Below are 72,089 nucleotides of genomic sequence, written 5' to 3'. Positions count from 1 at the left end.
AAGACTCTCAGACTAACAAACCTTCCTCTTACAGAAAGCGCTATTGCATTTTCAGTTACCCCAAGAGAACAGGACTTTGATTCTATGTGTCAGGCAAGAGACAGCCTGCCAACACAACAGGATTTTGTACAGCTCTAGCATGCATTTTGAACCAAACATTTCTAAAGAGTTAATATCCCTTATATTAGTGAATCAGATTGTGTGATTCTTAAATTAGCATAATTTTTCATTCGTTTTTCACCTACTTAAAAGCTTTTTTTTTCTGTGATGGGATATTAAATTAAAATGTTTTTCTTCTCGGGAGCAAAGAAGAATCCGTGAGCATAGCCCAGATAAAAGGCAAGGTCTGTTTGGATTTGTCTGCAAAAAAAAAATCATAATGGAAGATAACTTAATCTGGAGATAAATTAGAGATAAATGAGTGTAAACTGCCTGTGGCCAAAACCTAGATATTGCTCAGCGCTATAATTCTTCAGAGGTAGTGTGGTCCAGTGGCTAAGGCATGGCTCAGGGGACATGGATTTTGTTCTTACCTCTGCCACTGACCTACTCTGTAACCTTGACCAACTCACCTCCCTTCATTGTGCTTCTGGGTACGTTCTGACTACCCGCCCTATCGACGGGTAGCGATCGATTTATCGGTGATCGATATATCACGTCTCATCTAGATGTGATATATCGATCCCCGAACACGCTCCCCATCGACTCCGTAACTCCACTGGAGCAAGCGGCGGTAGCGGAGACGATGGGGGAGCCATGGACGTCGATCCTGCGCTGTGAGGACTTAGAGGTAAATTGATCTAAGATACTCTGACTTCAGCTACGCTATTCATGTAGCTGAAGTTGCGTATCTTAGATCGACACCCCCTTAGTGTAGACCAACACTCTGTTTCTCTTACCATCTGTTGTCTGTCTGATTGTGAGCACTTTGGGGTAGGAACTCTCTTAGGCCTGGTCTACACTAAGGAGGGGGGTCGAACTAGGGTACGCAAGTGCTGAACTCGAAGTACTCTAGTTCGACTGACTTACCCGTCCAGACGCAGCGGGGTCGAACTCCGCGGCTCCAAGGTCGACTCCGTCACCGCCGTTTGCAGTGGTGTAGTTCCGGAGTCGACCGGAGCGCGTGGGGAGTTTGAACTGTCGCGTCTTGATTAGACACGATAGTTCGAACTCCGAGAAGTCGAACTCACTGCGTCGACCCGGACGGTGAGTATAGACCTACCCTTACTATGTGTTTATACTGTGCCTAGCACAATGGGGCCCTGATCTCTGATGGGGCCTCAAGGCCCCACCACAGTGGTTCTCAACCTATTTATCATTGTGGGCTGCATCCAATACTACCTGTTTGGCCCTGAGGATGTCACATGGGCTACAGCTGTGTGCTGATTGGGCCCCAGGTTGAGAACCACTGTCCCACCACAATGTTAGTAGTGATTTCATATCACTCAAGAAGCAGCATCCCAGACGATATATGGTCTGCTCCTGCAAAACCTTCTGCATGTCCTTAGCTCCATTACTCATGGTAGTAAAACTAAGCACCTGTATAAGTATTTGCAGGGTTGAGGCCTAAAAGAGCATATACCACTACTGGGGGCAGATGTAGCCTCCTGATTCAGTGGGGGCACTATACTATATTGCCCACGGGCCACTGCTCACTCACAGCAGCACCCTCCATCCTGGCACCCTAACCGTAATCCCAGCGTGGTGCAGACAGGGATGGAGAGTGAGCCCATTTTCTGCTCACCCTACAAAGGTGGCTCTAGTCTAAGGAGCTGGGCCTGCCTCCCCACTCCGGGGTGTTGCAACTTGACACACAGGGTAGCAGCACCACTAAGGCCTGACCCAGCCCCTTGTGGAAGGGCAGCTGGGCCAAAGGTGAATGTGTTATACAGACAAAACTACACAGGATCTTTTCAGGGGGCAAGACAAAGATGCCACATTTATTATGATAACAATTTGATTTATGACCAATAACTATTTTAATCCTTATACACGCACATTATACCTAATACCTACACACACACATTCACATCCATCAGATGTTCTGCAGCTGCTGCATAGTTACCAGGCCCGAATATAGCTTGAGTTCGTGGCTTGATTTTGCAGCTTGGGTTCGTAGCTTGTGGCGGCTAACTGACCAGGAAAGCCGGGCACAAGGACGAGCTGGGTCTCTGTTGGGTATGCACCAATGCCCTTCCATGTTGGCAGCAGAATGTTACCCTCCAAAGTCTTCCATCTTACCCATCCTTTTTGTAGGCTTCAGTTTGAATCCAGAGTCTACAGGTCTTGCTGTGTCATGCTGCCTCTGGGTTTGGTGATTGATCACTCGTCCATTGCAGGCGTGACTTTCAGCCTCGGACCTGGCTTTGATCTTCCTTCTATTGCACCTTTTCTTTTTAGAGTGGACTCTTCTTACTTTGTTAGGGCTCTTGTCTGCATCGTCAGACAAGACCTCTATTTTATCAGGACAGGCTGGGGGTGGAGGTTGATTCCATCATCCATACATACTGTCACACATCTAAACTAAACTACAGCAGGATTTGCAAAAATGAAGGTTGGAGGAAGCTTTTACAAAATGGCGTGAGCGTTTTAAAATGGGGTTTGAATTACAATATGGCAAACAGTGAACAGAAGTTACAATGTAGGCAAATGTAATACATGATGAACAGAAGTTACAATACTGAAACAGTGCAAGTCTCAGTGATTTCAGCAGGAATTGGACTGATAGCGAACAGCTATGGCTCTTAACAAGCATTTTTATTGTCAATTAGCCAGTTATTGGGGTAACTGGTTTTATGAATGAAAAATTAAAAACAATTTCATTCATCAGTTCTACAAATGGTGCTGCAACCTTGTGTACTAGGTTGCAATGCAACTTCCTCAGATCTGGTCCAGAAAAAAAACAACCAACTAATGAGGCTTAACTTTAATTTAAAAATATAAACAAACAACTGAACACTGCACATGTTTGATTACTGCCACTTTTAGTTGTAAAATTACTTCCATGCATACTCCTTGAAATTGACTGTTTTGCCAATTACACTGTCATGAATGTTGTAAAAAATGTTCTAATTTCTAAAAATAAATTGTGATCTGCACAGGGCCCTACTCATGTGCTTTATGCACTGTGCTGAACAGGAGCCTAAATTTTTAGCACATGAGAAAACTCTTTAATTGGGGATTATAGAGACTTCCAAACAGGTGGAGAACGGCAGGAGAGAAAACCATCTAAGTTTTGGGGTGGTGGGTTACTTTCATAGAATCATACAATCATAGAATATCAGGAAGGGCCCTCAGGAGATCATCTAGTCCACCCCCCCTGCTCAAAGCAGGACCAATCCCCAACTAAATCATCCCAGCCGGGGCTTTGTCAAGCCTGACCTTAAAAACCTCTAAGGATGGAGATTCCACCACCTCCCTAGGGAACCCATTCCAGTGCTTCACCACCCTTCTAGTGAAAAAGTTTTTTCCTAATATCCAACCTAAACCTCTCACACTGCAACTTGAGACCATTACTCCTTGTTCTGACATCTGGTACCACTGAGAACAGTCTGGATCCATCCTCTTTGGAACCCCCTTTCAGGTAGTTGAAAGCAGCTATCAAATCCCCCCTCATTCTTCTCTTCTGCAGACTAAACAATCCCAGTTCCCTCAGCCTCTCCTCATAAGTCATGTGCTCCAGCCCCCTAATCATTTTTATTGCCCTCCACTGGACTCCTTCCAATTTTTCCACATCCTTCTTGTAGTGTGGGGCCCAAAACTGGACACAGTACTGCAGATGAGGCCTCACCAATGTCGAATAGAGGGGAATGACCATGTCCCTCAATCTACTGGCAATGCCTCTACTTATATAGCCCAAAATGCCGTTTGCCTTCTTGGCAATGAGGGCACACTGTTGACTTCTCGTCCACTGTAACTCCTAGGTCCTTTTCTGCAGAACTGCTGCCTAGCCATTTGGTCCCTAGTCTGTAACAGTGAATGGGATTCTTCCGTCCTAAGTGCAGGACCTTGTTGAACCTCATCAGGTTTCTTTTGGCCCAATCCTCTAATTTGTCTAGGTCCCTCTGTATCCTATCCCTACCCTCCAGCATATCTACCACTCCTCCCAGTTTAGTGTCATCTGCAAACTTGCTGAGAGTGCAGTCCACGCCATCCTCCAGATCATTAATGAAGATATTGAACAAAACCGGCCCCAGCACCGACCCTTGGGGCACTCCGCTTGAAACCGGCTGCCAACTAGACATGGAGCCGTTGATCACTACCCGTTGAGCCCGATGATCTAGCCAGCGTATAGTCCATTCATCCACCTTATAGGCCATTCATCCAGCCCATACTTCTTTAACTTGCTGGCAAGAATACTGTGGGAGACCATGTCAAAAGCTTTGCTAAAGTCAAGGAATACCACGTCCACTGCTTTCCCCTCAGCCACAGACCCAGTTATCTCCTCATAGAAGGCAATTAGGTTAGTCAGGCATGACTTGCCCTTGAAGAATCTATGCTGACTGTTCCTGATCACTTTCCTCTCCCCTAAGTGCTTCAGAATTGATTCCTTGAGGACCTGCTCCATGATTTTTCCAGGGACTGAGGTGAGGCTGACTGGCCTGTAGTTCCCCGGATCCTCCTCCTTCCCTTTTTTAAAGATGGGCACTACATTAGCCTTTTTCCAGTCATCTGGGACCTCTTCCATTTGCCATGAGTTTTCAAAGATAATGGCCAATGGCTCTGCAATCACATCCACCAACTCCTTTAGCACCCTCGGATGCAGTGCATCCAGCTCCATGGATTTGTGCTCGTGCAGGTTTTTTAAATAGTCTCAAAACACTTCTTTCTCCACAGAGGGCTGGTCACCTCCTCCTCAGTGCAGCAGTGCAGTAGTCTGGGCGCTGACCTTGTCTGTGAAGACAGAGGCAAAAAAATCATTGAGTACATTAGCTTTTTCCACATCCTCTGTCACTAGGTTGCCCCCCTCATTCAGTAAGGGGCCCACACTTTCCTTGACTTTCTTCTTGTTGCTAACATACCTGAAGAAACCTTCTTGTTACTCTTAACATCTCTTGCTAGCTGCAACTCCAAGTGTGATTTGGCCTTCCCAGGGCCGGTGCAAGGAAGTTTTGCACCCCAGGTGAAACTTCCACCTTGTGCCCCCCTCCTCCAGCCCTGCGTCAGTTCCCCGCCCCCCCCCTCCACCCTGAGGTGCAACCACCCGCGCGGCAGCTCCCTCCCTGCCCTGAGGCTCCCCCCCCCGGGAGCCGTGCAGCACCTCCCCACCCCAGCTCACCTCTGCTCCGTGTCCTTCCCCAGGCCCAGCAGCCCTGCTGTAATTCTCCTCCCAGGCTTGCGGCGCCAAACAGCTGATTGGTGCTGCAAGCCTGGGAGGCAGGAGAAGTGGAGCAGCGACCGTGCGCTCAGGGAGGAACCGCTGTAAAAAAAAATTGGGGGCACCGCTTTTTGGTGCCCCCAAATCTTGGCGCCCAGGGCAACCGCCTAGTTCGCCTTAATGGTAGCACCGGCCCTGGGCCTTCCTGATTTCACTCCTGCATGCCTAAGCAATATTTTTATACTCCTCTCTGTTCATTTGTCCATCTTCCACTTCTTGTAAGCTTCTTTTTTGTGTTTAAGACGAGCAAGGATTTCACTGTTAAGCCAAGCTGATCTCCTGCCATATTTACTATTCTTTCTACATATTGGGATGTTTTTTCCCTGCAACCTCAATAAGGATTCTTTAAAATACAGCCAGCTCTCCTGAACTCCTTTCCCCCTCATGTTATTCTCCCAGGGGATCCTGCCCATCACTTCCCTGAGGGAGTCAAAGTCTGCTTTTCTGAAGTCCGGGGTCTGTATTCTGCTGCTCTCCTTTCTTCCTTGTGTCAGGATCCTGAACTCGACCATCTCATGGTCACTGCCTCCCAGGTTCCCATCCACTTTTGCTTCCCCTACTAATTCTTCCCGGTTTGTGAGCAGCAGGTCTAGAAGAGCTCTGCCCCTAGTTGGTTCCTCCAGCACTTGGACCAGGAAATTGTCCCTGTACACTTTCCAAAAACTTCCTGGATTGTCCATGCACCGTATATTGCTCTCCCAGCAGATATCCACCTATTTTCACTTATTAGGCTTTGAATTAAGCAGAAGTGTGATGCAGTGAGATGCATGAGAGAATAAAAAAGATCAGGAAATGCTGATTTTTTCAATCTTTGAATAATAAATGCGTGTGTGATAAAACTCTGAAAGAAAATCCAATTTTTTTTAAAGCTGACCTGGGTGTTCTACTATCTAGGGGGAATTACAGTTTGGGGAATGGAACTATCTGAATGCAGCATATGAACCAAATTATATTTCTCATTTGCTTCTGGTTGAGAAGTAATTGGAGATTATATCTATTCAGGGTGAGATTTTTGGCACTTAACTGCTTTAGACGCCTTTGAAAATCCCAACCTTGGTGGCCAGGACAATCAAAACTACTACTGTTGACAAAAAAGTTACTGAACTGTTAATGTTAAAATTTATACAATAAAAAGAAAAATCTGCTCTCTGTATTTCTGAAAAGTCTTGATGCTGAGGAAGGGTAAGGGCAGGGGCGGCCCCAGGCCCCAGCATGCCAAGCGCATGCTTGGGGCGGCATGCCACAGACGGGGGCGCTCTGCTGGTCCCCAGGAGGGCGGCAGGCAGCTCTGGCAGACCTCCCGCAGGCATCCCTGCGGAGGGTCTGCTGGTCCTGCGGGTTTGGTGGAGCATCCGCAGGCACGCCTGCGGGAGGTCCACCGGAGCCGTGGGACCGGCGACTGGCAGAGCGCCCCCCGCGGCGTGCTGCTGTGCTTGGGGCGGCAAAATGGCTAGAGCTGCCCCTGGGTAAGGGTCAGCATTGGCTGGATTGGAATTTGGGTGGTGAGGGGTGGAATCCATTAAGATTTTGGGTGTCTAGTTACTAAATCTGACTGGACACTTTCTAGTCAAAACTGGACACGAGATCAAATTATTGAAAAATTGTAGTTTAAAATAAGAATCCTCCACTGTTCTTTAATAGGCACCGACATCTATCCAAATCAGCACTCTTAGAGCCAAATATTAATCATGTTTCTTGGTCGTGAAATTATAGTAAATGAGGTCTCTGCTCTGCTCCACCGGTTGAAAACAGCACTATACAAAGGCATGTTATGAGACTTGGCGTTTGCATTTCAGTAATAAAACCTGTAAATTTTGCTTCTTATTTTTTCCAGTTTGGTGCCAGTTTTTCACCCTTCTGAACATGTTCCTCTGTGGAGGAAGTGCTGGTGGGCCTTAACTTTGCATTCCCACATCTCCTGCTGCAATTCAGCATTGCCAGTGACAACTCTCTGCGCATGCCGCTGTGCTGCCCAGCACAGGAAAAGGTTATGTTAGGATAAACTTTATAGCGAAGACTAGAAAACTCTTGTTAAAAAAAAGTGAATGTCTTCCCTTGCATTTCTGGGATTAAATATACATGCAGGTTTTTATTTCAAAAGAGGAAAAGATGTGAGGTCCGATTGTTGTTGATGCTAAGGCCCCTTTACCACCACTCTGGACAGGATCCTTTAAGAGAGTGTAAATGTATGCAAAGAGGAATTAAATGTAGACACATTTCAGGGCCCCTGTACATTGTCAATAAGAACCAAGCCTATGGCATTTATTCAATTTTATTCAATCTATTTATCGCTGACCTGGGAACCAAGAGTAGGAGTGGGCTGATAAAGTTTGCGGATGACACCAAGTTGGGAGGTATTGCAAATTTGGAAAAGGATCGGGATATCCTCCAGGGAGATTTGGATGACCTTGTAAACTGGAGTATTAGTAACAGGATGAAATTCAATAGTGAGAAGTGTAAGGTTATGCATTTAGGGATGACTAACAAGAACTTTAGTTATAAGCTGGGGACGCACCAGTTGGAAGTAACGGAGGAGGAGAAGGACCTAGGAGTCCTGGTTGATCGTAGGATGACTATGAGTAGGCAATGGATGTGGCCGTTAAAAAAGCTAATGCGGTCTTGGGATGCATTAGGCGAGGTATTTCTAGTAGGGATAAGGAGGTGCTAGTCCCGTTATATAAGGCATTGGTAAGATCTCATTTGGAGTATTGTGTGCAGTTTTGGTCTCCCATGTTTAAGAAGGATGAATTCAAACTGGAACGGGTACAAAGAAGGGCTACTAGAATGATCCGAGGAATGGAAAGCCTGTCGTATGAAAGGAGACTTGAGGAGCTCGGTTTGTTTTTCTTAACCAAAAGAAGGATAAGAGGAGATATGATTGCAGTCTTTAAATATATCAGAGGGATAAATACCAGGGAAGGAGAGGAATTATTTCAGCTCAGTGCTAATGTGGACACGAGGACAAACGGATATAAATTGTCAGTCAGGAAATTTAGGCTTGAAATTAGACGAAGGTTTCTAACCATCAGAGGAGTGCAATTCTGGAACAGCCTTCCGAAGGAAACAGTGGGGGCGAAGGACCTCCATGACTTTAAGATTAAGCTAGATAAGTTTATGGAGGAGATGGTATGATAGGATAACGGGCTTAGTCAATAGGTCAATTAAGTGCCACACTGGTAATTAGTACAAAGGGTCAATGATAGGATATTGTTAGCCTTTTTCCAGAGGGTATGACTGGAGAGTCTGCCCGCATGCTTGGGGTTCAGCTGACCGCCATATTCCAGGGTAGATTGGCAGTGGCCCTGGAGGTTTTTCGCCTTCCTCCGAAGCATGGGGCAGGGGTCGCTTGCTTAAGGAGTGGGTGGATCGGCTTATGTGGCCTGCATCTTGCAGGAGGTCAGACTAGATGATCATAATGGTCCCTTCTGACCTTGAATTCTATGATTCTATGATTACCTTAGGTGCTTTACAAAAACCCACCATTGATACCAAAGTGGCAAATTATCGATGAATGAATGATTGCTCGCTGTCCTTGCAAGGCCCCCAGCCCTGCAACTCAATGCACGCAGTGCCATTGATTCCATATCTGGAGGAATTTTTTTTTCTGGGGGCCCTCTTCAGTGCAAAATCCTCTCCCTGGAAGCAGGATGGCTTCTGAGTCATATCAGCAAGTGAGCTGTGTGTAGGATTGGAAAGCTTGCATTCAGAACGAATGCCGAATATCGACAAAGCAAATCTGGAGCTGCAAATGTGGCTTGCTTTTAGAAATGCAGTGAATCAAGAGCACTGTTTGCTCTGTGACCCTGCAGCAGAGAACACTCCCCGGGTTTATGGGGAAAAGACTGAAAAAAGAAAAGCTGACTCACTGGCTGACTTTCTAGAGGACAAACAGGGTGGGGACGGTGGGGCAGGGGGATTGTTTCATAGGCTGTGTGTATTCTGAGCTTACTGGCTCCTTTGTGCCATTGCATCTGCTCTCTCTCTCTCTCTCTCTCTTTTAAGCTGTTTCCTTGCTTCCTACGGATTCCAGATACTGGTGTAGTGCAGAAATAGGCCATAGAGGCCACCGTTACCCCCTTTCTGAGAGGGCCCTGAGGCGTTCAGCCACAGGAATATCAGTAGTTCATAACTGGACTGGATGCATGCTCTTATAGCCACCCATTCGGCTGGTGAGAACAAGCCATGGGGGCTGAGCTCCCCTGTTTACTCTAACACAGTTCCATCAATTTAACCAGCTGAGGACCTGGTCTTGAGTTTGTGAGATGAGCTGGCTTGACCTCTCCATGTTTCTCCCAAAATAGCATGCTGGACTTTCTTAAACAGCCTGGTTCTCACTTTGAGTTGAAAAGTTGACACAGGAATTTGGGATGAGGTGTAAAAAGCACCTTGCCTGGAGATTGTATTATAAGAGGAGCTACTGCCAAGGCCAAAGTAATGGCCGCCAAACAAGAAGCCTTTGGTGCGCCTTCCCTCGTGGCCATCTACTGCTTCCAAAATGGCCCCAGGGTTATGGGTAAGAGTGTGGCTTTTGTGACATCAATGAAATCAGAGGAAAAGATTCTTATAGCCAAGTAACCTCTATCTGCTAGACACATGCCTCTTGCTCAAAGCCTGAGGCTGGGTGCCCAAAGGTACTGCCATTGCCCAGTAGCAGGTGGGATGTGCCCTCAAGAGGGAATCATTCCACAGTATGGAAGAAGGGGCTGAGAAGCAATAAGTCAGCCTCCAAGGGGCTTCTGCAGCAAAAGCTGGGAGAGGAAACCATGCCTCACTTGGACTAAGTGAGAGGGCTGAACTGAAGTATCCCTCAGGATTCTCCAGTCTCTCCTTTCTCAGTCAGCAGAATCCTGACTGGACCAAACTTTGTCAGCTAGGACTTCATCACAGCATGTTACAACATGTTTTTACAGTGCTTGGAAAAGGGGGTAGGGGGAGAGGCTGATTCAATTTCAAATGATTGTTTACAGTAAATAAAAGGTACCCTGGGAAGTAGTTTGCTTAAGTTTTGTAACTTAAAAAAAAAACAAAAAAACCCACCTCACCTAATTTTTGTTAAGTCATTGTCTAAGAATAGAAACCTCCAAAATTCTGGGAAATGTCCAAGCAATGGTCATACGTGCTTTGTTGGAGAGCAGGATACAGTAGAACCTCAGAGTTACGAACCACATTTGGAACTGGAAGTGCACAATCAGGCAGCAGCAGAGATGAAGCGGGGGGGGGGGGGGAAGCAAATCCAGTACAGTACTGTGTTAAATGTAAACTACTAAAAAAAGGGGGGAAGTTTAAAAAAACAGATTTGGCAAGGTAAGGAAACTGTGTCTGTGCTTGTTTCATTTCAGTTAAGATGGTTAAAAGCAGCATTTTTCTTCTGCACAGTCAAGTTTCAAAGCTGTATTAAGTCATTGTTCAGTTGTAAACTTTTTTGAAAGAACACCCATAATTGTTTTGTTCAGAGTTACAAACAAGCTCCATTCCTGAGGTGTTCGTAAGTCTGAGGTTCTACAGTAATTGTTTTTCGCTTTGTTTTGTTTACTGTCCAGCAAATCTCATTCTCTACCCAGCCCCACATCATCCCACTTCCTGCTGATTCAGTCTCCCTTGACACTCTCACATTACTCACTGGAGAGTCTTCATTGGTACATGTAGGTACCAATGACATAGGGAAGGGTAGGAGAGATGTCCTGGAAGCCAAATTTAGGCTGCTAGGGAAGAGACTGAAATCCAGGACCTCTATGGTGGCATTCTCAGAAATGCTCCCAGTTCCACACGCAGGGCCAGGTAGGCAGGCAGAGCTTCAGAGTCTCAACGCGTGGATGAGACGATGGTGTAGAGAGGAGGGGTTCACGTTCATTAGGAACTGGGGAAACTTCTGGGATGGGGGGAGCCTATACAGGAGAGATGGGCTCCACCTAAACCAAAGTGGAACCAGACTGCTGGCACTAAACATTAAAAAGGTTGTAGAGCAGTTTTTAAACTAGGAGATGGGGGAAAGCCGACTGCTGCAGAGGAGCGTGTGGATGGGACACAGACTTCTCTTAGGGGAGAGTCTGATGATAGAGAATCTCCAGTTTATAGTCAGGAGCAGAGGAATGAGAAGTATAATGTAAGGGCCGGATCAGATGATAAACAGTCACATAAAAAAGAATCTGGCACATCAGAAAAAGGCAGGCTAAAAAACAGGGACAAGTTTTTAAAGTGCTTGTACACAAATGCCAGAAGTCTAAATAATAAGATGGGTGAACTAGAGTGCCTTGTGATAAAGGAGGATATAGATATAATAGGCATCACAGAAACCTGGTGGACTGAGAGCAATCAATGGGACACAATCATTCCGGGGTACAAAATATATCGGAAGGACAGGACAGGCCATGCAGGGGGAGGAGTGGCACTATGTTAAAGAAAGTGTAGATTCAAATGAAGTAAAAATCTTAAGTATCAGAGGGGTAGCCGTGTTAGTCGCGAATCCACAGGTTCCATAGAGTCTCTATGGATAGAAATTTCATGCTCTAGTAAAAATATAACAGTAGGGATCTATTATCGACCACCTGACCAGGACAGTAATAGTGATGATGAAATGCTAAGGGAAATTAGAGAGGCTATCAAAATTAAGACCCCAATAATAGTGGGGGATTTCAATTATCCCCATATTGACTGGGAACATTTCACTTCAGGACGAAATGCAGAGATAAAATTTCTCGATACTTTAAATGACTGCTTCATGGAGCAGCTGGTACGGGAACCCACAAGGGGAGAGGCGACTCTAGATTTAATCCTGAGTGGAGCGCAGGAGCTGGTCCAAGAGGTAACTATAGCAGGACCGCTTGGAAATAGTGACCATAATACAATAGCATTCAACATCCCTGTGGTGGGAAGAACATCTCAACTGCCCAACACTGTGGCCTTTAATTTCAAAAGGGGGAACTATACAAAAATGAGGGGGTTAGTTAGACAAAAGTTACAAGGTACAGTGACTAAAGTGAAATCCCTGCAAGTTGCGTGGGCCCTTTTTAAAGACACCATAATAGAGGCCCAACTTCAATGTATACCCCAAATTAAGAAAAACAGTAAAATAACTAAAAAAGAGCCACCATGGCTTAACAACCATGTAAATAAAGCAGTGAGAGATAAAAAGACTTCCTTTAAAAAGTGGAAGTCAAATCCTAGTGAGGCAAATAGAAAGGAGCACAAACACTGCCAACTTAAGTGCAAGAGTGTAATAAGAAAAGCCAAAGAGGAGTTTGAAGAACAGCTAGCCAAAAACTCCAAGGGTAATAACAAAATGTTTTTTAAGTGCATCAGAAGCAGGAAGCCTGCTAAACAACCAGTGGGGCCCCTTGATGATGAAAATACAAAAGGAGCGCTTAAAGATGATAAAGTCATTGCGGAGAAACTAAATGGATTCTTTGCTTCAGTCTTCACGGCTGAGGATGTTAGGGAGATTCCCAAACCTGAGCTGGCTTTTGTAGGTGACAAATCTGAGGAACTGTCAATTAATTGATAAACTCAACATTAACAAGTCACCGGGACCAGATGGCATTCACCCAAGAGTTCTGAAAGAACTCAAATGTGAAGTTGCGGAACTATTAACTAAGGTTTGTAACCTGTCCTTTAAATCGGCTTCGGTACCCAATGACTGGAAGTTAGCTAATGTAACGCCAATATTTAGAAAGGGCTCTAGGGGTGATCCTGGCAATTACAGACCGGTGAGTCTAACGTCGGTACCGGGCAAATTAGTCGAAACAATAGTAAAGAATAAAATTGTCAGACACATAGGAAAACATAAACTCTTGAGCAATAGTCAACATGGTTTCTGTAAAGGGAAATCGTGTCTTACTAATCTATTAGAGTTCTTTGAAGGGGTCAACAAACATGTGGACAAGGGGGATCCGGTGGACATAGTGTACTTAGATTTCCAGAAAGCCTTTGACAAGGTCCCTCACCAAAGGCTCTTACGTAAATTAAGTTGTCATGGGATAAAAGGAAAGGTCCTTTCATGGATTGAGAACTGGTTAAAGGACAAGGAACAAAGGGTAGGAATTAATGGTAAATTCTCAGAATGGAGAGGGGTAACTAGTGGTGTTCCCCAAGGGTCAGTCCTGGGACCAATCCTATTCAATTTATTCATAAATGATCTGGAGAAAGGGGTAAACAGTGAGGTGGCAAAGTTTGCAGATGATACTAAACTACTCAAGATAGTTAAGACCAAAGCAGATTGTGAAGAACTTCAAAAAGATCTCACAAAACTAAGTGATTGGGCAACAAAATGGCAAATGAAATTTAATGTGGATAAATGTAAAGTAATGCACATTGGAAAAAATAACCCCAACTATACATACAACATGATGGGGGCTAATTTAGCTACAACGAGTCAGGAAAAAGATCTTGGAGTTATCGTGGATAGTTCTCTAAAGATGTCCACGCAGTGTGCAGAGGCGGTCAAAAAAGCAAACAGGATGTTAGGAATCATTAAAAAGGGGCTAGAGAATAAGACTGAGAATCTATTATTGCCCTTATATAAATCCATGGTACGCCCACATCTCGAATACTGTGTACAGATGTGGTCTCCTCACCTCAAAAAAGATATTCTAGCACTAGAAAAGGTTCAGAAAAGAGCAACTAAAATGATTAGGGGTTTAGAGAGGGTCTCATATGAGGAAAGATTAAAGAGGCTAGGACTCTTCAGTTTGGAAAAGAGAAGACTAAGGGGGGGACATGATAGAGGTATATAAAATCATGAGTGATGTTGAGAAAGTGGATAAGGAAAAGTTATTTACTTATTCCCATAATACAAGAACTAGGGGTCACCAAATGAAATTAATAGGCAGCAGGTTTAAAACAAATAAAAGGAAGTTCTTCTTCACGCAGCGCACAGTCAACTTGTGGAACTCCTTACCTGAGGAGGTTGTGAAGGCTAGGACTATAACAATGTTTAAAAGGGGACTGGATAAATTCATGGTGGCTAAGTCCATAAATGGCTATTAGCCAGGATGGGTAAGAATGGTGTCCCTAGCCTCTGTTCGTCAGAGGATGGAGATGGATGGCAGGAGAGAGATCACTTGATCATTGCCTGTTAGGTTCACTCCCTCTGGGGCACCTGGCATTGGCCACTGTCGGTAGAACTGGGCTAGATGGACCTTTGGTTTGACCCGGTACGGCCTTTCTTATGTTCTTATGTTCTTATGTTCAGATATATTTCCTCCGAGTCCTGCCCAGTTTGGGGCTCTTGCCGTGTTTAGAAAGCTTCTAATTCGGTGGCACTTCGAACAGGCAGTTCCTTTTCATACACAAGCTCTCACACACTTGTGAAATCCTGCACAGCTCAGTCATCACTCTCCTCTTGTTAAATGTCATGTCAAGGCTCCTAGAGGTCTTATATAGGTATCTTTTTTATGTAAATATAATAATAAGAACATGAGAACAGCCACACTGGGTCAGACCAATGGTCCGTTTAGCTCAGTATCCTGTCTTCCAACAGTGACCAATGCAGACGCTTCAAAGGGAATGAACAGGCAATCGTTAAGGGGTCCACTAATAGCTGTCCGACACTAGGGACACTCAGAGCATGGGGTTGCATCCCTGACCTTCTTGCCTAATAGCCATTGATGGACCTATCCCCCATCAACTTATCTAGTTCTTTTTTGAACCCTGTTATAGTTTTAGCCTTCACAATATTCCCTGGCAACGAGTTCCACAGGTTGCCTGTGTTGTGTGAAGTAGAACTTCGTTTTGTTTTGTTTTAAAGCTGTTGCCTATTAATTTCATTGGATGACCCTTAATTCTTGTGGTATGTGAAGTAGTAAATAAACACTTCCTTATTCACTTTCTCCACACCATTCATGATTTATAGACCGCTATCATATCCCCCCATAGTCATCTCTTGTCGAAGTGCAAATAGCCACGACTTTTTAATCTCTCCTCATATGGAAGTTGTTCCATCTCCCTAATCATTTGTGTTGCATTTCTCTGTACCTTTTCCAATTCTAATACATTTTTTTGAGATAGGGTGACCAGAACTGCACACAGTATTCAAGGTGTGGGTGTACCATGGATTTATATAGTGGCATTTTGATATTTTCTGTCTTATTATCTATCCTTTTCCTAATGGTTGCTAGATTTTTTTGACTTTCATTAACCATAGAGTAGATATTTTCAGAGTACTATCTATAATAAAGCCAAGATCTCTTTCTTGAGTGGTAACAGCTAATTTAGATCTCATCATTTTGTATGTGTAGCTGCTATTATGTTTTCCAATATGGATTACTTTGCATTTATCAAAATTGAATTTCATCTGCATTTTGTTGCCCTGTCCCTAATTTTGTGATATCCCTTTTGTAACTCTTCACAGTCTGCCTGGGACTTAACTATCTTGTATAGTTTTGTATCATCTGCAAATTTTGCGACCTCACTGTTTACCCCTTTTTCCAGATCATTTATGAATATGTTGAATAGTAATGGTCCCAGTACAGACCTTTGGGGGACCCCACTATTTACCTCTCTCCATTCTTAAAACTTGTCCTTTGTTTCCCATCTTTTAACCAGTTACTGATCCATGAGAAGACCTTCCCTCTTATCCCATGATTGCTTACTATGCTTAAGAGCTTTTGGTGAGGGACGTCATCAAAGGCTTTCTGAAAGTCCAAGTACACTATATCCACCAGACCACCCTTGTTCATGTTTGTTGTCCCCCTCAAAGAATTCTAGTAGATTGGTGAGGCATGATTTCCTTTACAAAATCCATGTTGACTCTTCTCCCAACAAATAATGTTCATCTGTGTCTGAGAATTCTATTCTTTATGATAGTTTCAAACAATTTGCCTGGTACTGAAGTTAGGCTTACTGGCCTGTAATTGCTGGGATCACCTCTGGGGCCTTCTAAAAAAAATTGGTGTTACATAAGCTATCCTCCAACCATCTGGTACGAAGCTGATTTAAATGATAGGTTACCTACCATAGTTCTGAAATATCACATTTGAGTTCCTTCAGAACTCTTAGGTGAATACCATCTGGTCCTGGTGACATTACTGTTTAGTTTACCAATTTGTTCCAAAATCTCCTCTACTGACACCTCAATCTGGGATAATTCCTCAGATCTGTCACCTGAAAAGACTGGCTCAGATGTGGGAATCTCCCTCACATCCTCTGCAGTGAAGACCGATGCAAAAAAAAAATCCATTTAGGTATGACAGGCATTCAATACATTATGACAGACATTGCCAGGTGGTGCTGCTACAATGTCTTCCAAATTTGTGATATGCCAGCAAATGTTGAGCCTAGGGAAGGCATGCTGTGTTGTGAGTTTTGATGTGTTCTGGTAGAGGCAGTGGTCCTTGAAAGGGAGTTGTGCAAGCAACAGGAGGGTTTGCTCTCTGCCTTGGGCTCTGATTGGAGTCAGTTCTTGAGGCAGAGTTGCTCCCTTCTGGGACCCACCATTAGTGTTGCACTGAGGTTCCTGAGAGAAGGGATTGCCCTTCTCTCCAGGTCTAGTGAACAAGTGTAAGTAAAACAAGTTAAACTTAGAGCATACTTAGACCCCACTTCACTGATTTCTCCCACACTGGGAGGTTACTTGCAAAGGCCCTGGACACAAGCATCACTGACATCAGAACAGAGCTCTGGCATTGAAAGAAGGGGCAATAACAATAAATAACTGTTTATTATGGTAGCATGTAGGAACCCCATCTGAGCCCCATTGTGGTAGGTGCTGTACAAAGAAGTAACAAAGACGACAGCCTCTGCCCCAGAGAGATCACTATATAGGTTTTAGACAGAATGCAACAGGAGTTAAAAATAGAGAAACAAAGGTGGCATGTTAGCAGAAGGATGTAATGCAAAAACGTATTTCGCATAAAAGCAGAAATCAGAATTCACCACTTGCCTAAGAAATACCAGACAGAAGTCAAGGCAGAAGTAGGCTTTAAGGACGGATTTAAAACATTAAGTGGCTATTTCAATGGGGAGCTTTTCCCATGTATAAGGGGCAGCATGGAAGAAATCATGGAGAAGTAGGCAAATACAGTGAAACAATATGAAATATTAAGTATTTTCCATGATTAGTCTAACCGATCAATCCAACAGTAATAAATCAACCACATACAATTGACTGAAACATGTCTGTTTCTCACAATTAGCCATTTTCCCATCATTCTATGGATAATGTTGATAAAGTAACAGGTTTCTTAGCAACATCCTAATTTTGTGTATAGGCTCACAATACTAGAGTACTGCAGACAAGAGTGATTTCTTTGGCATGTACAATATACATATGATGTATTAGAGTAAGAAAGGAGTGGGCTTTGTTGCAGATATTCTCTCATAAGATCTTCACTGTCTAATTTAACAGTAAATTGACCTAGTATGAAATATATTCTATAGCGGTAATGGTATTGAGCAAGAGGAAAAGAGTGGGGCAGATCCTCACCTGGTGTAACTAGATAGTGTCCACTGAAGTCAGTGGAGCTACACCATTTACGTCAGCTAAGAAGTTGGCCCAATGTTATAATTTTGCATTCATTTTTTTCTGAGGACTTTTTGTGCTTAGAATCACAGTATTTGGCTTTTCTCTCTAGCTAGATTTTCTATTGCCCCTGTTGTCATTTCATCTGAGCACCTCCCAGGAATTAATTTACCCTCACCACACTCCAGTGGGGCAAGATTTGACCCTGTTTGTCCTGAGGCACAGAGAAATTCAAAGATTTGCCCAAGGTCATAAGGAGTGTCTGTAGCAGAGCAGAAAGCTGAACCTAGATCTCATAAGGCCCAGACCAGGGTCTTAACCAGCTTTCTCATCCTCTTTTCATTGTCAGGATCAACCTTGCCTTATATTTTCCTTTTCTATGTAAGGGAATTAAATACCACTTAGAACTGATTCACCAAAACCCAGATTGGATGGGGGAGGTTCTGGTGCTACTGTAATGTCTTATCGTAATTCATAAATTGGTTATCACTGTTCTGCACTCACAGCCACAACAAATAAGAGTTAACAAGAGTTAACATCAGGTCCATGTTGACCTTTTGGGAGTGTTTTTAATGTAACGAAGTGTTCTGGATGTAGCTGAGCTGACTTTGCTTTCATATCTATTATTGTTTCACCTGCCTTGACAAGGGCAGTGGGAAGCACTTTGATAAACAGACTGAAAGGTCATCTGGGCTCTACATGGTGCTGGATCTTCTAGTAGAGTGATGTGTTGAAATCTCCCAAAATCACCCTTTTCGGTGAATCATAGCTGATATCCCAATTTTTCCTGCCGCTATATCACAATTTTGTACAGCAACGGTATATATGGAGATCATAGTTTGAAGTCAATGGGAGTTTTACCATTGGCTTCAACGGGAGCAGAGTTAGGCCAGTGCTGAATGTTTCTGAACACTGCCTTCCCCACTCCTATTCATTCTCTTGTTTGTCCAGTTGTGGGAATAAAGAAGTACTACAAAAGACTCTGCCATGCCAGTTGTGGCAATATAGAACTAACAGACACTTTACTCCAAGAGACAGACCTAGAATGATTAGCTGAAGATTTATAATGTTGCTAACTTTTATACATTTATTTTAAATTACGATCTTAGCATTTAATATTTAATGTCATAAATTGTCTGGAATTGGAATACATTACTTATTTCATTCCCAAGGATTCCTGAATATCATCCTTCAAGAGTCTGTGTGAAGTCTCACATTTTCACCTGACTTTTTTGGTTTAAGGTCTGAAACAGAAGTTCTCTTTTTGGTGGGTTTCTTTTTCTCTATACTGTGTATGTATTAACATTTCTTTATCATACAAACACAATAGCATTCTAGTCCCAGCTCTGCCCTGGATATGTTGTTTGGCCCTGGGCAAGTTACTAAGAGTGAAATCTTCGAAAGCAGTGAAGTGCCTTCAGCACTTTTGACAATGTTAACCTTAAAAAAAAAACTCTTTGTGCCTCAGTTTCCCCATCTGTAAAATGTCAACCCATAATGTTTACCTATATTTTTAAAGTGCTATATTTGGGGGAGGGGTGAAAAGCACTATGTGAATGCAAATTATTATACATCAGATATTTTCACATGGGGGAAGACTCTGAAGTTTAGCTTGCTTTAAAAAAAGGCTGAAATTTTCAAAGCCACTAAATGGGATTTTGGCACCTAACTCCCTTGGGCTCTTTAAATCCCATTTTTTGTGTAAACCAGTCTGTCACGATGTTAAATGTTAAATTCTTTCTTCTCCCGTTCTTGTATTGATTGTCCTCTCGGTCCCCATACCTAGTCTATTAGTGTGCTCAGTGTCCCCACTGTATTTGTGTATGTGCGTTTTTACAGACTATTTTAATCCTTTGGTTTAGGGAGTTGAGATTTCTTGACACCTGTTCCTAAGACAGAAAACATTTGTGCTTGTCATCAGGAGTGACAGACCTTCTGCTGTCAGAGCTTTCCATCAGAGTTAGGAATCTTAGGGAGAAGTGAGTAAATAAGAGGCATTTTATAGTATTTCAGCCTTTACATAGTAGCATACACCTCTTTATAAATTGACCCTTGTACACCATTTATAGAACGTGTAATGTATCTCCTTGAAGTTGGCTTGAGTCTCAGTAATAATGGGGAAAGGAGGAGTAGTGTGGGCTAGTGGATACTGGACTGGACTGATCCCTGGCATACCTGTGCTCTGTTCATGCCACTGACCTGCTGTGTGACCCTAGGCAAGTCACTTCACCTCTGCGTGCCTCTGTTTCCTCTCTCAGCCTCTGCTTTGGTAAATGCTTTGTGGAGGGGGGGCTGCCTCTCCCTGTGTCTGTACCGTGCCTAATGCAATGATGTCATCATCTCAGCTGTGCCTCTCAGTGCGATTGGGATATTAATAATCAGTACAGCACGTGGCTGATGCTAACTGAAGGATCATGCTCTGTTTCTCCCCTTGCCGAGAGGTTCCTTTGCACTGGTGCTGCTGAGGGGACTCCACGGGCTGCTCCCACCTGTCCGTTAGCGCTTGTGCCGTGTCCCGTGCTCCTGCTGTCGGAAGGGCAGACTGGGGACATATTGGCATGTAGCGTGTCCCTTTGCTCCTCTGCTGTTCACATCGCTCTGCTGAGGGGAAAAGGAGGGAAGAATTTCAATCCATTCTGCCAAGCAGAAAGCTGGCACAGCCCTACCGCATGGGAAATGCTTTGGGGGCCTCACCTTTTCCCATGGGTCCTTCTGGCCCCTCACCAAGGACCCAGGTCTCTGGGAGGTTTGTGCGGGCATGTTTGGGAGGGCGCAGTGAGCTGGGTTAATGCCAGCTGTCCCTCATCTGCATTTGGCTTATAAACAGGGCCGGTGCTACCATTAAGGCGAACTAGGCGGTTGCCTAGGGCACCAAGATTTGTGGGCACCAAAAAGCGGTGCCCCCAATTTTTTTTTTACAGCGGTTCCTCCCTGAGCGCACGGTCGCTGCTCCACTTCTCCTGCCTCCCAGGCTTGCAGCACCAATCAGCTGTTTGGCGCCGCAAGCCTGGGAGGAGAATTAGAGCAGGGCTGCTGTGCCTGGGGAGGATGCAGAGCAGAGGTGAGCTGGGGTGGGGAGGTGCTGCACGGCTCCGGGGGCTCAGGGCAGGGCGGAGCTGCCGCGGGGTGGTTGCACCTCAGGGTGGAGGGCGGGAGCTGCCGCAGGGCTGGGGGAGGGGTGGCACAAGGTGGAAGTTTCGCCTAGGGCACAAAACTTCCTTGCACCGGCCCTGCTTATAAACCACAGAGGGCTTCCGTTTCAATGGCTGCTCTCCAGGCAAGCTGGTCAGCAGCCAACAGAAAACGTCGCTTTGTCCTGAAGACTGAGGGGGAGGTGGGGAGAGGGGAGTACAGACTACCCGGGAGTGTGCTGTCAGCCATCTGTTTTATTTGGAGCTGGTGGCACCTTACCCACAGCTAGTCCCATTCAGGTCAATGAGCGCGCCCATGGAGTAAGAGCCTAGTCACCATTAGGAAGGAAGGGCCTCACAATCTGTTCCTCAGAGCTTTGAGCACCTGCCACAGTGATTAGCTTGGCAATAGAAAAGCCTAGTCGGTTTCAAGGAGTCTCTGACTCTTTCCCCCTTTGCTGTCTCAGTGCCACTGGCCTGCGAACCAATTTTACGGGCTGGAAGCTGCAGATCTGGAGCAACTCCATTTATAGAGCAGGGGACCTCCATTTCCCAGCTTCCCTGCTCCGAACTGTCCAAAGGATTAGTGACCTTCTCACAGTCAAACCTCTGAGTACCGGTTCAAAGGTGGGGTACAAACCTCGCATTCTTCTGGGCTTCTGCTCAGAGAGGCTGTGAAGCTGCGGTTCGCTCTGCTCAGAGGCCGTGTTCAGACAACGGATCGAGTCTTCACCCATTTCATAGACGTCTTGAAATTGCAGCCAATGAGAGAGAGAAGCCTGAGGTCAGGGAGGAATGAAATAATGGTGCAGCATCTGACACAGTGGGAAAGAGGCAACAACTGATGTGGACAAATTGTGATCCAGGTCAGCATCTAATGAGATAGAAACGATAATAAAGGGACTGTCTGAGTCTAAAGCAGATGGCTGATAAAGCAATCTGTCTGTTTTTCTCGCAGATCACCATTGCTCCTACTTGGCCTTCTATTGCAAATCAGTTCCAGGATCCTGCAATCAGCAAAGCAAATATTTGCTGATATGGTCACATCTGCCATAGCATCACTGCACTGAGAAAACATTAGTTCAGAATGTGGTTGCAGGAGCCAGACAGAAGAGGACATATAAACCACAGCTTTCTCTCCTTGTCGGGTCTTATATTAGTTTTGCCAGAGGCAGTAATTTCTCATTTACCACCTTACCCATTGGAAGGAAAAACATCCAAAATCTCACCAAGAGAAATGTATGAGAGAGCAAAAAGAAAACAAAGTGCCCACACTTCTCTTTTGTACACAGTCACACACGTAACAGTAGTAATCATTGGGACTGCTCTGAACCCAGGGACCTTTGACTAGATGACTTGAACAAGCAGTGACTTGTTGGAAGTCACCACGGTGGCTTTTATGACGTGCATATACAGCCCAAGTCTCTCATCCCTAATGTCATCTGAGATGTTTTCCTATTCACTTCCACCGTTTGGTTCCCCTGAAGCATTTGTGGATCTGGTACGAGGGTGCCTGGTTCTCCTCTTATTGACCCTAGCACCACCATACTGGAACTCCATTGATTTCAGTGGAGTGACTTCTGATTGGCAGGGGCCAGAATTGGATCCCTGCAGCGTATAACTGTCAAAGTGCAGCACTGGCTGAAAGGCTAGGGTGACCAGATAGCAAATGTGAAAAATCAGGACAAGGGGTGGGGGGGGTAATCGGTGCCTATATAAGAAAAAGCCCCAAATATCAGGACTGTCCCTATAAAATCAGGACATCTGGTCACCCTATGAAAGGCTAATGAGTACATTAGAAATCTAACTCACTCTGCAGGAGGAGGTGGTGCAATTCCCTCCCCAGGCGGCTCCCTTAACCCCGTTAACCATGTAGTAACACGCAGCTTTTCTCTGACTTGCTCTGTGACAGCTGTCTCTGGCTTCTGCAAATGCAGCCTCTCGGGAACGCTTGCAGGGAGCAGCTGAAGTGCCCAGGTGATGTCTCCAAGGGCCTTAGGGGGAGCACACTGAGCAGTGCCTCTGGCTGCCCCTCCCAGTGGGTGTGGCCTTTGTACCCCTGCCAGCATTTGCTGGTATGTGCTTGCACTAACATGTCCCCTCTGGGATAGCAGCAAGGAGCACTCCACACTATGGCTGCTAATTATGGACAAAATTGTGGCTTGTTCTGTGTGCCCGCTCAGGGGAGAGAGGGGGTGCTGGGTGCCCTCTTATCCGGCTACCCGTATCATGAGTCACAATCCAGGAGAGAGTGCTCTCTGCAGGGCTGCTACTCCCCATACCGCACAGGTGGTGAGGAGTGGGGGCAGCCTTGACTCCTCACCCACACAATGCATTAGCTATGGGGCCAGGGTGCCGGACATCAGCGGCTGTACCAGCACTCTGTATGGCCAACTAAATAGCTGTGGAGTAAACCTGAGGGACTAAGATGGGCCTAATGGGCAGATTAGAAGGGCCTAATGGAAGCACTAATTTAGCCTGTGAGCGCAGGGAGTAGAAGGAAGGAAGTGGCGGGGGGTCGGGGGGGAAGGGGTTGAGAGAGTGAACCAGGCTTTGTGAGCCAGAGCCAAGAGAGATCTCCTCCCCATCCCATCCTGGGTACAAAGGGCTGAGGAATACTATGCTGTTGTTGTCAGCAAGGTGCTGAGCAAAGCTGTGATGGTGAGGGGGGAATGCTGTCACCCCTGGGGTTTACAAGCAGTGCGTCTCCAAGCTGTCTGTGCATGCATAGGATATGCCCGGTCACAGGCAGCAATCTGCACCTGGGAAAAGCTTTGGTTCAGTCCCTGACCTGCGGCTGGGCTAGCATAGCTATGTACTAGCCTTTACTCAGGACTATTGGAAAATCTATAATCTAGCCCCCGGAGTTGATGGCACCTTTCCCATTACGGCACCTATCATTTGGCTCTCAAAGTATTTTTTTTCCTTTGCCAGCTATTTCCAGGCTCTCATGCAAAGCTGGATTTGCCTCAGGAGCAATTGACATTTCTCATGGCATTCTCTCCAAACCTATCGCAGACAGACACGCTGGCGAAGTCCTCCCACTCAGACACAAGCCATGAAATCTCAGGATCTTCATTTTACATCACATTGCTGTGACTACCGAGGCATTCCAAAGCCCTTAGAAAGCATCTGTCTCTGATGTCCCCATCGCGGAATGATGAGACCAATTTAGCTTTAGAGCCTGGGCTCCCCTCCTGTCTGTGCCCCATCCCTACCCACGTGGGCACATGAGTGAGCAGCCCCCACTCTCCCCACCTTGGCTGGAGTTAGGAGCTGAGCTCCCCACATGGGACAGGGAAAGGCTGGGAGGGCCATCCCCCACAGGGTTGGCCTCAGTGAGGTCGACGATTAGCCTAGCAGTCTGGTGGAAGGAAGGCTCAGAATCCCGTATGGAGGAACACCAGGCATGAGCAGGGAATAGTCTAACTACCTGTTGTGCTTTATAGCACTGAGCGCAGGTCTAGCTGACCAGTCTGGTTGATGGTGCATCAAGAAGTCGGGCTCGCACTGCAAGGGCCCAGCTGCAGCTTCAGGATGTGCACCGGACCTCCAAAGCTCATGGGCCAATGGACTGTGGCCCACATTCTCCAAGGCATTTAGGCACCTCTATCAAGCACCTCTATCAATGGGAGTTGGGTGCCTAAATACTTTTGAAGATCTGGGCCTGTGTCACTAAGGCTCCAACCCAGGGACTGAGGGTCTCAGCCTTTTCTAATCTGTGGCTCAGGACTCTAGTTTGCGGTGGCAGTGTAGTTGGGAATATACCTGCTTAATGAATTGTTATAGCCTAGATCATGTGCTTGCTTTCTCATTATGACCCCCAAGGGCATAATTTTGCACCTTGATCTACCAGGCTCCTGTCTGCTCTTAATTAGGCTGAAAGTATGAATACCTTAGGGAGGGAAAAGGAGCATGAAAAACCAGGGCGGCTCTAGACATTTCGCCGCCCCAAGCAGGGCGGCATGCCGCGGGGGGCGCTCTGCTGGTCGCCGGGAGGGCGGCAGGCAGCTCCGGCTCCGGTAAAGCCGTGGGACCAGCGGACCCCCCACAGACACGCCTGCAGGAGGTCCACCGGAGCCGCCTGCTGCCCTCCCGGCGACCGGCAGAGCGCCCCCCACCCCCACCCCGCAGCATGCCGCCCCAAGCACATGCTTGGCGTGCTGGGGCCTGGAACCGCCCCTGACGAAAAATATCCCCCTACCTCACAGTGTGTTCTCAAGCCATCACCCATGAGTGACTGCCAGGTGAATACTTAGATAATAATCGTTGTTTTTTTAAGTGTGCTTGTTCCAAGCCATGCTCATTGGTATTTTCTTGGAGACAAAATAGTCTCAGATCTCAGTCATTCAGTCTAGGACTAACAGTCTTTCAAGATGTCTACTTATGCCTATCCACTGCACTTCTGGCTCTGTGCACTTTAAATAAAATAGCAAGAAGAAGTACAGAGAGTCCTTCCGAATGTCAGACCTTATGTTTGTTCCCATGCCAGCAATAGTCACATGGGAGTAACAGTCCTGCAGTCTCAGCAGGAATTTGCCCGATAGTAACCTTTCTTCCCTGAAGCAGTCAGATTGTTTTAATGCAGTTCTCAAAGTTAACATCATGGGGAGCTGTCAGGACAGATGATTCCCGAGTGAAAATCAAGTCAGTATTTCAACACAACTTAATTTATTTTTGTAAGGGAAGTTGATATTATTCCTTTTTCAGAAATCAATAGTGCTTTACACTAACCAGCCACAGCTTTCTCCTTAAGGCAGCAGAAGCCTTAATTTTCTTTAGGGAGTGGATTTGAATGGGGTTCCTTGGTGTACACTTTCATATACCTCTCTCTGCTATTTACCATGCCCTGGGGCGTGTGGAAGAATTTAAATCTCACTGCTTTTGGAGGGGCATGTTCTCTGCCGGAGGAGTTCTGTGCCCTCACGGATTATTGGGGGGCGTGCCTCCGCTGTCTCCCCTTGTGCACGCCCCTGACCATGCCCTCTGTTCTGTGAAAGCGCCCATGGAAACAGATTTATGCTCCACGCTGCAGCCTTGGAAAGTTAAAGGGCTAGTTTGTGATTTACCAACCCCCCTGAGTCAGGGGTGGCACAGAGAGGGCCAAGGAATGAGTTGGGGCGCTGAGAGTTCATTTCGCCGTTCTCCCACCTTGTTCCAGTGGGATGTCATCTGCTCCTGGTCTATATCAGTTGCAGATTGCATCCCCTTTTACAGCTGCTCAGCTCCACTGGCTAATGGACTGAAAAGATGGAGTCAAGCAGTACTTAATTTGTTCCAGGGCTTGCCAGGGCTGAGTCTCCACACCTCTAGGCTTGGCAGCTCACAGCCCTGGCACCTCTGGGCTTCCTGCGGCAGTTATGAAAGTAAAAACATTGCTTGAGCCCCAGCACCTCTTTCATTACAAACTAAGCCCTGGAATCAAAATTCCACTCACTCCCTGCCTCCTTGCCTGCTGGCATCCTAAAGGCTCTGAACTAGATGCAAACAACAATGTATTACTACTTAAAAATGTCATGAGGGCGGGTGGGTGGGGTGGGGTGGGGTGGGATGGGGTGGGGTGGGGGAGGCAGCTGACTCATTGATTTTGAACATTTGAGGCTGGCAGTGATGGGGACCTCAGACATGTATAGGAATGTACCACGCAGTGCCACCAGAGGTGGTTGTGGAAGAAGTCATCTAAAATTTTTACAAAAAGGTAAAAATGCTTCCCCTCCCCCCAAAAATGCAATGTATGCTGCTCTTCCCCCACCCTAAAGGTACAGTAAATACTTTCCCCAGTCAAATTGTTTAATATTGGCTGTACCATTGCAGGGCTTCTTCACTGCTGTCCCATCCTGGATCCCCTCATGGTTCCCAGAAGGCCCTCAGCCCCCAGCTGTCTGTGGCCTAGGAGCTGCAGTGTGTTCTGGAGATGGGAGCAGAGCCACTGCATGTTTGACATCTGGTGGGGTCGGGCATGACACCTAGCAGCCTGAGGCGCTGCTCCTCTCCCCACACCCTGCTGGTGAAAATAACAGGGCCACGCAAAGCCTGCTTTTCTCCATGTGAACAGTAGATGAGGGAGCCATGCCATCCCTCAAAACCAACCAAAGGCTCCTGGCTCACTCCATTAGCCCTCTCAGTCTATCCTGCGATTAAAAACCCATGGCTGGCTCATGCCAGCTGACTTGGGCTTGCAGGGCTACGGGGCTGTTCAATTGCAGTGTAGACACTCGGGTTGGGACCCAGGCTGTAGGGCACTGCAAGGTGGGAGGGTCCCAGAGCTCAGGCTGCAGCAGAATGTGTAGACTGCTATTAAACAATCCTGCAGCCTGAGCCCCACAAACCTGAGGCAGCTGGCACAGGCCAGGCCTGGGTGTCTAATGGCAGTGTAGATATTCCCTCCAAGGCCTCTAACCCCTCCTGGCATGGAAGTGGGAGAAGGAGAGGCACACAGCACATGAGCTGGCGCAGGAGAAGTGATTCATGTGAAAGCTAGAGCACACTGCATGGCATGGAGCAGTTGTGCTGCACTCCGGGACAATCATTTTGTTCAAAGCTGGTATAAAATAATAATTACAATAAAATCAGTAGCAAATACTGCAGAGATGCAGTGGGCAAACCTGTAAAGCTAGTCCCTGCATACAAGATGGCCAGCAAAACGCTGTGAGCCTGCAATCCATAAATCAAGATTTCTCCTCAAATGAATAGGGATGGGAAGAAATAGTGAGTGCCAGCTTTTCTGATTTCTAATCAGGGCCTGCTCTAGGCACCAGCAAACCAAGCACATGCTTGGGCAGCAGAATTCCAGGGGCAGCATTCCGGGTGGTTGGGATGTCACAATTCTAGGGGCGGCATTCCAGGTTGGGTTTTTTTTGCTTCGGCAGTTGCACTCTTGGAGGGGGTTTTTTTGTTTTTTTTGTTTGGGGCAGCAAAAAACCTAGAGCCGGCCCTGTTTCTAACAAGGGTTGTCCTCTATTTATGCCTGCCAGAGTGCTCGGTACGGTGGGTAAGAGCCAGTTTGTTTCACCACCTCCCTGCCCTTACTTAACAGGTTGTCTTTTAGGATGGCTCACTCACAGTTGCAATCAGGGTTGTGAAATGATCTCTTGCCCTCTGCCTGTTTTTTCTCTTTTTTCCAGAACAGAAAAAAAAACATTGTATTTTGTATTTTTTTAAACATATTTTAGGATTTTTCCAGGTCTGTTCAATTTTTAGTTCCCAAGTCATTCTGTAGTGTTTACAATGAAATTCAACGAAGAGATGAAAAGTTTCCAAGGCTAGGAACGTTCAGCTCAGATTTCAGTTTGTGAATGAAACAAGGATTTCAGTTTGTGAATGAAAACTTCATTCTGAAAAGTTAAACAGGAAAGGATGAGGTTCTTGTTATTCCCTTCAGGCCTGTGGGGAAATGAGATGGTTCTAGAAGCCTAGAGGGGAAGGGGAATGGTTGGAGATGCTGGTGATTGGAGAGAAGGGTGTGGCTGGTAGGTGGTATGAACTGTCATTGGTAGTTGGAGAGGAGAGTGGGTGGAGTCATAAAGCGATAAATAGGACTTTATTGGCTAGACTGTGGAATCGCCCCTAGAAAGTGAGTAGAACATGTGATATACTGGTTATATTTGAAGATGACTAGCTTATGTTTAGGTTTTAGTCTTCAGAATGTTGAATTCACTAGGAGGCTTTTTTTCCTCCTTCTGTCTGTAAAAGCTGCTGATAAATACCACAAATGTGTGATTAATAAATACTGCAAATGGGTGATTAATATTTACAGATCACTGACCCTCGGTGTGTGAACCTGAGACCTAACATAGCTGACACTGAAGGAAGTGGTAGGAGACAAACTCAAAGGGACTGAAGAAATGAAAGTAGATAATTCCTCTGAAGTGAAATGTATTTAAGCAATGATATGAAAAGGATTTATGTAGAAAATTGATTTATTTGGATTCTTTAAGATCAAATGTGCCATTGAATGAAGCCTTGTCCATTGAAGTGGAAGGCGCAGAATACTGATAATTCTGATGACTAGTATGCTGTTAGTGAGACGTTTTCAATATTTTATCATCATCATCTAATAAAGCCATGATGACTTAAATCCCTGTTCCAGACCATCTAGTTGCTCTTCCATTTCATTTTCATTTGGAAACAGTCTATTCATCTTCAACATCCAAAAACTGGCAACAACCAGTCTGCAATGAGACCATGAAAACAACGGAAAGGGAGACATGAACTTGATGAACAAGTTGCAGTCTTCTGTTCTGCAAACAACCTTACCTTTAATGTAGCACACACTGAGTGATTTAAAGGAACAATTGAAGCACACTAAATCTGTCTGGAGGGACATAGTTTATCTCACAAGCCCATTTCTATGTGGTGAAAATGAAGGAAGAGAGGAAAAATTCAAGGAAGAACTAAAAGTATCTACCCTGATATTAATGCATAATGGTTGGTCAGATAAGAGACATGACCCAATAATAGCTGCATACAGCTATACAGGGAAAAATGTGTTACACTCAATAGCATTAAATAAGATGTCAGACAAGAAAACCACAGGACATACATTGTGTCAAAGTTGCTGAAAACGCCATCCAATAATGCAGAAAAGATTCTGACTACAAGGTCTCTCCTATTTGCTCAGACAACAAAAATATAATGAAAAAGGAGGAACTTTTTCACATAGTAGTCATCCTATACTGGACATGAGGGTATACACCACACTAGTTAAACCTTGATGAGAAAGGAGTATCACCTAACAGTTCTGAAGCATATCGTGGAAATTCAGAGTGGGGTTTTCAAAAGAGCAGGCCCTCAACTTTTATTGAATTTCAGTGGGATTTGGGTGCATAGCTTCTTTAAATGCCAGCTTCAAAAAAGTCTCCCGTTTTTGAAATTTAAATCGAAATGATTAATATATAAAAATGTTATGTAAAATCTTTTCAAAGTTCTTCATGAGGTGTCATTTAAGGTGCTGAAGTTAAAAAGAGAAACAAAGAAATACAGCCCAAGTTGCATAATGAAAAAGCAAGTCATCTCCCAAGTCCTGAGCAAGTCATTGTGCTTACATTTTTACACCCACAATATTCCATGACTTCTCTCTGCTCTGAAAACTTAAAATCGGATTGATATGGGGCCATGCTTTTCCTGGGCCCAGCTTTGGCCTATATCCCCTTTTTCAAAGAAATTAAGATTGCCGGGCAAAGAAAATAAGCCAAACTCCTTTAAACTGCAGGCAGAACTTTGCCAAAATTAATGAGGAAATCTGGCTTAATTTTATGTCTGGCCTCTAAATATTATTTTTTTAAAATTAGTGCATATATAAACAATAATTTTGATTAAATTCCAAAATATGTGGGTGGTGATCTGTCTTAGCAAAATATTTCATCCAAAACACTCCTTCTTTACTTTCCCATGCCTACATTTCACACATCTAATAATTAACCAACTGCAAATGTAGCCTCTACTCATTTATTCTGTATTTCTATCTGATGTGTATCTTACTCTGTTATTGTGTAATCAGGATGATCTTTATACAATAGTTTGACTCATCACTTTTCTTTAGGATTTATTTATATTTATTTGCTTTGCAATTTTTAATAAAATTCACCACCATATGGCCCCATCTGGCAAAGCACTTAAGCATGGGTTTAAGTGTGGGCTTAAATACCATTTAAGTCAGTGGCACTTAAGCACGTGTTTAAAGTTAACTTCCTTGACTTTCAATAGGACTGGAGGCGGTGGAGCACCATTTAAAGGGGGCCACTATAGATTTTCTCCCCACGCCTGACCCTCCTCTTCTCCCTCTCAGGCATTCCCCCCTCCATCAACCTGACCCCTCCCCCTACACCTACCCCCTTCAACTCTGAGGCCTGGTCTACACTAAGGGCGGGGGTCGAACTAGGGTACGCAAGTTCAGCTACGCGAATAGCGAATAGCGTAGCTGAACTCGAAGTACCCTAGTTCGAACTACTTACCCGTCCAGACGCCGCGGGATTGAAGTCCGCGGCTCCAAGGTTGACTCCGCCACCGCCGTTTGCAGTGGTGGAGTTCCGGAGTCAACCGGAGCGCGCGGGGAGTTCGAACTATCGCGTCTAGATTAGACGCGATAGTTCGAACTCCGAGAAGTCGAACTCACCGCTTCGACCCGCGCGGCAAGTATAGCCAAGGCCTGAGTGAGTGGCATTGCAACCTGGCACACGGGGTTGTAATGCCGCTCAGGTTTGACCCGGCCAAAAAGTGATCAGTCCACAGCTCAGGTAGTCCCCAGCTGCATGGTCTCTGAATGGGAGTTTGGTGCCTAAATACATTTGTGAATCTAGGCCCTAAGGGGTGGGTGTCCCACAGCATTCACAGTCATTTCCTGCAGTGAGTCGGCTACAATATACCTGTAAGCGAGAGAAGCAAATTCAGTAGCTGCCTGATTTTTTCTGCCATAGATAAGGGTGAGTTGAGTTTTCCTGTTAAAGTGAGGTATCGTTCTGTCTGTTATGGCCTGATCCATTGAAATCAATGGAAAGACTCCCACTGACCTCCATGGGCTTTGAATCAGTCCCTCAGTAAGGAATCCCCCCACCTCCCAGCCTAATAGAAATTCACATGTTCACTGGTAGGGTAGAAATGGAATTTTGGGGAAAGTTACAAGGAAATACTTCAAAATATCTAGGAGCTCTAAAGAATTAAAATTGCTTCTTTTTAAAATGGATGGGTTCTCTTAACATTTCTTCAGGGCTCTCGCTAGCTCAAAAATAGCCCATCACTAGCTCTGAAATAGGCTTCTAGACTTTAAGGCTGGAAGTGAGCATCAGGATCATCTAGTTCAGTGGTTCCCAAACTGGGGTTTGTGAATGCCTGGGGGTTTGTGAAATGTTACAGGGGGTTCTCGGGAAAAATGGTGGACAGAGCTGTCCCTAGGGACACTGGGCAGTATGGGGCCAGCAGCCCAGAGCCCCTGGACTTCCAAGAGCTAAGCAGATCGATAAAGAATAAAGAGAAGAGTGCTTCTGCACTGGGGTGCCAGTGTAAACAGGAATAATCTTATAATGCTGTAACTGACCTACTGAAGCTTCCATATGCTTTTAATGCTTTTAATTTCTCTTCTTTTTTTTTTTGTTGTGATGCCTCTTTTTATTTTTGTTGTGATGCTCCCTCCGCTGCTTATCAAAAAAAAAAACACACAAACTGTTTGTGAAAAAGCTGAGCTCCTTTGGAAAGCCCACAGCTAGTGTTTGAGAGGAAAGAAGGGAGAAGAAGGGAGAGGAGAGGAAGAAGAGCGAGCGTGAGGCTGGAGGGAGGGAGCTTCGGGAGGCTGCTGCTCTGGTCTGAAAAAAAAAAAAAAAGAGGAGATTTCAGTGCTTTCAGTGATTCAGTTTCAGGCGCTGCTGACAGAGTGACAGACAAAAATCCTCTCTCTCACTCCTCTCTCCCCACACTCCACCCCCCCCCCCCCACCCCACCCCCACCCCAAAGCAGCCCATTGCAGCCACTGGAACACTTGAACCCAATGCTAATGCCCATGCTGCTGATGCTGCTGCACATGTGGCCATGACAGTGCGCTGGCTGCTAGGGTGGTCAGTGTGGCCAGACTGCAGCGCTACCTACTCAGCTGACAGAGCTAACTCTTTAAGCAGCTGTGCTGCACAGCGTGTAGTAGCCCCTCCTCAGTCTTTAAGGTGCCACAGGACTCTTTGTCACTTTAGGCTGCTAATGTTGTTTTTAAAATTATTATGAAGAACAAGTTTAAGTTTTGTTGTAACGTATGTTGTGCCTGGACTGCTCAAGCCCTGAATGCTTGTGTAGGAGGGAAAACTTTTGTTGTTGCTTATACTTTTTCATGCTGTTTCACATCTGATACTCCTTGATGAACGTTGGAGCCTTGTCTTATAACAGGCTTATTCAAAGAGATACAAGCTAAGAAAGTGAGATCTGGGAAGAGTGTTGCCGTTTTCATAATGTAATAAAAATACTGTAATGATAAATAATAATTAATAAAGAGTGTTGAATAAGCATGTCATAAAAACAAATTTTATATTTCCAAGATCATTGATTTTATAATTTATACTCAGGTAAAGGAGAAAATCCCTGGAAATATTCATTTTTAGGACGGGGTTCATGAACCTTGACATTTTAGTGAAAGGGGTGTGACGGGTTGGGTCACAGAGACCCCCTTGGGACTGTCATCTGATGTGCTGAGACTACCTCTGAGCCCGTTTTCCCTGGCAGGTTGGGACTTCAGAACCCTGCCTTGTTGAGCCAGACACACCAGTCTGCTCCAACACAGACCCAGGGTCTGAACCACGTCCCCCCAAAACTGCAGACTTAACTGAAAACAGCTTAGAAAGTGCACCTGTCTCTAGCACCCAATTACCCAGTGGTATCCAAACCCCAAATAAGTTCGTTTTACTCTGTATGTAACCCTTTTGCCCATTTGAGTTGGCAGCAACAAGGGCCGTGTTCAGTATTTAGGGGTTCCGTTTTAATAATGCAAATTTAAAACCAGCTCGAGCCCCCACCCAGTGACTTGGGACAATTATATACCACCCCCCGGGCGCCTCTAGGAGGCAATACTTCCCCTTTTGCAAGCACGGAGTCTGAGTGTAGCAAAATCCTTTTAATAAAGGAGGGAAACAATGTGGCATTATGTTGGGGAAACACCACAAACAGGATACATAACACAAACCACGAGCCAAAGACCCACCCCTAAGTAAGTTGGCAGTATCCTTTTGCCCTAGGGGTCTTAAGTCCTACCACCCAAAAGATCTCCCCAAAGGTCTTTTGAGTCCAGCAACCCAAAAATTACCCAAAAGTCCAACAACCCAAAAGTCTCTGTTCCTGGTCAGCGCAGCCCCAGAGTTCAAAAGCTTATTTGCAGAGTTTTACTCCTCCCGCTTCAGCTGGGTGGAAATGGGGGGGAAGAAAGGGGCACATGGGCACCTTACATGGTCCGAGGCCGACTGCCCCGCCTCTCTATGGGGTTCTGCTCCTGCCTTCACCATGAACTGCTCCGCTCTACCAGCTGCTTCGCTCCTCCAGCCATTCCCACAAAGTGCTCCGCTTCACTCACTATCCTATGGGCTGCTTCAACTGTCCCACAAACTGCTCCACTTTGCCCACCACTTAACAATATATCTCTAGGCTCCCCCCCCCATAGTTAATACAGCACTCAGTGATTTTAGCTTTTAGTGATTTTTGCTTGTAATAGGGAAGCCCCAGTGCTGGTGCACTATTAGCCCAAAATGAATTCAGCACAGCAGCCTGTAATTAGATTCATAATAGAATCAAAATTAGCTCTACTATTTAACAGTGGAGAAAGGGCAATTGGTGTTTAAGACCCTCACAGGCAGGCATACCTGCCCCCAACCTTTCTCAATTCACCAGATTTTGGAACCCATGTCCCTTATCTAGCGAGTGTTACTTACTTGATGGTGAGACCCTCTGTCATAAAACAGTTTTATTGTCCTTTATTCACATAATTAGGGTAACAACACTTTATTCCTCCTGCCCCAATAACAGAGAAACTGGGGATCCCACAGCTGCCAAAGTGACAATTTTGGGCTGCTGTGGGCTTATGCTAGGCGGGGTGGGTGTGCCTATGCAAACAAGATCAGTCCCTGAAGTTCTTTTCCACACTCACCACAATTCACCACCAGATGTCAGGGTAGAGCTCATCCTGACTCTGCTTACATGTATAAAGCTTATATCTGAAATTGTGAAATTTATTATTTTTTAAATCCTATGGCCATGAAATTAACCAAAATGGACTGTGAATTTGGTAGGGCCCTAGTGATAATAATTGATCCAGAGTCAATCTGAGTAAAGGAAGAAAAAGGTGTCAAGTTACAATTGCATGTTACATGAGATGTTTCTGTGACTAAGAACACAGAGTTGATGTGACCCGAATGACTTTTGGATTATATTATCTAAAGGCGACGACACAGTTTGTATCCAGTCCCGGAGCATCTGCTCTCCTGATTTGTACACATTATTCTAGCTGGGTTAACTTTGAAAGCACTAAGACCTTCGTTCAGGGAAGTGAGCTTTGCTGAATAGTGAGACACACGTTCTCAAAGTTAAGCATGTTCTTGAGTGCATTGCTGAACTGCATCCTGCCAAAAGTCATTCTCCCTCCCCTGCCACTTCCCATTCCCATGTTCCCTTTGTGCGCCTTGTGAACTCCAATCCCGCCTTCATTTATTTGTGACTTTCTGGGCGTGCTGCAAAAGGCATCTGTTTGGAGGGTTTGGGGAAGAGGGCTATGGGCGTGCTTCCTAGAGGATGAAGATGTAGGTGGCTGGCTGGCAGTTCCTGTAGCAGTGATGATTTTTAATGCTGATGAGGTTTAGTTCAGTTAATTAATTATAGGGCATTAAAGCCTCAGATAGGTGTCTCTATTTAAAATGTAAAAGCATAAATATTTTATTTAATCTTTATTCTTCCATCTTTCTTTTTATTAAAAATACATTTGGACCACATTTTTGGATGGCATCCATGTCTATAGAAACAATACTGTTCAGATGATGCCTCATTCACCTAAAGCAGCAGAATGTCTGCAAGTATTTCACAAAACCAATTATGTATCCACTTAATGATAGTTCTACCGAGCCTACATTTCTCCAGCTTACTTATAAGACTGTCATGTGGGACTGTGTCAAAAGCCTTGCTCAAGTCTAGGTATATTACATCCACTGCACTCCCCCATCCACCAAAATGGTTACCCTGTCAAAGAAGGAAATCAGGCTGGTTTGGCATGACTTGTTCTTGGTAAATGCTTGGCTGCTAGTGATCACCCCTTCATCCTCCCAGGTATTTGCAAATTGAATATTTTATATGTTGCTTTTTTTCTCCTTTTTGTCCCTTTGTAAAGATGATCACTATGTTAGCCCTTCTCCAGTCTTCTGGGACTTCTCCTGTCATCCACGAGTTTGCAAATATTATTGCCAGTGGCTCTGAGATTTCTACAGCTAGTTCCTTCAGTACCCTTTGGTAAATTAGCATTAGGCCCCGCTGATTTGAATTCATTCAAATTAGTCATAAGATCTCTGACATGTTCTTTATTTATCCTTATCTGCATCCTTCCCCTTTGTCTATAATAACTCACTAGTCATCTGGTCACATGTTATTTTTTGTGCATAGACTGAAGCAAAGTAGGCATTGAGCGGCTCTGCCTTCTTACCTTTCATTGTCAGCTCATCTTCTCCATTGAGCAGCAGGCCCACACCATCCTTGATCTTTCTTTTTTGTCTGACATATTTGTAGAACCCCTTCTTGTGGTCTCTAACATTTCTTGTCAGTTGTAACTCATTCCTTGCCTTGACTTTCCTGACTTTGTCCCTGCACTCTAGTGTTGTTCCCATGTATATTTCCTTAGTGATATGCCCCTCCTTCCATTTCCTGCATGTATCCATTTTGGGTTTTAGATAGCTAAAAAGCTCCTTGTGCAGCCCCATTGGTCTCCTGTGGTGGCTCTTATCTTTCTTCTGCATTGGAATAGCTTGATTTTTGAGCCTCTAGTATTACAGCTTTTAGGAACTGCCAGCTCCCTTTGACTCCTTGTCTTTCTAATTGGTCTCTCCGTGGGACCTTGTCTAATATTTCTCCAACTTGGTTGAAATCCATTTCCACTCGTGCTACAATGAAGTGCTCAGATGCTAGAGGGATAGGATCAGAGGGCAGAATTTGGCCCTGTGGTTTTCCTGGTATTTCAATTCTCAGTATTGCCTGTCCCAAACATTCAGAAATCAAGAGTGAGAACCTAAAAAATTCATGAAATTGGCTTAAAATTGTGCATTTTTTAAAAATCGTGGGTCTGGGATTTTAAGTCTCTCAGTGTCACATTGAGCTTTTCTCTGCAACACTGAGGGCTACATACTTATTTTGGTATCAGGGCCTCACTTAATCCATGATTCCAGGACCTGGGTGCTTTAAGACCAAATATTGTGAGACTTCATATAATTATAGTGAAAGCTGGCAGCTCTGAGTTCCTTCAATGTTGGGGGGCGGGGCAGTGGAGAAGTACAACACATGGGCAGGAGAATATCCTCTGGCTCTTATTTTGTGAGATTCTCTTAGTGCTGGTGGAAAAACAAACATCCAACAGAGGGACTATAACAAAAATGTTGAGGTCACCATTTCCTCTTGCATCCTATATTCACATCAAATGCTCCTGCCCCTCCTCTACCTTCCATTTCACTTTCCCAGCTGACCCACCCTCTCTCATCTTCCCTTCCACCCTTTTCTTTGGAAATCTCGTGTCTCCTTTCCTTCTTGCAATGTTCTGGAGAGCATTACAGAGTCAGATAAGCATTGCTGTGGGATTAGTTGGGGTTGGTTGTGCTTTGAGCAGGGGGTTGGACTAGATGACATCCTGAGGTCTCTTCCAACCCTAATCTTCTATGATTCTATGATTAGGGAGTCGTGCCCTGCTGTAACTTTCCTATGAAATGGCAAAAGTTAGATAAGAACAGCCAATGCAGCCTCTCCCATATAAAGAAAGGAGAACTGGGTCAACTACAGTAAGTGTGAGGTCAGCTTTATCCCATCATAGAATATTAGGGTTGGAAGGGCCCTCAGGAGGTCATCTAGTCCAACCCCCTGCTCAAAGCAGGACCAGTCCCCAGATTTTTACCCCAGTTCCCTAAATGGCCCCCTCAAGGATTGAACTCACAACCCTGGGTTTAGCAGGCCAATGCTCAAACCACTGAGCTATCCCCCCCAGATTAGGGGCAGCTATCCCACAGAGCACCTCTTCCCATTCTGGCATTGTGTCTTGTGGGAGGGGGAGGGAGGGCAGGCACAGGGCATCCTGCATCCTGTCCCAATGGCCCGTGATGCATTGTTTCGCATCCCAGTAATCCCTTTGCTTCCATCAACAATTGGCACCATCTTTCAATGGTTTCTGTACTGCGTGCTCCGTCCAGGGGTGGCCAAGCATGTGCCTGGGGCAGCAAGCCACGGGGGGCGCTCTGCTGGTCGCTGTGAGGGTGGCAGGCAGGCTGCCTTTGGCGGCATGCCTGTGGAGGGTCCGCTGGTCCCGCGGCTTCAGCGGACCTCCCTCAGGCGTGTCGCCGAATCCGCGGGACCAGGGGCAGAGGCAAACCACCGAAGGCAGCCTGCCTGCCGTGCTAGGGGCGGCAAAATACCTAGAGCCGCCCCTGGCTCTGTCTCTCTTTCGGTCTCTGGGAATGGATCCCAAACTGCTGAGGAATATGCTGATGGGTCTCGCCAGCACATCACGAATTACAGTCAAGTTACTCTTTATGTTACAAAGTGACAGCGAGGAGTCCGACGATGTTGACTCACGTAATGCAGACGACACGAGATTGCTTGTGGCATTCACGGGCATGCTCACCAACGTGGAATGCTACTTTTGGGCTCGGGAAACAAGCACTGAGTGGTGGGATCACATTGTCATGCAAGTCTGGGATGACGAGCAGTGGCTGCAGAACTTTCGGATGAGGAAAGCCACTTTCATGGGATTGTGTGATGAGTTCGTTCCCCCCCCTCCCCCCGAAGCACAAGGACATGAGATTGAGAGGTGCCCTGCTGGTGGAGAAGTGGGTGGCTATTGCAATCTGGAAGCTAGAAACTCCAGACAGCTACCAGTTTGGAGTGGGAAAGTCGATCATTGGAATCGTGTTGATGCAAGTTTTCAGGGCCATTAATCGCATCCTGCTTAGAAGAACCGTGACTCTGGGCAACGTGCGTGACATTGTGGATGGCTTTGCACAAATGGGTTTCCCTAGCTGCAGAGATCGATAGATGGGATGCATATTCCAATTCTGGCACCAGCCCACCTAGCCTCCGAATACATAAATCGGAAGGGGTATTTCTCTATGGTTCTCTCCAGGCACTTGTGGATCACCGTGGGCATTTCACCGACATTAACACAGGCTGGTCTGGAAAGGTGCATGAAGCACACATCTTTCAGAACACAGGCCTGTTCAGGAAGCTGAAAGCTGGAACTTTCTTCCCAGACCAGAAGATCACCGTAGGGGAAGTCAAAATGCCCATTGTGATCCTAGGAGACCTCGCTTACCCTTTCATGCCATGGCTCATGAAATCCTACACAGGGAGCCTTGACAGCAGCAAGGAGCAGTTCAACAACAGGCTGAGTCGGTGCAGAATGACTGTTGAGTGTGCTTTTGGCTGTTTAAAGGGCCGCTGGTGCTGTTTGTATGGGAAACTGGACCTGGCCGATGACAACATCCCCACGGTTATAGCCATGTGATATACCCTCCATAACATTTGTGAAGGGAAGGGTGAAAGCTTCACTCAGGCATGGACCTCAGAGATTCAACACCTGGAGGCTGAATTTGAACAGCCAGAGACCAGGGCTACGAGAGGGGCCCAGACTGTAAGGATTAGACATGCCTTGAGGGAGCAATTTGATGCCGAAAGCCACCAGTAATGTTTGGTGCCCTGCATGGGAGTGAAGTGCAGTGGTTCCAATGCTAGTAGGCATCTGTGTTTGCTACATATGATGCATTGACTAGTAGTGCCTGTTGCTTTCCTGGGCTATGCTATCTTTTACTTAATGCAGTAAAGAATGTTTCCAAAACCAAAAAAATCATTTATTTAAAAGAAACAACTGCTGGAGAAATACACGTGGCATGACACATCTGTGCTGAGGAATATGCTGATGGGTCTCACCAGCACGTCACGAATTATAGTCAAGTTACTCTTTATGCTACAAAGTGACAGTGAGGAGTCCGATGATGTTGACTCACGTAACGCAGACGACACGAGATTGCTTGTGGCATTCACGGGCATGCTCACCAACTTGGAATGCTACTTTTGTGTGGGAGGAGGGAAGGGGGCAGGGTGGGGAATGGGACAATCACAGATTTGTGTATGTCCTGTTATCATATTCAGCCTTCCTGACTGGAGTGCCACACAATGAGTACAACACTTCAGGCTGGCTAAAATGCATGGTGATGGGAGTTGAGTGCAGTGGGTAAGGGTCATAGTTTGCAGGGCTGGGTGGTAAAGCTACAGGTGTTGGAGGCAGCCGGTGGTGATAAGAAACCGGATGTTGGGGAAAGTGGGTTGGCAGTGACAAGGAGGCACAAAGGAAAGAATTTTGGGACAAGGGCTGCGGGGGAGGCGGGCGCGGATCTGCTCCATATGCAGTGCTATGAGTGCCTGCATCGAGTCTGCTTGGTGCTCCATGATGCTTAGCAGCCGCTCCATGGCTTGTTGCCAGTGATCCGCATTCTGCTGGTGGAGCCTCCTTTCAGTCTCCCGCCACTCTTGTACTTTTTGATTTTCAGTAAGGGACAGCTGCATGACTTCATGCAGAAGGTCCTCCTTGCTTCTTCGTGGACGCTTCCTGATCTTTGCAGCCTTTTGGCCTTTGATAACAAGGACAGCTGGGATCTCAAGTTTCATCTGTAAAGCTAAAATGCAACACTTAACAGAGGCAGCATTGTTCACACCAGGCAGAGCAATGATTCGGCCGAACTTAAAGACAGCTATAGTGTACACAATAGCACAAACAGCCTGTCTCAAGGAAAATGCACATAACTCAAAAGAGCCCCAAAATGGTGAGTAACCACAGGGACGGGGGAGACTGATTGTTCCTGGGTTGTACTGTCCTCTGGGGTCCTGTGCCTTGGGGAGAGCCAATAGCTGCAGGGGGCCCCTATACTCAACGCTGTCCCCACATTTTCTACAGGATGGGTTCGTCCTGGAAGGTATCTTGCTGCTGTGGGTGACCTGGGAAGCAAGGAAGGGTCTTCTGCAACAATGTGGCTTCCGCCCTGGCCCATATGCGCTTTCCTGTGTGCAGCAATGGTCCCCCCGCCCCTCATGGCACAGTGGTGCAGACATGTTAGCCTGACTGGGACAAGGAGCACAGCAGCTCTGCCAAGGAACCTGCGCAAGCAGATTGCCCAGCTTCTGCATGAGACCTTTGAAGAGCTCACTGAGGGCGATTACCGCAATGTGTGAGAGCACATCAATGCCCCATTCCGCATCTAGGCATGCACGCAGCCCTAACCTTTCTTTCTGCAACCCTCCTTGCCCCAACAGCCTGCACCCAACAACTACCTTCCCAAAATAAAAGCCGCTTACCGGGCACCTCCTCTGCTGTTTGTTCTTCCACAAGCACCGTCTGCTGCAACTGGCTACCTTCCTCCTGGCTTGAGAACTGCTCCTGGCTGCATGCGTCTAGGGATGCTGGGCCATCCTCTGGCTCTGGGCCCCCCCTCCTCCTCCTCAGTACCCTCGCTCCCACTTTCCTCCTCCTGCCTTGTTGCACTTTGGGCTGCCACGGCCTCTGACGTGTCCATGGTGGTCCTCGGAGTGGAGGTGGGGTCGCACCCAAGTATTGTGTCCAGCTCTTTGTAGAAACAGCAGGGTGTGGGGGCAGCACTGGAGCGGCAGTTTGCCTCCTGTGCTTTGTGGTAGGCGTTCTGCAGCTCCTTCACTTTAACCCTGCACTGCTTCCTGGTCATGGCCCCTTTCTATCATGGCCCTTTATATCTGCCCAAAGGTATTGTAATTCCTATGGCTGGAGCGCAGCTGGGACTGGACAGCGTCCTCCCCACTGATGAGGTCCAGCACCTCGCCATTGCTCCATACTGGGGATCGCCTGGTGGGTGGAGGTATGGTCACCTGGAAAGATGCGCTGAGAGCACTCCACACCTGGCTGAGCAAACAGGAAGGGGATTTTCAAAAGTCCCAGAGAATTTAAAGGGCGCGTCTGAAGGTTGGTCACCTGAGGGCAGGGCAGTAGAGGTCAAACAGATGACCAGAGTGGCTAGAACAGGCTTTGTGGGACACTTCTGGAGGCCGATCAGAGCACATTAACAGACCAGGGCATCAACACTGGCGCTGTGGCAAGCATTATGTCTCTCACGGAGGTGGAGAACCAGGATTGCTCCAGCCGCAGAGTGTGGGTGCGCTACGTGCCTTGCCACTGTAGACACCTCAGGAGTTAGGGTGCCTGGGGCTGACTCAATGCGCTCTAACTTGCACGTGTAGACAAGGCCTGAATTTGACCTGAATTCTCAAATAGCTTAGGTTGCACCAAAACTGCATTTTTCATTGAAATAAACTATTTGTCAAAAAGTTCACCTACCTCTACAGCCATAAGCCTAGCTTCATTCCCCACCAGTGTCCCAGCTCAGTGATCACTCAAGCCTTGCCTTGTGCTAAACCAGGGCTGCTTTAATGGCTCCTAGATCACCCCTTCTGTCTTCACTCAGCAAATGTGACCAGGGCTCCTCTGCTTTCTAGCTATCCCTGTCTATTGTGGTACAATATATCGTAAATTACAGCAGCCTGTTGACTGCTCTAGCTTGTGCCGGGTGAATTATTATGGTGCAGAATGACCCCAAGAGCAGGGGGTAGTGATATAAATGTGAAGTGGATTACATCTATCTTTGTCCTGCACCAAGCACACCTCAGCCATGAGCAAGTTTCTAGTCATGTGTTTGGTAGCCCTAGAAATGTAATTATGCCACATGCAAAAAAAAAAAAAAAACGGAAACAAGACTTTCAACATTGTAGAAATGGACCGTGTCAAGTTTGGAAGGCCCAACATTTGATTAACTACTTTTTTCCTTCGGGCCAAGATTTTCAGGAGTGGCTAGTAATTTGAGGTGGCTTGATTTGGGGGTGCCCACCTTGAAGTATCTTAGAAGGGTCTGATTTTTTCCACCATTTCCTTAAAATCTGGCCCCTTTAAAGGCATCTCAAGCAGGACAACCAAAACTGAAAGCACTGACAATCACTAGTCGCTTTTGAAAATGTCTCCCTCTACCTGTTCCCAAAGTCCAGCAAATTTTGTCAGTTTTAAAATACCACTAATGTTTCAATGTTTAATTCTGCAAAACAAAACTAGTCTAACTAGGGAATTAATTTGACAATTTTATTAAAACCTCAGGTTTCCATTCTGTACAAAACTGAGATGCTTTCTTTAGAAAATGCATATTACACTGCATTATTTCATAAGCATGGTTAAGTAGCTTTTTGAAAGCTATATACAGGATTAATAGCACACAACTGTATAAATGGAGATAGTCTTGATAATCTCAGCAATATATACAAACTACCTTTACACACATAAAAATATATATATTTACAGGTAATAAATAACATTTCAAGCTAAATCATGTGTCCACATGTATAGAGACCTTTCACCATTGGGCATTCAAGTGCTGTAGGTGTTTGATTAGATCCTGTATTAAAAGTATACATGTCCTCACATGTCTTCTTTCCAAAGAGCTCATCTTTCAGGAAAATGCAAGTAAAAGCAATGTCAACTGGAAATATGAATCACTTTGTTTGATCACTTTTAGAGGTCTTGAGTGATATGCGCCAATACCCAAGCAACACCTCTCTCAGCCATAATTCATTGGGTTAAGACATCACATTTTTAGCACCTTTTGAGTTGTTGGCATTCCAACATATTGCACTGGGTTAGCTCTTTGTTCACCTGATCCGCTAATGGTATGTTGATTGAAAAATAACATACAGATAGGTGTCGTTTTTTGTTCTGGATGACTTAGCACAAATGCCACCTTCACCATATGCTTTGTAATAAATGCAAGGATTACGAAAAATGGCTCTGTAATCATATTCTAGCTCATATTTCCTCCCCAATTTTTGATTCATGGTTTAATAGAAGAAGGCTACTGAACTTTTCATAGCATTCGAATAAATATACATTATTTATTATAAAAAACCCCAACCCTTCAGTTTTACAGTACTTCTGTGTTTGTTTGTGGCACTTTTAATTCAAGTGATCTCAGAGCATTGTGTTTTGTGAACAATACACTCAGGCTCCTTGAATGGCCTAGATCCTGCACCTTACTGAAATTTGTGACATTTCAGACAATCTTGCAGCTCACAGCTTCTACCCCTATGTCATAGGCAAGAAATAAATAGAGAGTAGTCTTTGGAAACAAGAATATCAGCAAAGGGAAGGATGATCATGCAGCCTGTCCATTTTCATGTCTGGAAAATACAGGAGAACACAAGGCTAGAACAGCTGTGGCTCGAAAGACTGAAACTCAAGGGTCAGAGCAGAATGGTCTGGTTTTCACCTCATTTTGCACTGGTGTTGTAAACAGGTGATGAAAATAAGTTCCCTGCAGTTTTCAGTTTGTTACTTCTTTTGAAGCCCCTAACCTAGAGCGATGTCAGAGTTTAGATGGCTTTATTTGAAAAAGATGTTACCCATTAATGTTAAAATATCATCATAGGACAATGAAAATGCTAGCATCTCCTATGATTGGACATTTATTGCAGGATGAACTATTTAACAGAGTATAGATTAACAGGTCATACCTAAGGATAAATCAGTACTCACAGCACTGGAGTTTTTACATTGCAAAGTACAATGCATTATTATCCAGAATTTTCTCTTTCCATATTCATTCAGTCCTGGGCATCTTTTGAGTACCAGCCTTAGCAAGAGTAGGTATATGCTTTCCCGAATGCTAAATATATTTGACCACCTTGAGCGAGGGTCAGCGAAGGGTCTTTAAACTCATTAATTAGCTGAACGGATGTTGCCCAACCACAAAAACAGACATCTGTCCAGTTTTAGAAAAATCTTTAAAAGTAACAAATCAAGTTTAAAAAGCCAAAATACAGGCCCAGAAATGAGACTTTTCAATAAATACTAAGAATTTGCTATACAGTACATCATATCAAGAAACCTTGTTACAAGGTGGTATTTTGAGGCAAAATAACTCTTAATTCTTCCCGGTAATCAAGATGTTACACTTTCTGTAGATGTATTTTAAACTACTTGGCTAATATGTTCTTTATAGTTAAGTAACCACTTTGTGTGTTCTGAGACTCTGTACAAAAGAGTCTACTAGAATAACTAGGAACAGTAGACTAAAAGGCCAGCAGTATTACAGCTGCTAAATATTTCAATACATTCAGTTCTCAACACCCGACATAATGGGGGTTATTTTTCCATCCAAAGCAGAAATGTTTCATCCACTTCATTCTTCAGAAAATTTATGAGCTGATCTTTCTTTAAGGTCTAGACTGGTCTCTAAAAGAGAAATAGGAGCAGTTTATTTATTGATTTGCTTTATTTGCGGGATTTTTTCAAAGTCTAAACAATTGTTTAGTGTGACAATATGTTACCTGCTCAACTCTTTGATGGCTGTTGGTCACTAATTATTACACAAACCTGATTTTTATTGAAGTGCTGAGCGCCAACAGTTCACATTGACTTCAATGGGACTTAGTCCTGGAGTGAGGGCCTAGTGCATCACTATGGAGAACTGAGACCTAAATAGGCAGGTGCACCCATGAGACCTAAAAATAGCTACTGTATCAAATACTGCCCCACCACTGACAGTCTGAAACCTAGCTGTAAAGCCCAAACGAAGATGGACATGTTTTAAAAGAAACCGCCACTGGTCCTGAAGACAAAAGTGTGCTTGTTTCCTGCTGAGTTAGAAGGCATCACTTTATATCCTACTTGGCCCCTCATGTGCAAAGCATGGATGTAAGCCTGGTAGGGCTTTACACCTCTTGTGTTCTCCCTTTGCACAGGGGTCTATGACTATACAGGGTGGCAGAGAACCAGGACCAAATATTCAGTCACTTGAGTTTTGATAACCTTGGCAAAGTTCAGATGCTTCCCAAAGCTCACCTAGCACTAACCAGCGTTACCATGGAAGTCAATGTGGCAATCTCATGAGACTGTTTTCTCACAAGAAAGCTACCTTATTGAGGTCAGAACATGTAGGGATAAAGTTAGAAAGGCCAAAAGCCATGTAGAGTTGGACCTTGCAAAGGGAATTAAAACCAATAGTGAAAGGTTCTATAGCCATATAAATAAGAAGAAAATAAAGAAAGAAGAAGTGGGACTGCTAAACACTGAGGTTGGAATGGAGGTTAAGGATAATCTAGGCATGGCCCAATATCTAGACAAATACTTTGGCTTAGTCTTTAATGAGGCTAATGAGGAGCTTAGGGATAATGGTCGGATGACAAATGGGAATGAGGATATGGAGGTAGATATTACCACATCCGAGGTAGAAGCCAAACTTGAACAGCTTAATGGGACAAAATCAAGGGGCCCAGATAATCTTCATCCAAGAATATTAAAAGGAACTGGCACATGAAATTGAAAGCCCATTAGCAAGCATTTTTAATGAATCTAAACTCAGGGGTTGTACCGTATGACTGAAGAATTGCTAATATAGTTCCTATCTTTAAGAAAAGGGAAAAAAGTGATCCGGGCAACTACAGGCCTGTCAGTTTGACATCTGTAGTATGCAAGGTCTTGGAAAAAATTCTGAAGGAAAAAGTAGTTAAGGACATTGAGATCAAAGGTAATTGGGACAAAATACAACATGGTTTTACAAAAGGTAGATCGTGCCAAACCAACCTGACCTCCTTCTTTGAGAAGGTAACAGATTTTTTAGACAAAGGAAACACAGTGGATCTAATTTACCTCAGTTTCAGTAAGGCATTTGATACGGTTCCACATGGGGAATTATTAGCTAAATTGGAAAAGATGGGGCTCAATATGAAAATTGAAAGGTGGATAAGGAACTGGTTAAAAGGGAGACTACAATGGGTCGGACTAAAAGGTGAACTGTCAGGCTGGAAGGAGGTTACTAGTGGAGTTCCTCAGGGATCGGTTTTGGGACCAATCTTTTTATTACTGACCTTGGCACAAAAAGTGGGAATGTGCTAATAAAGTTTGCGGATGACACAAAGCTGGGAGGTATTGCCAATACAGAGAAGGACCGGGATATCATACAGGAAGATCTGGATGACCTTGTAAACTGGAGTAATAGTAATAGGATGAAATGTAATAGTGAAAAATGCAAGGTCATGCATTTAGGGATTAATAACAAGAACTATTGTTATAAGCTGGGGAGGCATCAGTTGGAAGTAACAGAGGTGGAGAAGGACCTCAGAGTATTGGTTGATCACAGAATGACTATAAGCTGCCAATGTGATATGGCTGTGAAAAAAGCTAATGCGGTCTTGGGATGCATCAGGTAGGGTATTTCCACTAGAGATAAGGAGGTGTTAGTATCGTTATACAAGGCACTGGTGAGACCTCATCTGGAATATTACGTGCAGTTCTGGTCTCCCATGTTTAAGAAGGATGAATTCAAACTGGAACAGGTTCAGAGAAGGGCCACTAGGATGATCCGAGGAATGGAAAACCTGTCATATGAAAGGAGACTCAAAGAGCTTGGCTTGTTTAGCCTAACCAAAAGAAGGTTGAGGGGGGATATGATTGATCTCTATAAATATATCAGAGGAATAAATATCAAGGAGGGAGAGGAATTATTTAAGCTCAGTACCAATGTGGACACAAGAACAAATGGATATAAACAGCCATCAAGAAGTTTAGACTTGAAATTAGACGTAGGTTTCTAACCATTAGAGGAGTGAAGTTCTGGAACAGCCTTCCAAGGGGAGTAGTGGGGGCAAAAGACATATCTGGCTTCAAGACTAAGCTTGATAAATTTGTGAAGGGGATGGTATAATGGGATAGCCTAATTTTGGCAATTAATTGGTCTTTGACTACTAGCAGTAAGTAAGCCCAATGGCCTGTGATGGGATGTTAGATGGGGTGGGATCTGAGTTACTACAGAGAATTCTTTCCTGGGTGTCTGGCTGGTGAGTCTTGCTGACATGCTCAGGGTTTAGCTGATCGCCATATTCAGGGTCAGAAAAGAGTTTTCCTCCAGGGCAGATTGGCAGAAACCCTGGGGGGGGTTCGCCTTCCTCTGCAGTGTGGGGCACAGATCACTTGCTTGGGGATTCTCTGCACCTTGAAGTCTTTAAACCATGATCTGAGAACTTCAGTGGCTCAGACACAGGTTTGATACAGGAGTAGGTGGGTGAGATTCTGTGACCTGCATTGTGCAGGAGGTCAGACTAGATGATCATAATGGTCCCTTCTGACCTTAAAGTCTATGAGTCTATGATGACTTTCAGCACTGCCTGGTTTCAGCCAATACTGAGAACATCCTTAAAACAATGTTCTACATTCATTGATTTGTCTGTGTGGCATCATATGTTGCAGTAGAGCTCTTACCCTGTGTCTGTATTGTTGGGCTTAGCAGCGCATTTCACAAATACCACAGCCTCCTTCCCTTTTGTGAGGTGAGAGATCCCATCGCGAGAGCAGAACACCATCCTGCAGATCAAACATAAGAGTTTTCACACAGCTGAGCAGGGACAACCGTTTTAGCTCTTAAAATGCAACCAATGCCCAGAAACAGTGTGCCTTTGTCAAGGATGGGATCATTTGTTTCTTAAATGCATGAGCAATTGGTTAAGGAATGGCTAGAGAAATTTTTCAGCTGAAAATTTTTTCAGCAAAAAAAGTATGGTCAGTTTGGCAACACAAACATTTCACCAATTTTGCCAAGTTTTTAGTTTCAACCCTACTCTCCCCTCTATCCGCCGCCCTCCAAAAATTGAAAAATTTGTTTTGACACTTTAACAAAATGTTTAAATTTCAGTTTGCAATGACTTTCCATTTAAAAATTTCCTTTAAATTTTACTTAATCCAAAACATTTAAAAGTCTAAACAAACTATTTTACCAAGACAAAACATTTTTGTCCAAACTAATTTTTTTTTAAAATGCCAACAAACCAAAAAATCTATTTACACAGTGCTAAAAATAACATTAGATATCCTATGTGAAAAATAAAACCAATATTTGTTTTTAAACATTCCAGTAATGTCATTTATAAAAATTCTGTACAATCTCAAACAGCACAGGCAGTTTCTAGAGAACTTAGGTACAATGAAACTTCACTGGTAAGAGATTTTAAAAAGACACTGACTTGTTTCAATGCACTGTTATGGACAAATGGCTACTCCACTTAGAGTGAAAACTGCATGCAGCCAAATTGTGTCATTTATTGGCCCAACTCTGCAAAGTGCTGAATGACCTCAACTCCTAAAGGGTCACAGTGCAAGATGCTGAGCAACCAGGCTCTTGGGACCTGATTCAGGAAAGCACTTCTATACACGCAGAAACAAATTTCGGAAAGGAGGTAAATTGGACTTTTTGCAGGCCCTCTGCACAGAATTTCACCCTTTGTGATTAATGACATGTTTTTTAAATGGCTGTAAGAACCTCACTTCCTGTGCAAATTCTGGCCTAGGAGTTTACACATATGAATATTCATGTGACTTGCTTTCTCTGAATATTCTTGGTTAAAAATCTTGCTCCCCTGAAACTTTGTGAATGAAGTATGTTGTCAATTTCACCCAAACCCAGCAGCTGCTTTTATTGGCCAAAGCTACTTGTTGATTATTTTTTCCATATTTGTCCAGCTCTCATTACTGTGTATTTTGAAAAACTTACTACTGTACCAAATTCAGAGCTGGATGTATTACACTACAAACAATTGGTCAGATTTAAGTTCCTTTTTCGGTTCAGATTTTCTCCCAACAGATTTTGAGCTTTATGAATATGGTCACTGTTCAAAATTTGGTTTATGTGAATGCATTTCTGCTTCTGAACTACTCATGAGTGCTGCTTTGGGTATGCGATATTCATTCACAACAAAGTCACACGCTGTAGTTGCTGCCCTCCTGATCAGAGGATTCCCAAGCGAATAAAGAGTTTCCAAGATGGCCACACACACATTTCCTGTGAGAATACAAATGTGGAAGGGTGTTCAGGAGTCCCTCCCTTCTCATGAGCATTCTTTGTGATGAAAGTGTTATTTACACAAATGCTCAGAAGGAGGGAGGTGAGCTGGTCTGCAAATACCATCAAAGTCGCTGATTCAGCAAGGTTCTTAAGCACATGAATAGTTCCACTGAAGTCCATATGATTACTCATATCCTCAATGTTAGCCACATACTTAAGTGCATGGCTGAATAGTGCTGAGTGCAATTTATGGGACCAGAATCACTGAGATGCTCTAGCTGCTACAGTGATGTGAAACATCTGTAAACCTAACCTAATTAGCTGCTTGAGCCAGGTTGATGGCTCTTTGCATCACTAGAGCAGCACAAACAAACAAAACAAAAAACAGCGTGTACCTGTGACTCTGACTCCTGGCTTTTATTCAAATAAATGCTCCTAATCTCTTTCCACCCCCACCAGGTATCTTGAGAGTCCTGACATACTGGCAATTAAATCCAATATTCAATTTTTACTGTCATTACTTTTTCTGCGTTTCTCCTGCCTTCACTCTGACCCTCTGGATGTCAAAAGCATAGGAGGTCCACCAGTCCGACCAGCTGAAAATGGATTCCTTCTCCCACTGCAATGTCAGCATGAGGAGATCTCCCATATTGACCTCAGTGTAAACCAGGAAGGAATAGGTCTTGTTTGTGGAAATTTCAGGTCTGTGGAAAAAAATAAAAGTTACAAAATAAGTGAGTAGGCCTTTGTGTATTTTCAGAGATGAGAAAGCATGCTCTGTCTCACTTTGGGCCTGATCCAATGTGTTCTGTAGTTAATGGGCATCTTTCCACTGACTTCAGCTCAGGCCCTTATAACCCACCCTAGCTCCCATCTCTGAGTCAATCTGTTGCTGGTCAGCTCCTATGCACCCCCATCTGTGCGGCTTGTGGCAGACCCATGTTGGACAACAAATCTCTATGTTAAGTTACATGTAAGTCTTTGCCTTTAATTTAGTGGGAACAGGACATTAAGGCTCTACCATGGGGGGGAAAAAAGAGCACCGCTCTTGTGTAACAGCAAATCCAAGCTATCGTAGTGTAGGGAGCTCTGCTTGAAGACTGATGTCACAATAAGGTCTTGAATTTCTTTGGCTTGGAGAATTTTTGATTATGACGAGCCACAAGCCTGACTTGATGTTTCTTTTTCAAATCTCTGATCAAAGTGGCCCTTATGGAGACTATATGCTAAGCCTCAGTACTGCACGGCTGACAGCTGCTATCTGAGCCAGATTTGAACCACAAGAGCTCAAAGCATAAGTCTCTACTGCTTGTTCTAGAGAGACAGGTTCTTTAGTTGGGGCTGCAATAGATTCATACCCTCTGTGGTTCAAGCCTAGCAGGAGACAGCCTGAGCTGTGGGTTGTACTTGTGCTTGTCTGGATTTCCGTTGATACTCACAGTATCAAAGCAATGTTCTTGCTCTCATCGGCAGTGCCATACAAAGAGACCAGGAATGGCTGATTTGTCTTGGTCACATTCACCTTTCCAAAAAAATGGACCTTGACCTGGTAATGAAAGACTGGGTGGAGGAAGAAACAGAAGAGGAAAATTCATCATTAAGAACAGCCTGCAGAGAGAGAGAGAGAGAGACACACACACACACAGACAGACAGACAGACAAGCAAACCTGACAGCTTGGCAAAACCCTGGTGTGGCTCTGCCACTCTTGCTCAAGCTGACTAGCCCTTTGTTATGTGAGTAGTTCCACAGACATCAAGGGGACTCTCTTGTGTTAAGGATTACTTAACAGGAGCAAGGATGGCAGAATCAAATACTTCAGGGTTATTTACCGCTTGGCATTGGAATGGCAATATAAATGGTTTGCTGGGGCTTCAGTGCTGGCTTGGTGTCGTTTCATGGGGAAGGTTCATGTGTCTCAGTGCTGGGGCTAACCCTGCACACCCAGACTCAAAGGAGTAGTTCTTTCTTGTGCAAAAAAGTCCCTGTGAAGTTTGTTGTAACTGGCGCAGTGAATCACCACTGCACTGTAAACACCCACAAATTCCAGTCTGACCACTGTTCCAACACTGGCAGCACCAGAGAAACTTGGAGTAGTGCTTGTCCTTGGTTTACTTCTGCAGTAGTGCAGCTTCTTGCTGCTCCTTACTCAGTGCTTGTGGCACAGCCATACTTGGGTCCTTCATATGTTACTGTTAATGCTACTCGGCTGACCATCTACCTTTAACAGTTCCTCCCTGGCTGAAAGCTTTCAGATTCTTTCCAGCAATTTCCTTTTCAGACCAGCCACTGTGGCAATTAGAAAAAAAAAGTGTATGTCTTGCAGTGGCAGGCTTTGGCACAGGCATTACTCTATAGAGTGTGAGTTTGATGCCTGCACATCTCAGAACAAGTCACTTGCCACACTTTGGTTTGCTTTTAGTTTTTCCAGCAACAGTTTGGAAAAGAAAGAGATGGAAAAATTCAGAGAGTCAGACTGTTCCAAGCAGAGTTACTGACTACACTAGACAAGATAGGACCTTTTCCCTTTGGATCCCTTAACACTGTGTTACATCAATTTCCCCACCCTCCTCTCCTTAAGGGAAAAACTCAAAGATCTTCAATAGCTCAGCATCTCCTGATCTCAGTTTGCAAAGAAGCAAGATCATCATTCTCCTCCCACACAACGCAGCGTGAACAAAAAAAAAATCGCTTTTCCACAATGAAACGGCTGCCACCTACCTTTATAGGGCATCTGAGAGCGAGTCTTCAAATACATTTTGCTGTTTCTCTTGGCTCTCACTTTGTTGACTGTATAGCCCAGATTGTTACAGCGGTTCTTCCTGCAGCTCAGACACAGCCCCTTCTCAAAGGTTTCCTTTGTGTTGCAGCGGTAGGCCAGGCTTGGCTTGTCTTCGTACAAGAGGGAGTCGATGAAGAGGTGGATGGAGCGTTCATGAGAGCACTTCACCAGTTGATCCACATCTTTGAAGGAAGAGAATCAGATTACCCAGTCAGAGTTATCAGTGATAAAACAATCTATTTGAGATGAGGGCCTTGTGAGGGGATTGTCACAAGTGCCTATGGAGCACCAGTCCCATTGACTTTCAATAGGATTTATGCTCCTAAGTAGCTAAGGGTCCATCTAGGCTGGAGCAGGAGGAGCAATTAGCAGCTCTGGTAGATGTAGCGTGCTAGCTTTGATTAAACTTGCTCAATAAAAATAGCAGCATAGCTGCAGCGGCGCAGGTGACAGGACAGACGAGTTGCCCAAGTACAATCCCATCCAGGACCCTAGATACTTACTTGGGCCAGCTAGACCATCCCAGCGCCCACATAGACATGGCAACACTGCTATTTTTAGCATGCTAGCTCAATCAACGCTGGCATACGTATGTCTACCTGAGCTGGAACTCACACTTCCAGCTGCAGCGTAGCCCGGCCCCTAGGTGCTGTTGGAAGTCCCTCCCACTCCACCCCAAGATCACTTGGACAGGTGTTAGCCTTCTCTTTCCAAACTAGCCTTACCTGCAAGGCCTTTTTCTGCAATCAGGCGCAGAGCTTCACCTAGATTACAGCCTGGCTGGAAGCCTCCTCCATTTGGGTAGATGTCAATATGCCCAACGGGCTTCTGTATCCCAATGCTGCGATCCGGAGACCCCCTGGTGTAGGTGTGTAGGACATCGACAAAATCAGCATCATCCGGGGAGAGGCGCGTGGTTGCTTCAGCATATTCAAAGTTAGGTCCAGCTGGATCTAAACCTTCATGGGAGTAAAAAAATCCAAACCAATGGATGAAATTGATGTAATCTGTGTTACAGTCCCCAAGTTTGGGGAGCCTTAGTTTAAAAAAGTTGTTTTGTGTACATTATCAGCTCCTTAAATACATTAATGAAAGCACACATTCATGTATGCTAAAGTATTAAATACAGACATTAAAGCTTCATTATTATTATTACACAGAATATGGTGTATATAAAAGATGCGTAAAGAAATAAGGCAGTTTAACTCTTACAGGTTTGCAGTATTTATAGCTGGTGAAAAAAAAAAAAGACTTTTCTCAAAATGTTTTCCCATTTTTTCCAGATTTTGAAAGAAACCTGACATTTTAAAAATTCAAAATGTCAAAAAAATTGAAATATTTCAACCAGCTCACCTGCTGGTATGAAAACAGGTGTGTATGGGGGGGATGGCCACGAATAATGAAAATAATCATTGTCACTTTTCCTGATTTTTAAAGAAATTTCAAATTTCAAATTTCAAAAGTAAAAAAAGTGACCTGCTCTAACAGTAAATAAAAGCCTCAGTTGTGACACTTACATCCACTTCCCTTACTGTGCAAATTCCCGTAACATAATGGCAAACGTGTCTAAAACAGATGGTTAACGTTGCTAGGACAGTTCTAAGTTTAACTCAGGGGCTCAGCACCTGGGTCTGAACACTGGGGTTAGCTTCACCTCAGTGTGAGCATCAACACTGCAATACCCTACCCAAGTTATTGTGTCCTCACTGGTATAGTGCTGCACTCACCTGGGGGGAAACACTGGGGTTCTGGGGGAATATCCCATGATTCTTTGTGTTGTAATGAATTGAGCTGCTCTACAATTCTCTCCTAGTGAATTGTGAGAAGTGTGTTCTGTCTTTCTAGGCATATGTAGAGGAGGAAGGGAAAGGAATTGTGGGAAGGCACTGGAGGACTATCAGCACTCGAGTGAGTTAGCCTGTGTTCTCACTGCAAAGTGGATGGGTTACTGTAAACGGGTCAACTCACCCCTGCGGCGCCTCCTGCGGGTGATCCCGGGGAATTAGCTTGGTTTCCAGCACGGAGCGCCCTCTGCAGGCCCGTGATCCGCCTGTTCTCTGGCCCCGTGTCCCTCCCTGGACCCCGGTGCCCTTTTATGTGGGGTGCTGCCCCCTGGTGGTAAGCCCTTTCTCTCAGGGTCTCCCTCCTCAGGGAACCCCCACCCTCTATCCCCACCTTGCCTCAGTATATGGCTGCTGCCAGTCATCGGACAAACTGGGAGTTTTCCTGCCTGCATAGGTCAAAGTACCGTGCATAGCGCAGTGGGGCTCAGGCCTGTAGGGCCTATCATCACACAAATCAATAATCACTATAGGCCTCGCAACTCAACAATAAAAGGCATAAAACATAGGCACAATCACCATTGCTAAAACTAGGGCTATCGAGAGAGAAAAAAATTAATCGTATTAATCATGTGATTAATCGCAGTGTTATATAACAGAATACATTTAAATATTTTTGGATATTTTCTACATTTTCAAATATATTGATTTCAATTACAACACAGAATACAAAGAGTACAGCGGTCAATTTATATTTATTTTTGATTACAAGTATTTGCACTGTAAAAAACAAAAGAAATAGTATTTTTCAAGTCACCTAATACAAGTACTGAAATGCAATCTCTTTATCATGCAAGTTGAACTTACAAATGTAGAATTATATACAAAAAATAACTGCATTTGAAAATAAAACAATGTAAAGTTTTAGAGCCTCCAAGTTCACTCAGTCATATTTCTTGTTCAGTCAATCGCTAAGATGAACAAGGTTGTTTACATTTGCAGGAGATAATGCTGCCTGCTTCTTGTTTACAGTGTCACCTGAAAGTTTGCAAAATGGTACTGTTGTAGCCAGCGTTGCAAGATATTTACGTGCCAGATGACCTAAAGAGTCATATGGTCCCTCCCTTCATGTTTCAACCACCATTCCAGAGGACATGCCTCCATGCTGATGACAGATTCTGCTCGATAACAATCCCAAGCAGTGCGGACCGATGCATGTTCATTTTCATTATCTGAGTCAGATGCCACCAACAGAAGGTTGATTTTCTTTTTTGGTGGTTTGGGTTCTGTAGCTCTCTTTAGAAATCTCACATTGGTACCTTCTTTGCATTTTGTCAAATCTGCAGTGAAACTGTTCTTAAAATGAACATGTGCTGGGTCATCATCTGAGACTGCTATAACACAAAATATATAGCAGAATGCGGGTAAAACAGAGCAGGAGACATACAGTTCTCCCCCAATGAGTTCAGTCACAAATTTAATTAACGCATTATTTTTTTAACGAGCGTCATCAGCATGGAAGCATGTCCTCTGGAATGGTGGCCGAAGGATAAAGGGGCATACGAATGTTTACCATATCTGGCATGTAAATACCTTGCAACACCGGCTACAAAAGTGCCATGAAAATGCCTGTTCTCACTTTCTGATGACATTGTAAATAAGAAGTGGGCAGCAGTATCTTCTGTAAATGTAAACAAAATTGTTTGTCTGAGCAATTGGCTGAACAAGAAGTAGGACTGAGTGACTTGTAGGCTTTGAAGTTTTACATTGTTATGTTTTTGAGTGCAGTTATGTAACAAAAAAAACCTACATTTGAAAATTGCACTTTCAGGACAAAGAGATTGCACTACAGTACTTGTCTGAGGTGAATTGAAAAATACTATTTCTTGTGTTTTTTAGAGGGCAAATATTTGTAATAAAAATAATATACACTGATTTCATTTGCAACGCAGAATACAATATATATGAAAATGTAGAAAAACATCCAAAATATTTAATAATTTCAATTGGTAGTCTATTGTTTAACAGTGTGATTAAAAAACTGCGATTAATCACGATTAATTTTTAAAAATCACGATTAATTTTTTTGAGTTAATCGCATGAGTTAACTGTGATTAATCAACAGCCCTAGCTAAAACCAAACCAAATTTCAAGAAGAAGGTAATATTCAAGCCAGGGGAGAAACAGGCTCCCCCATTCTCTCTTTGTGAGCGCACAAACCGCATAGCAGGGTTTTTCTTACCAGTGATCCTGTTAATCTTCTTTTTGGTCAGACTTCCAGCAATCCCAGCAGCATGGGCACCAAGACTATAGCCCAGCAAATGGAGGTTGTCGAGTGGGTAATTGAATTGTTCCTATGGAAGATTTAAAAAAAAAAAGTTTAAATTCCAAGGGTGCAAAACCAAAACAATTAAGACAGAAAAAGTATCTGAAAAATTGCAATTTACTGTAAACCTACTCAGTCCCTGAGTGAAGACAATATGGTTTGACATTTATTTCAGTGGGGACAGGATTAGGTGCCATGTAAAAGATTAATGGCAGATTTGGGGGGCTAGACAAGATGACCCTTGCGGTTCCCCCTAACCTTGTGGTTCTATAGTTCAAAGGCACAAAGGCAGATAGACTCCCAGTGAAAGCCATTGGGAGTTGGGCACTTCACTCCCATTTGTGCTTTTGAAAATCTTCTCCTAAAGAAAATTAATGTCAAGCAAGGCTGACCTCATATATGCTGCTCTCATCACTGCCCAGCTCAGAAAGGGTGAGCTGTGCACATATCCCATAATTGATTTTCATACGAATCACAGCACTACCCTGATACCATAGCAGCATTGTTCCCTATGCTATATTTTCTGGTGCTTTGTCCAGTCTAGTTTAACCTGTCCCAGGTGAGGGGTTTCCACTTGGCACTTGGGAGGCTATTCCATAGTTTAAGAGATTTCACCACTAAGAAATGTCTCCTGCTATTTATCCTAGATTTTCCTTTTCTTAGCCTTGTCCCCTAGTACCACCCTACAATAAAAACCCCCTCTCCTTCTGCCATTCCGATATTGTGTAGACTACTGTTATAATACAAGAACAATGGATTGCTGAGTCTAAGATCTTAATGGGGTTTTAAAAAGGTGTAGGGGGGACTTTCAAAAGCACTCGGCATTGGCCACGACATCAATGGGAGGAGAGCAGGCCAGCTTTTGAGCACTGAGTGCTTCTGAAACCCCTCCCCCGAGGAGTGGACTTAGCCTACGGGGTAGCGGGGTTCTGATCCTGACCTGCTAACTCATGTGAAGACTCCGAACTGCCTTTTTACTAGGATTTTATCTTGTGTTAGTGAACGTGATTTAAGAACATCCTTTTTCCCCAGTGAAGCCACGGCCTTAGACATTTAGATAGATAATGAGAACATCCAAAGATGCAGAGAGGATTAAGACATTTTATGTATATAAACACTTATGCTTCAGGACATAAGCTCATCACTGACAGATGGAACTTAGGAAGAGATTTTCCAAAGAGCATGTTATTTCTTAATTATCCAACTATGGGGTTTCTTGCAACTTCTCCCGAGGCATGTGGTATTGGCCTCCATCAAACAAGATGTTGGGCAGTAGCTAAGTATTGCTCAGGGAATCAATATGCCCGATTCAGAGCTGTCCCTTGGGTAGGGCAAATCGGGGCGGCTGCCCTGGGCTTTGGCGGGCCCCGTGCTTTGATAAAAATCAGACTGTCCAGATATCTAGCCCTTTGTCCTGCGTCCCAACCGATGTACGATCAGTCCTGATATTTGTCCTGATATTCAGGCGAGGAGGCGGGTGGCAAGGTGAGGCGGGAGGGGAAGCGGGATGAGGAGGCGAACGGGGAGGTGAGCAGGTGGGAGGGGGTGAGGAGGCAGGCAGCGAGGGGAGGTGGGAGGGCAAGAGGGATGAGGAAGCGAATGGGAAGGCAAGCAGGCGGGCAGATGGTGAGGAGGAGAGCAGCAGACGGCGGGGGCGTGCTGGACGGATGCTGAGGAGACTAGCGGGGAGGCTGATTTGTCCCGGGCCCCCCCGAGGGACAGCATTCTCCTTCTTGCCCCAGTCACACTTTGTGGACTTCATTGTGTACTGGGGTTGCTCAGCAACTATGAAATCAGTCCTAAGTACAGATTTAGGCGCCTAACTTTAGACCGTTGGTCTGCACCAATGTCAGTTCCTCTTACCATGTGCCCTGCCTTCATTGTCTTCTAGGAAAGCTATACTTCAATTCTTTTAACTTTTCCTGATAATTCAACCCCTCCATCCCTTTCCATGCCTCTCTGAATTCCCGCTGGTTCATCAGAATCTTTCTACTGTTGAAATGACTACAAATGAACACACACTCTTCCAGTTGTGATCTCTCCAAAGCTGTTCAGACGTGTGTGTGCGAGCCACGTAGAACATGTACCTAGTTTTGCCTCCATTATTAAATCTTTGGCTAGAAAAATCACATCCACTTTCTGAATGGCCTGAAGTTCCTCTTGAAAGAAATCTAGAATGGAGATAGAACAAACTAAACTGTACCGTTAAACTAGTCTAACTCCTAGCACCTACACAATCCAAGTGATCTAGCACTCTGTACAAGTGCTTACCTCCATCCAGTCAATAAATATTGCTACATCCTTTCCCACCAGTTTAGTGTAGGCAGCAGATACTGGATAATGCTGCTGGGCACGACTTAGCCAATCTACAACGACGACATTAGAGTCGGGTTCTCTCTTATACAGAGCATCCACCAGCTTTGGGACCCAGCTCTCGTACATTCCAGTTACCTGAAAAGAGATTTCACATTATTATTTGTATTGCAGTAGCACCTAGAAGCCTCAGCTGAGATTGGCTCCTCACTGGGTTAGATGCTACACATACATATAGTGAGAGAGAGTCGCCACCCCCCAAATGCTGAAGGAGCCATACAATGGGGAAAGTAAAACCCTTTTTTACTGTAAACACACGTCTGCCACGGGCTAAAGTTTCAGTGCATTTCAGTGGATGGCACTGAAATGCACCAGGCTTATGCAAGTAACTCACTACAGGGCCTGACACTGCAGTCGCTCTGTGTGTGTGGAGCTCCCACTGACATCAATAGCAGTTCTGACTGCAGCTCAGCTCCAGGAGAAGTTTCCTCTTACCGTCCATCCATGGATCACCACAAAGGTTTTACTGGTATGGTTGAAGTTGCATCGTGCCACAGTGTCTTCTTGACCAGGGACCAAGTAGCAGATGTCATCATCAGGTTCGTCAGCTGTCCTTAAGGAAAATTTGCTCTCGATCCCCTCAAAGTCTCTCTTTGTTTCTATGGTGCTTCCTATAGTGGAGACAGCATATTGGAAACAGGTATTAAAACAGGTTTAGGAAAATGCATAATAAAAAAAACCAAACCTTTTGATCATCACAGATCTAAAGATGTCAGAAGACAAGGTAAAATCAATTTCACCCTACTCTAAGGCCCATTTCCCTGCCAGAACAAGGACAGTAGAAACTGACCAATTATAGGAGTATGTGTTTATTTTAGGCTTCTATTTTAATCCCTAATGGAAGAGATAAAACTGGTGCATCTGAAAAGCAATTAGCACTGGATTGTGGAGAAATGCCCAAGGGTTTCAAATTGAGGGGTGGGGGAAGAGGGAGAAATCACTGAGTTCCTAATAAGCTTCATAGTATTGATGGTGTGTCTTCCCCATAATTTCAGCTTTAATGAAAATCACTTAAGCAATAACAAACGGATTCTTCAGTAATTAATGAGTAGCAGCAAACTCATCCATGCTTTTATTCAATGTGGGTGTCTGAGTTTGTTCTGACTAAGAAAAAAAAGCAAGTGGGAAGGTCAAAAGGCAGCCTTGGGGATTAAAACTGAGCTAACAAAACAGAAGCCCATGTTTCAAAGGCAATATTACGTCAGACAGACAATCTGATAACCAACTTTCTAAGAAAAGCTGCTCTATATCCATTCTAGGGAAGGAGAAAGGGCATATTAGTAATCATAGAATCTCAGGGTTGGAAGGGACCTCAGGAGGTCATCTAGTCCAACCCAACATGGCATGTGGTATGCTATGCATGCAATGAGCAGTTCTTTCTTGGAGAAATTCCTCTGCTTTCAGAATAAAAATATAAATTGCTTTTCATTTTTATGACAAGAGGAAGGAGGAAAGTGAGTGCTATTTGGATTTCACACTCAGTGCAGTATAAAAATCATACACTTTTATAATAGTATTTCCTCTGTTTAGAATACTCTCCTAAAAACTAGAAACCAATATTTCTGCCCCTTTTTAGGCCCTGATGTATCCAGGCCATCCTTATTCTCAGCAAAGCACTTCAGCTTGTGATTAACTACAGGCTTTGCTGAACAGAGATGTATCTAGACATGTGCATAAATGCTTTGCTGAACTGGGGCCTTAGTTGGCAGATTTCCTTTTAGCAAATATTGATTTCTCCTCTTCTCAACACAGCAAAAGCCAATACTGCTCAGTTCTGTTTACCAGTTTGTCTATTGGCACCATTTGCAGCAGGATTTCACAGAGTTCTGGGAATATAATCATTAAATGCTCAGACCCAGAGCAGAGAACACAAAGATACAAAGTATGGCATTTTGCAAGACACACACAAATAATGGCCATTTTTGCTTGATTTTTTTCCATGACAGAAAGTTGATTTTCTGGAAGGAAGATGTTAAGAATGAGAGAATATTTCCTGCTTGGTATCTATATTTTTCAATATTGTCATTCTGTAAATTTCATATATTATATATGTAATTCCATGTATTATATATGCTTCATTGATTTAAAACCCAACCTTTTGTGTTCAGTTAAATTGCCTTATTCAGCAAGGTAATTAAGCAAATGCCTAAATTTAAGCACTTGAGTAGATGCACTGAAGTTAATTGGATTCCTCATGTGCTTAAAGTTATACCCATGCTTAAATTACCTTCTTGAACTGAGGCCTAAACTGTTAGTATTGCATGTGCTCTGAAGTCCTGCAAACAAAACATAACTATTATTGTGGGTGTTAGCATCCAGCATATCACAAATAAACAGCGATACAACAATATTAGCTATATGGGCAAAAGCACTTTCATGCCAGCAGTACTGTCTACACTAGGGCACTTGACATTTGTACACTGGCCAGCTCCAGGCACCAGCGCAGGAAGCAGATGCTTGGGGCGGCCAATCAGAAGGGGCGGCACGTCCAGGTCTTCGGCGGCAAGTCCCTCAGTCTCTCTCGGAGGGAAGGACCAGCCGCCGAATTGCCGCCAAAGAATGAAGCAGCATGGTAGAGCTGCCGCCAAAGTGCTGCCAATCGTGGTTTTACTTCCCCCCCCCCCTTCCTTCTTCGCCGCTTGGGATGGCAAAAAAGCTGGAGTCGGCCCTGACACTGGCAATAAATAAAGAAATAAAAGTCACACCCCCTAAATGACATTGCAATACCAGTAAAAGTATCTAGTGTAGACCTGGCTTTATCTATTCCTTATAAATTGCCCCCTTTGGGGATTTCTGCCCCCCGCCCATGTACAGCCCATTCAGAACTTCTCACTCTCACCACAAATGTTAATTATCTCTTTAATCCATTACCCTCTTTCTGAAAAACAGCCTTAGAGTAACTAGGATCATTTTTCTTCAACCCAGAGAGAGAAAGCCCTGAAGGCTGAATAGTTCTTAGTTAAACATCAAACTGTTTAACTTTCCACTCAGTGATGACTCAATAAAGTCTTAAAAAGGAATAAAAGCAGCTTTCAACTATGAAATGCACAGACCCTCATAAAGACTTTGCATGTGTAAGGTCCTGTTTCATACAGGAAGGCAAACAAGAATACTCCAGCTGCATTCCCTTTATTTTCTTTGTATTTAGCTACTACATGGCAATTCCCCACTGCATTAAGACTATTTGATAATCATCCAAAATATAGACTAAACTGGCATCTGCTTAATAGTGTGTCCATTTCAATACATAGACTATTATTTCTGAGTAGCTGAGCGTATACCCTCTAAAAGAAAGATACTACCTCACACACCTTCTCTTTAATATCCTGGGGCTGACACAGCTACCACACTGCATGGAATAGACCCTCTAGTTTATAATACACTTAACTCCCAGGAATGCTCTTACATTGACGTGTATGTGATTATTAACAAGAAGAGCTTGCATTTCTATAGCACCTTTCATTGGAGGAGCTCCAAGTGCTTTACCAATATTCATTAATTCAGCCTCATAAAACACCTTTATATATAGGGACCATTTCATCCACTACTGAAATGAAGTCACCTCTGCGACCACATCAACCATGTAACCGTGCAAAGCCATGAGCCATTGGTCAGAGGAGGAGAAGGTGGTTACTATGTCCAGCAGAAATTGCAGGGGAGATCTAGGAAGTCAAAATGAATAGTGATTCATCTAGACTGCCAGGATTAGCAACCCTGTACTTACAATAAGTGCCATGGACTCTTTAGTGGCCACAAATGGTCAGGGACTCAGCTGAAGGGCAGCATCTTCAGCAGCAAAGTACACCAGGTAGGTACTTACTCAGCATACATTATGTATGTGCGAGTCACCAATAATTACTTCCTGCTGTTCTGAGGTGTTCATTGGAGGTCTTCCTCAAGTACTGGCCTGACCTCCCTTTGTTTGGCATGCAAAATCTGATTAGATCACAGCATAAGATGATTTGGCTGCAACTCACATCTTAAAACAAGAATTCACTACAATTACAATTCTTTCCCCCTTCTGACCATTTAGAATCTGCAATTTCAGCATGCGTGCATGTGTACACACATTCATTCATATGCACCACACACACACTGAATATAGGCTGCAAAGGACCTCAAGAGGTCATCTAGTCCCTCACCACATACTGAGACAGGACCAAGTATATCTAGACCATTCCTGACAAGTGTTTGTCTAACCTATCCTTAAAAACCTCCAATGAAGGGGATTCCCCAATCTTCCATGGTGACCTGTTCCAGTACTTGACTATCCTTATAGTTAGGAAAATCTTTTCTAATATCTAACCTAGATCTCCCTTGCTGAACAGTGCTTAAATACATATGAACTACATACTGCTTTAAAATAACAAAGAAGGTCTATGGGCTAAAAGTAGGCCCAGCTAAGACACATTATTAAACAGCCATGTACAGCCACTCAGAAAACTAAAATTTGCCAGTTCAATTTGTGCCCCTGTTCAAAGGATAAAAGCAATATCTTGTTGTACCAGCACAAATTAGTTTGAATAATAATACCTTTTCTTGAAGGTATAATGATTGTAGGGACCATAAAGAGAAGAAAATCTCATCACACCACTTTAGTTTCATATTTGTAAACTAGCTGCAAGGAAATTCTGATGCAGGGTTTTAACCATTGAGTTCTTACACAGAGCCAAAGAAACGTAGCGTTGTCTATACACAAACTCACGTCAGTTTAACTAAAAGTGGGTTTTAAAAACAATTTAGTGAAACTGCTGCATTGTCCCTCCAATCTTTTATTGGTTTAAAATGGCTTATATTAATTTAGCTGAATTTGGCACAGAATGGACATAAGCTAAAATTGATAGAAGTCAGGTTTCAGTCAAATGAAGAGTATCCACACAGAGGTTTTCAACCAATTTTAGGTAAGATGGTGCAACTTTGTGTTTAGACAAGGCCTTATAGGGAATGGTGACTTAAGTGCAAAATTATTCCTTTTTAAAAATTAATATTTGCTATGGTCCTGATTCAGCAAGGTATGAAAGCATGCATGTTGCTTTATGCACATTAATATCATTGTAGTCAGTGCTGCAGTACCTTTTAGAGGCATATTTTTAAATACAAAGTATAATTTTCTGGCATTTGTTATCTGTGTAGGGATGATGCACTATAAAGAAACTCAATTTTCTTGCCATGAAATTCACTCTGGGCTTTTTATTGTACACATTTTAACCATAATATTTGTCCGGGAGCCAGTCAAAATAACAATCTACAATGTTTTGTTTCTTATTTTATTTTTGTAATTGAAGGAAGCAGAAGTGTTATGAATAACAGGCCAAGTGAAGATTCTGCACAGAAAGAACTTGCTTTTCTGATACTGCCCTAGCAATGTTGCCCATTCTCATGATTTTATCCCAAGTCTCACAATATTTGGTGTTTTTCTTAAAGCCCTGGCGCTGGAATCAGGAGGCTACAAGAGAATCTTACGTTTCCTTTTGTTAAAAAGTATACTTTTCTAGCCCTCTTGGTGGGGAGGAATCTACAAGTGAAACAAGTGTTCCCATAAGCACCCATAAGCAAAATAAATATTTATTGTTTTTTAAAAAATCCTTGTGATTTTTAAGTCAAGCTCATGATTTTTTGAGGTTAACTTGTGATTTTTGACCGCATGAGGTTGGCAGTACTGCAGCCGTGAAAATCAGCAGTAACTCCACTGACGTTATGGCCTGATCTGTTGCCTACTGAAGCCAAAAGAAAGACTCCCATTGACTTCTATAGACATTGAAATGGCTCCTGACTCAAGTGGAATGATAGAATCGAGCATTATGGACCCGATCCTGTTCCCACTGAAGTCAATGGCAAAATTACCATTTACTTCAATGGCAGAAAGACTGTGCCCTTCATTGAATTGATCCCTATTGTTGGGTGGGTTGAGAATTGAAGTTTGAGCAAGCAGAACTACCCCATGTAGGTGTAGGATATGAAGTATCATAAGATCTAAATAATTATTCACTATGGATCAATGGATTTGAACTGTGGATTCAGGAAGGAATCTTGGAAAAACAAGAATTTCATCATTCATCATGTTACATACGCAGATGTGGAAATTCAAATTGTTAGATACATAAAAACATCATGGGTTAGATCCTCGGCTGGCACAGCTCCATTGAAATTAACACACATATGCTCAAATATTGACACAAACAACAGTGAGAGTTCTGCTGAGATAACCAGTCCTACAGCTGATAAAGCGCAATAGAACATCACGTCTCAGTCACCTTGAATACCCCACCAAGCTTCTTATATCAGCCCATGTTCCCTAACAGAGTAAAGTTTTGTAACTCAGACAAGTGAAATGCCTTTGCAAGGACTAAATTACAGAACTAATCATGCTTGATTTGATCTGAGTGGTTTAAACAATACAATAGAATCACACTGTTTGTTACAACTCCACAAAACAACCCATAAAGCAGGCTATTGTTTAACTACAGTGTGCAAGAGCTTCAACTTAGTTTATTGATCCCACACGTGAGGAAAGAACTCCGTGGCCTAAATCCTGCAATAAATATTATGTGGGCTAAGTACTGCACTTGCACATTGCTCCATAGGACTCAGATGGACTCCATGTGGGCACAAATGTCTGCACACGCTGGTTCAAAGCCCAAGTCATTCCCTGTGGAATGACTGCATCCCTAAAGTGCATTTGGTATGTTTGTAAAATAAGACACTGGGGGTACTTTCCCATCCTTTAGACACACTGGATCATCTCTCCTACATTTTAGGACCATCCACAAAGCTCAGTGGTCCTAGCATCCTAAAACACTGTAAATAATCACTCTTTAAAACAGTGTTAAGATGATAAAGTGCAGCTGTGAGCAGACTTCTACAATAATAAACACAAGGGCCCTTTTTATAATGATGCCCAAGGGAGTATAATTACCGGCCAGTTTCCCAAATATGAGATTTTCTCATACATAATAAATCTAACAGGATCCTATGATTGCACTACGCAGTTAGTTCTCCAATATGCCCTCTCAGAAGTGCAAAGATTCTGCTGGAAAGTTCATACACCAGCCGCTCTGGCAGAGCTATCCCAAACACAGAATTTACAAGTAATATTAAAAGCTGGGGACCAAATTTTTCAATTGTTTACACTAATGTAAACTGGTGTAACTCCTTTGATTTAGGTGGAATTACTCCAGATTTACACTGATTAAACTGAGATTAGAATTTAGCCCTGTAAATATAATCTTCCTTTGACCATCTCTGTGTATTGTTTCTTAAGGATTCAGATGTTATGTTTCCTGCGGCCCAGATCCTGCTGTCCTCTGCTCCTAAAACACCCAATGACTTCAATGAGAGTTTAAAGGAATGCTACATCAGGCTCATGGCATGGCTAGATCTGAGATGGTCTCACAAGTGGTTCCCACATCATCTGTTATTAGCGAGAACTAACACATTAAGCAAAAAGGCTTCAAAGCAAGGACGTAGCTATAGGAATGAAAACGATGTTTACAAATTTGCTCTGGGAGAGAAGAGAATTCTCATTTTATGCCACTAAGCTATTATTGTGATGGGTGCCCTAGAATTACCACCGATAGAATAAGATTAGATTCAAGGTGAGAATATATTCCTTTTCACTGTGGCCTAGGGTGACCATATGTCATGTTTTGGCCAGGACAGTCCCTTTTTTAAGCTCTGTCCCAGCCGTCCAGACTTTTTTGGCAAAAGTGGGCATTTGTCCTGTTTTTGCTCTTGCCAACTTGATATAGTCACCCAACTTATGGCCCTATCACTCCATTCATTTTCTTTTTAAGGTTTCCCAAGGAAGTGTCAATAATGAGAAAAAATGTAGCCCCAGATCCTCAAAGGCAGTTAGGCATGTAAATGTAGCCCCAGATCCTCAAAGGCAGTTAGGCATGTAAGTACTGCTGACAGGGCCGGTGCAAGGATGTTTCACGCCCTAGGCGAAACTTCCACCTTGTGCCCTCCCCCCACCGCGCCCCCGCCCTGAGGCGCCATCCCCGCGGCAGCTCTCCCCCTCGCCCTGAGGCACCCCCCTTGCGGCAGCTCCTCACCTCCCACCCTCCGCCCTGAGGCACCCCCCCCCCCCCCGGCCCCAGCTCACCCTTGCTCCGCGCACAAGCACCCCGAGCACGCCATGGCTGCTTCACTTCTCCCGCCTCCCAGGCTTGCGGCGCCTAAGCTGATTGGCGCCGCAAGCCTGGGAGGCGGGAGAAGTGAAGCGGCCACGGCGTGCTCAGGGAGGAGGCGGGGCAGGGGTGAGCTGGGGCGGGGAGTTCCCCTGCGTGCTGCCCCCCATTATTTGCTGCAGGCAGCCCTCTCCGCGCCCCCCTGCCCAGCTCCCTCTGCTTAAATGCCTGCGGCGAACGGGGCGGCCCTGAGTGCTGAGGATCTGGGCCATAGCTAGCTACCATCTTAGTTTCACTTGGTGGTTTCCAACAGATACGTCCAAACTTTTTTCTAACTGCTTAGATTTTTAAAATGCATTAGTCTCTCTCCCACCTTTGATGAAAAGTTGGTTGAAAGTTTCTTTGTTGAAAGTGTATTAGTTTTGTGGATTAACAAAGTGAAAATTAGTGAAATTCTACTATTCTCTAGATGATATATTCTTCCATTCCATGTTCTGTGTGTGCTATATATATATCTCCACTATGTGTTATATTCCTCTTCAAACTTTACTCTAATTGCTTCACCTTCTGTAAAGGCATTAGTTACACCACCACTGCATTGTTACTACATGTTGCAACTAATTTCGGTTTTTAAAACAGGCTCAAGATGTTCCAGCTGTGTCTATTGTGCAATGGGATGGGCCACTTGACCCACCCAATAAACATACACCCACAACTAGGGCCCAGCTCCCGTGAGGTCATGGGCGCCTCCTGCCAGCCAGCCGCCTGACAGCAGCAGCACCAACAGGAGGTGCCTTTATCACCAACAGGGGGCAATCAGATGCCACATTGCTCATGGGGAAAAAAGGAACCCAGTCCCCTGCTTGTTCACTGGCAGCATCTCCTGGCCGTCAGTCCCCGCATGTCAGTGCTGGAGAAGACCCTAGGGACCCGTAACCCCGTGCCCTGCCTAGGGCCAGGGGCCTGATTCTCGTCTCCCTGGGGCAGAGCAGGAGGGACTCCAGCGGCGCAGGGCAGTGACAGCGCTGTAGGAGACCCCGGCCTGGGACTGCAGCAATTTGGGGCAGGGGCCAGTGTCTCCCTTTCGGGTGTGTGCAGCCCCGGGCACGAGGCGCACAACTGCTGGCCTGGCTCGCCCGCGCGGCTCCGGCACCCCGGGCAAAGGGCCCGCGCGCCCGGCCAGCCCAGCAGCCCCCGGCCACAGCCACGCCCGGGGAGCGGCCAAGCCGCAGGGACTTCCCCCGCCGCGCCGGGCCGCGCGCCACGGTGACCTTGGGCCGCGTGCCAGGCATTCCAGCGCCCGCGCCGCGCGCTCCCCACCCGGGCCTCGCCGCCCCGCCCCGCCCCCTCCCCCGGCGCGCCCCTCGCCCCTCCCTCCCTCCCTCCCGTGCGTGGCCCAGGCTGCCCCACACCCTCCTCTGTGCATACCCCCAGCCCCCTCCTGCCTGCCCCACAGCCTCCCCTGTGCATGCCCCCAGCCCCCTCCTGCCTGCCCCCCAGCCACCCCTGTGCATGCCCCCAGCCCCCTCCTGCCTGCCCCCCAGCCACCCCTGTGCATGCCCCAGCCCCCACTGCCTGCCCCACCCTCCCCTATCCATGCCCCCAGCCGCCTCCTGCCTGCCCCATAGCCACCCTATCCATGCCCCCAGCCCCCTCCTGCCTGCCCCACAGCCACCCTATCCATGCCCCCAGCCCCCTCCAGCCTGCCCCACCGCCACCCAATCCATGCCCCCAGCCCCCTCCTGCCTTCCCCACAGCCACCCTATCCATGCCCCCAGCCCCTCCTGCCTGCCCCACAGCCACCCTATCCATGCCCCCAGACCCCCGCTTGCCCCACACCCTCCCCTGTGCATGCCCCACACCCTCCCCCAAACAACCTCTTGCCTGCCCCACACCCCTCCTCCGTACATGCCCCAAACAGCCCCTCCTATCCACCTCACATCCTCCCCTGTGCATGCCCCGATGCTTCTTTCCTTCCTGTGAATGCACCCAACATCCCCCTGCATCTCTCTAGTCATAACCCTGGGCGTCACCATGCATGCCCCTCAAACCTCCTCTCTTTCTGACATGCACATCCCCAACAGCCACCTGGACATGCCCACTGCACCTCAATCTTGTCTCCCCCATGCATGCTCTGATACCCACCTGTGCATGTCCCCAGCAGCCCCCCTTTCCCCTGTGCACATCCCCAGCACTCCCCCCTTTAGTATAAAGTCACAAACAGAAATTCAGTTGATGTTTGCAAAAGTGATATTGTCTTGCAGCTTCCAGTGTTTCTCCCACGCCAAGGACTCAGACTTACTTGGGACAGTGGCTTGTGTCGTGGCAGTAGCTGTACAGGGAGCAGTGAGGTAGTGGATCCACAGGCCCAGGGCTGCCAGCAGTGCTCCCCTTGCCATCACTGGAGATGTCTCCCTTTTCCAGTGTCCACAGGAAATCAAGTGAATGCAGTTTGTGTAGCCTGCGGCTCAGTGCAAAGTTTCCCTAAAGTTAAGGGCAAAAAGTGCCAGTAGGTCTCCTGGAGTAGGAGAAGCCCCTTTCTGTCACTGCTTCAGGCTCCTTATGTGAATGGAAATATGCAAATAACCCTCACCACCTATTGGCTATAAAATCATATGTGAGGGCGGAGGAGGGGCCCCATGCTCAGTTCCAAATACCAGCACTCAGTCTCTAGCTCTGTAACCACGCTCATGCTTCCCATCTTCTTGCAGGCAAGAGTTCAGCTGCAGTTTGCTGTGCTTTTGCTTAAGCAGTTTGCTGGGGAGTTTCCTGCATGAGGAGTAGTGACGGGTGATTACTCCTCATGCACATTTATTTTGTAAACCCATATCCTCTAATTGAGCTCGTCTGTCATCTGGAGAGCCCAGTTTTAAAAACCTTTACAGAAGATCCTCAAACTCAGGCATGCGCTTCTGGAAAGCACTCAGTACAGCCTAAGAATCTATATAGAATTAGGGCTTGTCTACACTTGAGTTAATTTGGATAAATGCCTGATTAGTGCCGTATGTGGACATTCTTATTCTGGAAAAAGAGTGTCTTGTTCCTGTTTAGCTTAATCCACTTCCAAAGCTTTTTCAAATAGCTATCCCTGAATAACTCCATGTGTAGGTAAGCCCTTACACACACAAAACTGCATGAAAACAACATTAAGGTTGTAAAGTCAAGGACTCATAAGTTAGGAAATGTTAAAATTGAGGTTGCCTGTGAAACCGTTATTCAGCCTCCTTGTGTGTGTGCATTATAATACAATCTTTAATTACATGGTCACATACTGTTTTTTCCCCCAAGATGCCTGACTCATTCAATGCAAGGGCTGTACCGTGCTCTGAGTATGAGTGAAGGCCAATGCTGGCATTTTCTAACTTCTGAGTGCTTGAGTTTGCAACCTTAAATGAAGGGGTTCTGTGTGTAATTTCCTAGGTTTAAAAAACAAACTGGGAAAACAGAAGTCCCATCTTGTGGGACCATTTTGATACCCACTTGGCCCACCAGCAGGATTGGAATCTTTGCATCCTTTGCCCCTTGAGCTAATAGAGTGACTGTAGTAGTAGGTTCAAGCAACAAAGAATCCTGTGGCACCTTATAGACTAACAGACGTTTTGCAGCATGAGCTTTCGTGGGTGAATACCCACTTCTTCGGATGCAAGTAGTAGGTTGTCACCCTCTGTGTGGGCCAGGCACCAGAGTGGAAAGTGACACGCTTTGCCGGTGCGTTTCAAGAGATATTTGCTGACAGGAGAGGACTGCCGGGACTCAGGAATCTTGGATTCCATTTTGGGTTCCAAAGGAGAGTGTTCTCTCATGAACACAGACTCATTTTCTTGAAGCCTGGAAAATTTCTGCCCATGTCTCCTCCAGTTCCTCATTCTAGTCTCACTCCCATCCCTGGCTCCCAGTACCAGTCTTCCCTTACAGCTCCTTGTCTCAATCTACTCCCTCCGTCCCATCTTCTTGGTTCAGCTCTTGTCCCCTCAGCATTTCAGTCAAGCTGCTCCCCTTTCCTAGTGATACGTCTGCATCCCTTTCCAGGGAGGCTGGAACAATTTTTATGGGGGGGGGGGGCAGTGCTGAGAGCCACTGAACCAAACTGTAAACCCTGCATATAATGGAAACCACTTCAAGCCAGAGGGTGCTCTCCTAGTTCCAGCACCTATGTCCCTTTCTTGCCTCCATTCCTTGCCCCCTCTGCAATGAATGAGGGTTCTCCTTCAAGGCCTTCATGCCTTCAGGGGGAGCCCTGAGAACACGGGAGAGACAGTCTCCCTGCTCTGAGTTCCAGCAGCCTGCAACAGTGATTGCAAGGAAAGTCCTGCTCAGTCCCTGCAGTCCTCAGCTGGAGCATGCTTGTTGTGGACAGAATCTTTGGAGAATTTAGCTGTTAAACTCTAAATAGTCTCTACTGAGTATGTGTGAACTGAGATTTTTCAAAGGCTTATATAACATGGCCAAATTTGAGTGGCATTTAACAGGAACAGCAAAAGGCACATCCCTGGCACCAGAGTAACCACTCTGCCAAATTTCAAGTCCCTTCTGTAAAGCAAGGAGGTGCTAGAACTTCTCCACAAAACAATGGTAAGATTTTTTATTTTTTGTAATATGGGCAAACCAACATGTTTGTCCCTCATCTAATTCTTGCAAAGAGCTGAACTGTTTTAGATACAACTCCCCCTCCCCCCCCCCCCAAAAGCAAAAAACAAGCAAACAAACAAAAACCCATCAGCCTGAGGCAGACATCTGGCATAGAAAATTTCAGCCCAAATGGTAAAGCTTGGCAAAATGATAAGGAACTTAAAACAAGCTAATAGACTAATAGACTTTAAAGTCAGAAGGGACCATCGTGATCATCTAGTCTGACCTCCTGCACAATGAAGGCCACAGAACCTCACCCACTCCTGAAATAGATCCCTAACCTCTGGCTGCGTTACTGAAATCCTCAAACCATGGTTTAAAGACTTCACATTACAGAAAATTCATCATTTGCACTCGTTTAAACCTGCAAGTGACCTATTCCCTATGCTGCAGAGGAAGGCAAAAAATCCCCAGGGTCTCTGCCAATCTGACCTGGGGGGAAATTCATTCCCTACCCCAAATATGGTGATCAGTTAGAGCCTGAGCATGTGGGCACGACCCACCAACCAGACGCTTGGG

At 44.9% G+C, this 72,089-nt stretch overlaps 1 protein-coding gene across 1 annotated transcript; it reads right to left on the bottom strand.

Moving 5' to 3' along the window:
* Nucleotides 1-43,592: 43,592 nt before the first annotated feature.
* On the bottom strand, nucleotides 43,593-69,518 carry LPL (lipoprotein lipase). Its single transcript, XM_039545638.1, has 10 exons — nucleotides 69,244-69,518; nucleotides 59,248-59,423; nucleotides 58,711-58,890; nucleotides 56,356-56,467; nucleotides 53,058-53,291; nucleotides 52,272-52,514; nucleotides 50,991-51,111; nucleotides 50,073-50,255; nucleotides 47,976-48,077; nucleotides 43,593-44,951 (listed from the first exon to the last, which is right to left on the bottom strand). Exons 1-10 carry the CDS (start codon nucleotides 69,338-69,340, stop codon nucleotides 44,933-44,935), a joined length of 1,467 nt encoding a protein of 488 aa, XP_039401572.1. The 5' UTR covers nucleotides 69,341-69,518; the 3' UTR covers nucleotides 43,593-44,932.
* Nucleotides 69,519-72,089: the final 2,571 nt, after the last annotated feature.

Source organism: Mauremys reevesii, linkage group 6 (assembly GCF_016161935.1).
Source record: "Mauremys reevesii isolate NIE-2019 linkage group 6, ASM1616193v1, whole genome shotgun sequence".
NCBI lineage: Eukaryota > Metazoa > Chordata > Testudines > Geoemydidae > Mauremys > Mauremys reevesii.
The sequence above is the reverse complement of the archived record's forward strand: the minus strand, read 5'-3'. Positions and strand labels throughout refer to the sequence as shown.

Excerpts from the sequence above, each read along its gene's own strand:
- LPL (XM_039545638.1), bottom strand. The coding sequence starts at position 69,340 with ATGGCAAGGGGAGCACTGCTGGCAGCCCTGGGCCTGTGGATCCACTAC. Across the intron at positions 59,424-69,243 it reads GACACAAGCCACTGTCCCAA|GAAGCACCATAGAAACAAAG; the intron begins GTAAGTCTGAGT and ends TCTCCACTATAG. Across the intron at positions 48,078-50,072 it reads GCAGGAGAAACGCAGAAAAA|GATGGTGTTCTGCTCTCGCG; the intron begins GTAATGACAGTA and ends TTTGATCTGCAG.